General features: G+C 38.1%; 4 protein-coding genes across 4 annotated transcripts; 1 reads left to right on the top strand and 3 right to left on the bottom strand.

Annotated features, from left to right (window-relative positions):
* Nucleotides 1-22,354: 22,354 nt before the first annotated feature.
* LOC132169617 (uncharacterized) lies at nucleotides 22,355-23,858 on the top strand. Its single transcript, XM_088512620.1, has 3 exons — nucleotides 22,355-22,720; nucleotides 23,096-23,167; nucleotides 23,310-23,858. The coding sequence occupies exons 1-3, from the start codon at nucleotides 22,355-22,357 to the stop codon at nucleotides 23,856-23,858; spliced, it is 987 nt and encodes a 328-aa protein (XP_088368746.1).
* Nucleotides 23,859-24,926: 1,068 nt separating this feature from the next.
* On the bottom strand, nucleotides 24,927-26,222 carry LOC148587454 (uncharacterized). The gene is made up of 3 exons (XM_088512619.1): nucleotides 25,995-26,222; nucleotides 25,752-25,877; nucleotides 24,927-25,229 (listed from the first exon to the last, which is right to left on the bottom strand). The coding sequence occupies exons 1-3, from the start codon at nucleotides 26,220-26,222 to the stop codon at nucleotides 24,927-24,929; spliced, it is 657 nt and encodes a 218-aa protein (XP_088368745.1).
* An 11,135-nt stretch (nucleotides 26,223-37,357) lies between these two features.
* BSK1 (BR-signaling kinase 1) lies at nucleotides 37,358-42,999 on the bottom strand. The gene is made up of 9 exons (XM_059573851.2): nucleotides 42,497-42,999; nucleotides 42,253-42,388; nucleotides 41,422-41,555; nucleotides 41,204-41,309; nucleotides 40,112-40,197; nucleotides 39,334-39,522; nucleotides 38,410-38,574; nucleotides 38,211-38,324; nucleotides 37,358-37,864 (listed from the first exon to the last, which is right to left on the bottom strand). Exons 1-9 carry the CDS (start codon nucleotides 42,815-42,817, stop codon nucleotides 37,610-37,612), a joined length of 1,506 nt encoding a protein of 501 aa, XP_059429834.2. The 5' UTR covers nucleotides 42,818-42,999; the 3' UTR covers nucleotides 37,358-37,609.
* A 3,507-nt stretch (nucleotides 43,000-46,506) lies between these two features.
* LOC132163522 (DNA-directed RNA polymerase subunit beta, putative (DUF630 and DUF632)) lies at nucleotides 46,507-52,024 on the bottom strand. The gene is made up of 4 exons (XM_059573840.2): nucleotides 50,376-52,024; nucleotides 49,952-50,166; nucleotides 49,353-49,576; nucleotides 46,507-48,172 (listed from the first exon to the last, which is right to left on the bottom strand). The coding sequence occupies exons 1-4, from the start codon at nucleotides 51,682-51,684 to the stop codon at nucleotides 47,419-47,421; spliced, it is 2,502 nt and encodes an 833-aa protein (XP_059429823.2). The 5' UTR covers nucleotides 51,685-52,024; the 3' UTR covers nucleotides 46,507-47,418.
* Between the last annotated feature and the right edge of the window lie 5,352 nt (nucleotides 52,025-57,376).

Below are 57,376 nucleotides of genomic sequence, written 5' to 3'. Positions count from 1 at the left end.
CATCAAGATTCCATTCATGTAGCTTATCAGAACAGACTGAGAATTGGTTAAAAATATTTCTTTCTTCATATTGGATATCTGGAGGCATAGGTCTAGAGTACCAAAAAAAAATAATAATAATACTAAAGGTTATACAACCCTATATTGTCGAACATAGCAGCACAATTACACATAATATTGTATGAATATATAAATAACATAAAACTATACTATCATAAAAACCATAATTTCAGTTTTAATCCATATAAATTAAAATATGTTAAAAAAAAGTCCCATATGTGTAATTTATAATGGAAATAAGTGTAAAGAAAAAAGAAACCAGCAACAAGAAAACTTAGAATGAGTTAAAATATAAGACCCTTAATTTTAATTTAAGCACATTAAAAAATATGTAAAAATCAGAGTAAATCACAAAAACAAACAAAAATAAAAGACATCAAACATTGAAATGAGTTAAAACATAAGAAATTTAATTTTAATTTAAACCACATAAATTAAAACATGTTAAAATATTTAATCCCATAGGAGTTTTAAAATAAAAATAAGCATAAAGGAAAAAATACCAATCAATTTGATCAAATTACAACATCAAAAAAGAAAATAGGTTTATTCTAAGAAACCCCAAAGGATTAAAACGAAAAAAAAAAAAAAAAAAAAAAAAAAAAAAAAAGGAAGATAAAATTATGTCGATGGGTTTCGAAGAAATGTGAATTGAACAAATAAGTGCGGAAGTTTCTTAAAAAATTTGAAATGCGTTGTCAAGGAATGACAATGGGATGAGAATATCTTCAATGTGATCGATGCACAAAACTCCCTGTTTTGTGCACACCATTCAGCAATTGACACATCAGCCTATTACATAAACTTAAAATGAGAACAAAATACCATAATAATTCCTATTCTCACAGTTAAAAAAAATAAAAATTAGAAGTGGCAGCCTTGGAGGAGCATCAGCCCATGAGGTGGTGGGTCACAGCTAGACCCACGAGTCTGGCCGTTTCTCCGACACCGAAGTTCCTTTTTTCAGCCTTTAGGGTGATAAAATCCTTAAAAGGTTCACTTTCCACCTTTAGTTTTAAATCCAAAAATGAGTTTTGAGCCATTAGAATCCGATTTTGAGGTATTAGAATCCAGTTTTGAGGCATTAGAATCCGGTTTTAAGGCAGGACACTACGGTTTCAGGTGGGTTTTGAGGCGGGTCATGGCGAGACCCACGAAAGAGACCCAGCAACCCAACAATCGCTGCTGGTGCTGCTTCACGATCCACCACTGTCAAGGACCCAAGCCACCCTATTAAACCTCCAAACCGAACTGCAACGCTGCCAATCTCCACGCCCGCAAAGCCACCGATCCCTAGACAACCGATGCCCCAGCCATGCTACATTGCCGACCGCCAACCCGCTACATCGCCAAACCCGCGGCATCGGCGATCTCCAAACGGTTGCAGCACCACTGAACCTCTAGACCCGTAGCATCGCGAATCTCCAAAATTGTTATAGCATCACCGGCCACCCAATGGCCTGGGGTGGCCATGCGGTCCATCCTAGACGGCGCCATCCAGATCTGGCTAGGGGTGGCCGCGCGCCACCCCAGAAGACCGCTGGATCTCTCTCCCTCTCTCTCCGCCGGGAACTTACCGATGGATTGGGCGTGGTTCCGGTTGCTTGGCGGGTTGGGCGGGCTGGACGTGGGCTGGGAGGGGTGCCGATGGGCTGGGTGTGGTGGCGGTTAGGCGTGAAGGACGATGAACTGGGTTGGGCGTGAAGGATTGTTCTTTGTTGGTTTTGATTTATGATGAATTGATGAGAGTATAATCAAATGTAGGCGTACCTATTTTCTAATTTACTACATGCTGAGTTGTCATTTATTGTGTGGGTTGCACAAAAGGTGACTTTTGTGCAATGTCCACACAGAAGACACACTCCAATGGGATATACCTCAATACATTGATTGCCCAATTTCATTTATCTCGGAATTTGAACTCCATTTCCTTCTATTATCTTTCATATGTATGTTTCTCTTCTCAAGATTTTCTATGAGTCTCAACAATTTCATCGACATCCTTTTCTTAGAGAAACCAAGATATCTATCTATTTTATTTATGCAATGTTTATAGTCGGTGAAACTGAATAGGGGGGTTACTAGTAACTGTTGGAAAGTTGAAACGGTTCTTTGAGGTGTCCAAAGTTTGTATTGGGTGGGAATTTAAAAACGGTTTATCTCATGATTTATTATGAGAATGGACTTTAATAACAACTGCTGAAAACAAAACCCTAGAAAGAGAGCAGCACATAGAGAGCATAGCAGAGTGGGAGGAGCCGCCCTCTTTCACTTTCTCCCTTCCACCTCCCTTTTCCCGCATCCACTGTAAACCGATCAGGGTGCGTATGTCAATGGTCAACGGGGTACTTTTTAGCTGTGCGTGGCTAGCCGGCGGTAGCGCGTGGAACGCATGAGGGTGTGTTGGGTTTTTGATATTGTATTTTTGTTTTTTTTTAAATAAGAATGTATTCTCTCTAGATATGCTTTTAGTATCGATCTATAGGGTGAAATTTTGTTCGTTTTCTTAGGTTTTGTTTACAAGAATACTTAAGAATCACAGAATCGGTTTCCGGTATGTCTTTTGTTTTCTAATAGTTCATTTTTTGGGAGAAAACCATAAACCGACAGAGGAGTTATCAAGCGTAAGAAAGAATTGTTACTATGGTAAAGGCAGCGAAGGGGATTGCGATTGATTAAGCACTAGTAAAGCACTGATTGAGACGGTGACTTTTTATAGAAATTGTCTTATAATTGCCCGATAGGCTATTATGTATGTCATAGATAATATTTGAGTTGTGAAGATTCCAAATTATATATTTTGGCATTGTATGAAACATTTTGTCCCATTTAACTGTTATATCAATGAAGAGATAATTTGTTATAAATAATAATAATAATAATAATAATGAAACTGAAATGGTTTTTTTTTTATGGAAATGTAAAATGGTCCACTTTTATTGACATTTCTTTTTGGCAGCCCTTTATAGAGGCATCGTGGCTTCAAAAAACAGATCTATTTTTCCCCCTCCCCCATCTGACTCATGTAAAAATAAAATGAAAAAAGAAAAAACTTTACTGTCTGACTCTTCAAATTTTGGGAGTTATAATGAGCCTTAAATGGCATTTAAAGTGGGCGGGAATTTTAATGTTGCTTAAAGGTACGTATTTCCTTTAAAAATATTAAAGGATCATAATTATCTTACATTAAATCTAGTCACATTGTCACAAGATGAAATAAATCTTGTCCTACATTAAATATTGTCACTTAATGGAATTTATATAAGTAAAATGTGTGAAATAAAATCTCATAATAATGAAAAATCGGTTAAGTATATCAAACACATTAAAAACCGGTTCACTCACAAAATATTATGGGTTCAGGACTAGGGGTGTAAACGAGCCGAGCTTGAGCGAGCTTCCCTTGTTCAGACTTGGCTCGTTTAAATTTTATTCGAACTCGAGCTCAATGGCGAGCCAAAAAAATCGAGCTCGAGCTAATAATAAGTCGAGCCGAGCCAGCTCGCGAGCTGGCTCTTATATTTAATGTTTTTGTTTTTTTAAAAAAAAAAAATTAACTTCAAGTACTCTTAAACGGCTTAAGAAGTTAGTTTGCATATGAGTATTTACTTAACTTGGCTAGTCGAGTATGGAGCCTGAGTCAATACAGCAAGGCATTTGGTTTCAAAGAAAGAGGATATGCATCCTTTTATAGATAAGCAAATTTGGAGAATAATGTTTTCTTCATAATGTGGGACAAGTTAACAGGTTGCATTCAGACTGCATTGGGACAACGCCCCTTACAAAAAACTATTTTTTCAACGTCTCTCTCTCAATCCCCCTCACCAGTCACAACGCATCTTCCACCTGAACTCTTATTTCACACTCTCTCACTCTCGCTCATCAAACACGTAGTGATAGTGTTTGGGTCTGTATGATTCTTCAATAGTTTATGCCTTTTGCAATCTCCCTCAATAGTTTCTGCTTGATTCTTCTTCCTTTCGTTTGGGTCTGCTCTAATTGAATAGAGGTATTTTTAATGATTGCTTTCTCTTTGATCACGAAGGGTTTAGAATTTTTCATTCTCTAACGCTTAAATATAAATGCAATTTTAAAATTTTAATAATTATGAGATTTATAATTAATTATGTATTACTTAGTTTATATATATATATATATATATATATATATATATACACACACACACGAGCTTATACGAGCTTGCTCACGAGCCTAGCCGAGTCGAGCCGAGTTTGCTTCGTTTAATATTCGAGCTAGAATTTGTGTTCATGAAGCGTTTCATTTAATATTTGAGTCGAACACGAGCCGAGCTTATGCGAGCCGAGCCCGAGCTTACTCGCGAGACGCTTCGCTCAATGAAGAGATAATTTGTTATAAATAATAATAAAACTGAAATGGTTTTTTTGATGGAAATGTAAAATGGTCCACTTTTATTGACATTTCTTTTTGGCAGCCCTTTATAGAGGCATCGTGGCTTCAAAAAACAGATCTATTTTTCCCCCTCCCCCATCTGACTCATGTAAAAATAAAATGAAAAAAGAAAAAACTTTACTGTCTGTCTCTTCAAATTTTGGGAGTTATAATGAGCCTTAAATGGCATTTAAAGTGGGCGGGAATTTTAATGTTGCTTAAAGGTATTTCCTTTAAAAATATTAAAGGATCATAATTATCTTACATTAAATCTAGTCACAAGATGAAATAAATCTTGTCCTACATTAAATATTGTCACTTAATGGAATTTATATAAGTAAAATGTGTGAAATAAAATCTCATAATAATGAAAAACCGGTTAAGTATCAAACACATTAAAAACCGGTTCACTCACAAAATATCATGGATTCAGGACACTTGTCGTAATTCTATGCTATTTCTAAGCCAAAAATCGCCTATATATATATATATATATATATATATATATATATAATATGATTCGGGTAGCAAAATTTTCAAATATTTGTATAGGATTATTCTAAAAAATATAGAAAATCTTCATTACGTTCCGTCCTAATATATTTAGAAATGTATTTTGGTCAGTAATTAAAATTCACTACCTCTCTTCCCCGGTTCTCTTTTAAAAGGAAGGAGCAAGGGCCCGAAAGATACATATTATTAGTAACCATAGTTCCCAAACTCAAAGTCATTTTTAGTATATCCAACACAAACAATGGCAACTTCAAGAATTCTCCTCTGCGTGTTTTTGATGTTGATCATTCCCAATCTTCAGACTGAAGCAACCAATCAACTTCCGTCTTTGGTCGATATCCTTCGAACTCCAAACGAGTGTAAGCTTATCTATCTCTCTATTCTATCTCACACCACATATCTAAAAAGATTATAAAAAACCTATGTAACGTTTCTTTATGGTTTTGTTTGATTTTTCTTTTTGGGCAGGGTGTCCTCTTGGGAAGTGTAAAAAATGTTGCTTGTGCACAAATCCAGAGCCACGAGTGTGTATACGTTGCTGTTGAGACTAGTGTGAAGACCTGGCATCCTTAATGCTTGAGTGAAGATTTTGTGTGCAATCTTATTTTGCTTAAATGGAAGAAATAATATGAGCTTTTCTGATTTCTTTATGAAAGATTTTAATGCTTGAATGAATAAAATTTTCTATGAACTTGATTTTGCTTAAATGAAAGAAAGAAATAATATGAGACTTTTTTATTTAAATCCTCAATTTTCCTGATATTAAATCTTGGCCAGTGATTTGAAAACGATATGAAATATGTGATGAAAGCTTGGCCGTTGATCAGTGTTCTAAAAATTAATGTGATGATTGATAATTGATAATGCGATTGAGACCTAGTTAAAAGTTTATTTGTTTTAAAATTTGACGCAAGTCGCAATTTTAGCTGGTACCATGCCATTATATGAATCCTATACTTTAAACCATTTTATTTTGGAGTAATTTTGATTTTCCAATCTAAATGAAAAAATTGAAATATTGCAATCTAATTTCTATATATGGTACTTTAATTATTGACCAAGATAGGTTTTAGATACATTAGGAAAGAACATAATGAAGATGTTTTTTTTTTATATATATATATATATTTTTTAAAATAACCTGATAGAGATCTTCAAAAAATTTGTTGTCCGGATCGGGATTGCTCTTGAAAGAGAACCAACAAAGAGAGGTAGTGATTGTTAATTAATGACCAAGATATGTTTCTAGATACATTAGGAATGATCGAAATGAAGATTTTCTAGATTTTTTAGAGTAACCCTCAATTGTTATTCCTCAAAAAATTTAGAGAGTTATATTGGATGGTATCTTGAGAAACATAGACATAAACACAATATAACCACAGTTCCTATGGTAGAAGGAAGATATTTCAAAAGTAATTCACATATTTAAAATGTGGCAAAAATGGCATCACTCACATTCCTCACAAAAGATGAAATCTCTCTTAAATTATTCAAGGCATTTCCAGAAACACGTTACCAATCTGAACCATCAGGGAAGGGTTTGAGTGCATATTCCTTCCCATTAACATAAAATTCCACAACTGCATTCATTCTCAGAAGCTTATGAGGGTGATAATTTACATGAACAATTACCAATTTGAAATTGCTCAGGTTATCATCTTTCCTCTCACTCTTGAAGAGGACTTCGCGAAATTTGGTTTACAATTAACAAGTTAATTAGACAATATCATAAGATTCACATAAAATTGGTTTATAACAAGTTCCAAGAGATGTATGTATAAATATATTTTTTTTCGAAATCTCATGAACTATATTAAGACCTATATATCATTCATTATGCTGACCAAAAGTTTAGTTTAGCTAAAAACAATTGGGGATTTTGTTCAATAGGGTGCTTAATTTTTATACTTCCCTTGCTTGACATTCAAGTGATTATATCATCTAAAGATGAAGGTGACCACATTTTTTTTTCTTAATTAAATTTGTTACAAACTTTAGGGGAAAAGAAAACCCAGCCACTTGGGCTACAAGTGTTGGGAATTGTTGGAGAACAACAGGGGACATCAGTGACAACTGGAACAGGTAAGATCTGGGACGGAACTAAGAATTTTTATCGATAGGGGCCAAAGAATGATTGAGAAATATATCAAAATAGGAAACTAAAGAATGAATAATAAATATATTAATATTACATATTAAATCAACATATTAAAAATAAAATTAGTATCCATTAAGCAAACATTACCTTTAGCTCTACGAGAAATCACATTCTCCTCATATGCACACTACACTCTAGAAAACAAGATGGATTTTGGGGAAAGACATAGGGCAATTTAATTCATGAGTTTGGGGCATTATGGTCATATGGATTTTCTTGTTTGAGAGACACAATGTATTCTTAAAAATTCCTAACTGTTTTTTATGGGTCTAGGCCAAACATAAAATTGTGGACTAATTGCTTCTTCTTTTTTTGACCGGGGCAAAACTAAAAGTTTTTGTCTCAAATGCAAATTTTAAAAGTAAAATTAATAAGAAAATGGTAAAACCGGGGGTGCGAATGCCCACCCCGTTGTATGCACAGGTTCGTCTCTGGGTAAGATAAAACCTTTTTTTTTTTTTTTTTTCCATTTATTAGTCGTTTTGTGTTCTACTGATGTTTTAATGTGATATTGACACGATAATTAAAAATGTGTCTAGCTAACAATTTAATTCCATTTTAAACTTCTTCGTTTAATGGTCATTGAAATAAAATTGGAAACTAAAATATGACACAATATATAATAAGAATAATACTTCATAGGGGCGGCAACGAGGGCTTTATAGAAAATGTTCATTAATTAAAATGATGCAAAACATAAGATTTTGCTTATATAAAACATCAATTCAAGAAAGTTTCTCATGATAAAACTAGACAAACAAGTTTCAAAAACATTAGAAGGACACGCCTCAAATACAAAAAGAAGTAAAAACTGATGATGATTAATTCGAAAAAATTCGTTGAACTTTAAAATAATAATAATAATAATAATAATAATAATAATAATTGTGGGTTATTTAAAAAAAAAAAAAAAATTAAAAACAATTTGGGCAGCAAAATTCTCAAAGATTCGCATTGGGTTATTCTAAAAAATCTAGAAAATCTTCATTACATTCCTTTCTAATATATCTACATACGTATCTTGGTCAATAATTAACATATGCTACCTCTATTTCTCGGTTCTCTTTTAAAAGCAACTAGCTCATAACTATCTCCAAGAGGGAAAATAATCTCTCAATTTCAAAATCTCTTTATTTCCTCTATTTAGTATTTTTTTTTATTTTTTTTTTTAAAGGAATATATAAATATTCATTGATTCAAGAAGATCCAAAGAAGATCACACAAGAAGAAGAGATTGTTCCCTTCTTACAATATCACCAATACTTGGAGGGGTATCCCCCAACCAAGTAGAGAATGTGACATAGGTGGTAGCCAATTTTGCAAGCACATGTGCAGCATTATTGGCGTCCCTCAAAACATGTAAAAATCTAGTATTCTCTACACCACTTAGCTCTAAGTTTATACCTTCTATGAACTGTCCACAGCTACTAAAACACGGCCCTTTTGAGTCAATCGCCTTGATAACTTGCATGGCATCACCTTCAAAGAGAACGTTATCAAAACCCATTTCTTTGCTAAAGAGGACAGCATTCAAAGCAGCCATGGATTCTGCTGTAATGGGATCTGTTATAGCTTCATGGGTTATACTGCATGCAGCCAAAAAATTCCCCGTCGAGTCCCTAGCAATGAGACCCAGCCCAACTCTCTTTTCCTTCATGTTCACTGCCGCATCCCAATTCATCTTCACCATGTTTGCTGGTGGGGGTTGCCACTTAGCAATGGCGCATTCCAAGTCATGAGTCATTTGCACTAAGTTGCCATCATTCACCCGATGGTACTCTTCCAAAGCAAATTGTGCCTCTCGCAGGAGCTGGTTTGGATGGACGAAAGGATCTCCATGTACCACAACATTCCTTCGCAGCCAAATTCGTCGGGTAGTAACAATAAAAAACTCCATTTCAGTCCTATCACAGGGCTCCAACAAATTCCCAAAAATATCAGAGAAACTGCCACTCATTCCACCAACTTTTTGTAATTTTATCGGACCACTACCCCATACATTTGATGTCGACAGGCAGCTCCACAAAATATGTTCCACCGTCTCATTTTCAGCTTCACAAATAGGGCACACTGGGCTTTTAACGACTCCTTTTTTATATAGATTAACCTTTGTAGGGAGCAGATTATTAAGGGCTCTCCATGGAAACATCTTGACCACATTTGGAACCGACAAATTCCAGCATTCGTTCCATGCAAAACTCTTCGTTGTTTTTGATCCCCCACTTCGCCTATTTGCCTTTGATTCCATCTCAAGGTGGTAAGCACAGCGGACAGAGAAGGTGCCATTTTTTGTACATCGCCAAATAAGTCTATCTTTGGTTTTTACCGGACTGATTGGAATACTTTTAATCACCTACGCTTCCTCCTCAAAGAAAATTTCTGACACAACTTCGGCCGTCCATTGTCGTGTTTCTGAATCAATGAGGTCCGATACCTGGGCTTGCCTCTCAAAAATTGTTGGCGGTGATTGGACCATAAAAGTAGTAGGTTTCAGAATCCATCTATCCCCCCACACTCGGACTTCGTTCCCATCCCCAATCCTCCACACCAGGCCATTTTGGAGAACCGGTTGTGCAGCCATGAGGCTTCTCCAGACGAAAGATGGATGATTCCCCAAGTTAGCTTCCAAAATAGAGCTAGAAGGATAATATTTGGCTCTGAGAATTTTACTTGCCAAAGAATTCGGACATTGCAACAACCTCCATATTTGTTTTGCAAGAAGGGCCTTATTGAAGACCCCTAAGTCGCGAAAACCCAAACCTCTATTTGCTTTCAATACCCCCATTCTTTCCTAACTCATCCAGTGTATTCTAGAGGTGTTCTCCTTATGGCCCCATCAAAAACGCTACATCATTCCTTGTATTTCCTTGCACAAACCAATGGGGAGCTGAAAAATGCTCATTTAATATGCTGGTTTTGCCTATGCCACTGCCTTGATTAGGATCTCCTTCCCAGCTTGTGACAAGAACGTTGTTTTCCAGTTGTTAAGGCAATTCCACACTCTATCCTTAATGCATGTAAAAGCCAACGTTCGTGACTTACTAACAAGAGTTGGAAGTCCCAAATACTTATCATAACTTTGGGTGGCTTTGAGACCCGATTGCTGGGAGATCTCCATCCGCTTCTCCGGGCTAGTATTTCGATTGAAAAAAATGGCGGTCTTCTCCTTATTAAGCATTTGTCCTGAGGCAGCTTCATATTTTACAAGAAGCTTTGTTAATCTTCTCCATTCAACCGAGTTCGCCTTGCAGAAAATCAGGTTGTCGTCTACAAAGAAAAGGTGGTTCAACTTAGGGCCTTTTTTGGAAGTGGGCACCCCGGTTAAAACCCCTTTCCTTTCCGCTTAGGTCAAAAAAGAGCTAAGTACTTCCGCACACAGCAGGAATAAATATGGGGATAGCGGGTTGCCCTGTCGTAGTCCCCGTGAGGGTTTGATACTACCCATAGGCTGTCCATTCACCAAGACAGCATAAGATACAGAGCACACACATTCCATAATCAGATTTACCCATACCTCCGGAAAATCCATTTTTCGCATGATAGCTTGTAAGAACACCCACTCCACTCTGTCGTAAGCCTTGCTCGTATCTAACTTTATCCCCATGTAGCCCACTTTACTCCACATTCTAGTATGCATGGAATGAAGCGTTTCATATGCCGCCACAATATTATCAGAAATCAGTCTGCCCGGGATGAATGCACTCTGGTTTTCTAATATAATATGTGGAAGAACCATCTTGAGTCGGCTCGCCAATACCTTGGAGATAATTTTATATATCACATTGCAAAGGCTAATGGGCCTGAAATCAGAGACACAACTAGGTTCTATCTTTTTGGCTATTAGTGCAATATGCGTAACATTTATGTTCACCTCCATTTTAGAACCATTAAGAAAATGTAGAGCTGCATTACATACCTCCGGGCCAACCGTAGCCCAATTTTGTTGGTAATACCCCGCCGTAAAGCCATCCGGACCCAGGGCTTTAAGAGGTCCCATCTACATCAGAGCTCTATGCACCTCCTCCTCCAAAAAATTTGCCACCGGTTGTAGTTTCATTTCATCTGTGAGACTGCCTTCAACTGCTGCTATGCACTCCTCTACATTTTGGGGGACAGCTGTAGTGAATAATTTCTGGTAGTAGGTGACAAAAGCATTCTCCATGGCTGCCTGGGTTGCGCACATCAGTCCCTCACAGTCAAGAATTTTCTCGATATTGTTTCGGCGTTGATGCTGGTTTGCACATGCATGGAAAAATTTTGTATTACGATCTCCATCTCGTAGCCAGTCTTCTTTAGCACGTTGACGCCATTTAAGTTCTTCTTGTTCCATAAGCACATGCATTTCTTCTTTTAGATCTCTCTCGACTTGCGCGTTATTGGGATTTGCTTCCATTTGAATTTTTTCCAATTCTTTTGATTTCTCCTTAATGTACCACTGTCAATTGCTTTCTCTTTTTCACCCACTATTGGATGCCTTTTTTGCAGCTATTTAATCTCCCCTTGAAAGCTACCCACGGGTCCCCACCTAGTCTTCTCTCTTGCCATGATTCTTGAACAACTTTATTAAAATCCCCACACTTTGACCAACCTGCTTCATACCGAAAAATCCTGCGCTTTCGTCCAGTGGTGGCTCTATTTGTGTTCAAAGTAATGAGTATTGGATGGTGGTCAGAGCTACAACATGCCTGAACATCTACTCCCACGTCATTCCACAGTGCACTCCATTCTGTGTTTGCTACAGCCCTATCCAACTGTTCCTGAGTAAAACCTCCTCCAATCTGCCCCATTATTCCATGTAAATTTTGGTCCCTTGAAGCCCAAATCACAGAGCCCACTATCCTCCAATGCTCTTTGAAAATCCTCTATTTGCCATCTAGGGCAATAGTTTGCACCCTTTATTTTAGACAAGTCCACCACCTCATTAAAATCTCCCATACATTACCATGGAAGAGGTTGCATATGGGATAAATGTCTTAACAGTGCCCAAGCTTCTTTTTGTTTTGCCGTTTTAAGGTGACCATAAAAACCCGTGAGCTTCCATACATGACCTGTCCCCCGTCCATAAACAATTGCGTTAATGTGCCTTCGACTAAAATTTTGGATGTCAACGTGAAAATCAGCCCACCAAAATAAAAGTAAACCTCCACTACGCCCCACACAGTCAACACCAAACATGAAATCAAATCCCAATTTTATTCGCAAAAAATCACAATTTTTATTAAGCATTTTGGTTTCCATTACAAAAACCACATCGGGTTTCTTATCCTTCACCAACCGATAAAGGTCACGAACTGTCCGAGGGTTCCCAAGCCCACGGCAGTTCCAACACAACAAACTCATTGCGACTGGCGGGGCTGCATCGCAGCCTCTGCTAGAACATAATTTTCCATCCTAGACAAATCCGCTGTAGCTCTGGCCCGTTTCCTGCCAAAGTTTTCTTCATGTCTGTTACCTGGAGCCTCACATCTAGCCCCTTCTCTTTGCCAATCCTTTTCAACCTTGCACCCGGGTCTCTTCCCACCCCCCCCCCCCCCCTCCACACAAGACTAGTTGGCCCATGAGTCAAAGAATTCGCCGCAGTAGCTTTTGGTGATGTGGTCTCTTCTATTCTCTTCTTGAAATTTCCTTCCTTATTTCCCTCCATCAGATTCCAAATCATCTTTTCTTTAATGTTATCCCATTGACCAACATAAATGTTTGACGCTCCCCCCTTATTTTTCTCCTCATTTCTAGCTTCTGCAATCGGATCCCCTGCACCATGGAATTGGTCAGAATCTCCATTATCTCCATTACCTTCCTTATGGAACGATTGATTATTCTCCATAATAACGTCCCCTTTATTTCCTGTCGTTATTGCCATCTTCCCATCCAGATGAGGATTTGCGCAATCAACGGTTACCTGATTAATATGACCCATATTTTTCTGAATTCCCGAAGTGCCCTCATCTTCTTCCGGCGTTGACGTTGTTCTGTTAGCATTCCGGCCACCACCCAGCCCGGCATATCCACTGTTTGAATCCCCCTGTTAAGTCTCCAAATGGTATCTATTCGCCTCATTCTTCGCTTCTGCCCTCCCTCCATACTGCTAGGGCCTGCTACCTCCGTATTGTTGTTTCGGAGACATGACCCTCAGTCGTGGGCTGAATGCCGGTTCTATATCCCTCCCATATTGCCCTTTTTTGCCCAAAGCTGCACACCCCTTATTACCGTGGCGGATCACCCCGTAGTCACAGCAAATTTCGGAATCTTTTCGTACTGAAAAGATACCCAAATTGATTTATCCTTTAGTTTCAAAAATCGACCCCGAGATAATGGTTTTGATAAGTCTAAGACAATTCTCAACCTCAAAAATTCACCCCACCCCACTCCATCTTCATTCACATCAACCTCCTCGACTTCGCCAATGATTGCTCCAATCCGGCGCCCGGTCTCCTTGCCTATACATCCCAGAGGAAGATTGAAAATCTGAACCCAAAAGGCCGCTTTTTCAAACTCCAACTGGTGAAGAGGCGTCACCCCATCAAAATCTACCAGAGAAAAAAGATGTCCATCAGAAGTCCACGGCCGTCCCTCCAATATCCTGGACTTATCACAGGAGTGTTCAACTCAACAAGAAATATGTTTGGCCATAATGCTTTGAAAGTGACACAACCTGTAGGACGCCATGCCCAGATTCATGGGATTTTTATGATCTCCTTCCCCACTAGTCTATCCACCACCAATTTCCCTACAAGCCACAACAACCCCAAAGACACCACAGTATCAATTTCCTGCTCCGGAATATCAACCCCCACTTGCTCTTTCTCCAACAAACTGAATTTCTCCCACTGGTCAGCTAGATCTTCCGCCGTATGACTCATGGATCTTGATGAACAGCACGGCCTCTCACCAAAAGATAAGAGATCGATAGAGCTTCACCTTTAGGTTTCAGTGAGAAAACCTAGAGAGAAGAAAGTTTTTTTTAATGTATTTTGAAGAGTAGTGTTGTCCAAAAGTTTTAACGATGGTAGTGCATTAAATGCAATACCCTTCAAAATGTACAAAATGAAAGAAATGGAGAGATTTTGAAATGGAGAGGATCTTTTTCCCTCCAAGAGGGAGCTCAATCGGGTAGGGACCACGCTTCATAAAGCAGAAGTCACTAGTTCGAATCCGCCATCTCCCCCTCTTATGTGGACATGTCAAAAAATTTAAAAATAAAATAAAAAATAGCTCATAAATCACACAAATGCACAAAATTATTTATTATAATTTAATTTCAAAGCTTAAACACATTTCTTTCCAATTTTTCATTATAGGTTAAAAAAGTTGTGTAGAAAAATATGTCATGCATATTTCAATAAAAAAATAATAATAATAATAAATACTAAAGGCTATACAACGGTATATTGCCGAACATAATGATACAATTACACAAAAGATTGTATGAATATATAAAAACCATAAAACTATACTATCGTAAAAACCATAATTTTAGTTTTAATACATATAAATTAAAATATGTTAGAAAAAAGTCCCATATGTGTAATTTACAATGGAAATAAGTGTAAAGAAAAAAGAAAACAACAACAAGAAAACTGGAATGAGTTAAAAGATAAGACCCTTAATTTTAATTTAAGCACATTAAAAAATACGTAAAAATCAGAGTAAATCACAAAAACGAACAAAAATAAAAGACAAAAAACATTGAAATGAGTTAAAACATAAGAAACTTAATTTTAATTTAAACCACATAAGTTAAAACATGTTAAAATATTTAATCCCATAGGAGTTTTAAAATGAAAATAAGCATAAAGGAAAAAATAGCAATCAATTTTATAAAATTACAATATCAAAATAAAAAATATGTTTATTCTAAGAAACCCCAAAGGATTAAAAAAAAAAAAAAAATTAAAATTAAAAAAAAAAAAAAAAAAAAAAAAAAAAAAAAAACATAAAATTATGTCGATGGGTTTCGAAGAAATGTGAATTGAACAAATACGTGCAGAAGTTTCTTGAATGACAATGGGATACACCTCAATTCATTGATTGCCCAGTTTCATTAATCTCGGAATTTGAACTCTGTTTCCTTCTATATTATCTTTCATATGTATGTTTCTCTTCTCAAGATTTTCTATGTGTCTCAACAATTTCATCGACATCCTTTTCTTAGAGAAACCGAGATATCTATCTCTTTTATTTATGCAATGTTTACAGTCGGTGAAACCTGAATAGGCGGTTTACTAATAACGGTTGAAAAGCTGAAACGGTTCTTTGAGGTGTCCAAAGTTTGTATTGGGTGGGAATTTAAAAACGGTTTATCTAATGATTTATTATGAGAAGGGACTTTAATAACAACTGTTGAAAAACAAAACCCTAGAAAGAGAGCAGCACATAGAGAGCATAGCAGAGTCGGAGGAGCCACCCCCTTTCTCTTTTTCCCTTCCACCTCCCTTTTCCTGCATCCACTGTAAACCGATCAAGGCCCGTGTGTCAATGGTCAACGGGGTTTTGAGGCGGGTCATGGCATGACCCACGAAAGACACCGAACAGCCCAACAACCGCTGTTGGTGCTACTTCACGATCCACCGCTGTCAAGGACCCAAGCCACCCTATTAAACCTCCAAACCGGACTGCAACGCTGCCAATCTCCACACCAGCAAAGCCACCGATCCCTAGACAACAAGAGCCCCGGCCACGCTACATCGCCAATCGTCGACCCGCTGCATCGCCGAACGTCCAGACCAGCGACATCGTTGATCTCCAAACGGCTGCAGCACCGCCGGACCTCTAGACACACGGCATCGCGGATCTCCAAAACAACCATAGTATCGCGGGCCACCCAATGGCCTGGGGTGGCCGCGCGATCCACCCTAGACGGCGCCATCCAGATATGGCCGGGGGTGGCTTGGCGCCACCCCAGAAGACCGTCGAATCTCTCTCCCTCTCTCTCTCTGCCGGGAACTTACCAGTGGATTGGGCGTGGTGCCGGTTGCTTGGCGGGTTGGGCGGGCTAGGCGTGGTGCCGGCAGTGGGCTGGGCGTGGTGGTGATTTGGCGTGAAGGATGGTGAACTAGGTTGGGCGTAAAGGATTGTTCTTTGTTGGTTTTGATTTATGATGAATTGATGAGAGTATAATCAAATGTAGGCATACCTATTTTCTAATTTGCTACATGCTGAGTTGTCATTCATTGTGTGGGTTGTACAAAAGGTGACTTTTGTGCAACGTCCACACAGAAGACGCACTCCAATGGGATATACCTCAATACATTGATTGCCCAGTTTCATTAATCTCGGAATTTGACCTCCATTTCCTTCTATTACCTTTCATATGTATGTTTCTCTTCTCAAGATTTTCTATGAGTCTCAACAATTTCAACGACATCCTTTTCTTAGAGAAACCAAGATATCTATCTCTTTTATTTATGCAATGTTTATAGTCGGTGAAACCTGAATAGGCGGTTTACTAATAACGGTTGGAAAGTTGAAACGGTTCTTTGAGGTGTCCAAATTTTGTATTGGGTGGGAATTTAAAAACGGTTTATCTCATGATTTATTATGAGAATGGACTTTAATAACAACTGATGAAAAACAAAACCCTAGAAAGAGAGCAGCACATAGAGAGCATAGCAAAGTGGGAGGAGCCGGCCCCTTTCTCTTTCTCCCTTTTCCCGCATCCACTGTAAACCGAGCAGAGCGCGTGTGTCAATGGTCATCGAGGTACTTTTTAGCTGAGCGTGGCTAGCCGGCGGTGGCGCGTGGAACGCATGAAGGTGTGTTGAGTTTTTGATATTGTATTTTTTTTTTTTTTTTTAAATAAGAATGTATTCTCTCTAGATATGCTTTTAGTAGAGATCTATGGGTGAAGTTTTGTTCATTTTCTTAGATTTTGTTTACAATAATACTTAAGAATAACGGAATTGGTTTTCAGTACGTATTTTGTTTTCTTATAGTTCATTTTTTGGGAACAAACCATATACCGATGACGGAGGAGTTATCAAGCGTAAAAAAGAATTGTCACTATGGTAAAGGCAGCGAAGGGGATTGCGATTGATAAAGCACTAGTAAAGGAGATAAAAAAGCTAGGGAATCAAGGACTTGGCAGTAGACAAAGACGTGATTTGCCGAAATTTAGTGTAGATCTGAAACTGATTAAGACGGTGACTTTTCATCGAAATTGTCTTATAATAGCCCGATAGGCTACTATGTATGTCATAGATAATGTTTGAGTTATGAAGATTCAAATTTATATTTTTGGCATTATACGGAACATTTTGCCCCATTTAATTGTTATATCAATGAAGAGATAATTCGATATAAAAAATAAAATAAAATAAAAATAAAAATAAAAAATTGAAACGGTTTTTTTTATGGAAATGTAAAATGGTCCACTTTTATTGACATTTATTTTTGGCAACCATTTATACAGGCATCGTGGCTTAAAAAAACAGATCTATTTTTCCCCCTCCCCCATCTTACTCATGTAAAAATAAAAAGAAAGAAATTTATTTTCTACCACTTAGTTGTCTGTCTCTTCATATTTTGGGAGTTATAATGAGCCTTAAATGGCGTTTCAAGTTGGCGGGAAGTTTAATGCTGCTTAAAGGTATTTCCTTTAAAAATATTAAAGGATCATAATTATCTTACATTAAATCTAGTCACATGATGAAATAAATCTTGTCCTACATTAAATATTGTCACTTAATGGAATTTATATGAGGAAAATGTGTGAAATAAAATCTCATAATAATGAAAAACCGGTTAAGTCTATCAAACACATTAGAAACCGGTTCAATCACAAAATATCATGGGTTCAGAACATGTGTCACAATTCTATGCCATCTCTAAGCCAAAAATCGGCTATATATATATGATTCGGGTAGCAAAACTTTCAAAAATTTGTATAGGGCTATTCTAAAAAATATAGAAAATCTTCATTTTGTTCCTTCCTAATATATCTAGAAACTGAGATATTTCCAAGTCTCTTGAAGACTGTGGAGGCAACTTGTAGGGGGGATTTCTGAAACTTGGTTATTAGTGTGTGTCATGGCGGAGGATCTTGCGAAGTTATGGGGGAAATTGTCCCTTGACGAGGGTGAATCAATGGAGGTGGCGATCCAACCACGTTTGGTGGAGAATGTGGTATCACGAGGAAAAGTCTGCCTAATAGAGAAATTGCTTATAGATCGCTATATGGGGAAAGAGATTATTAGACGCTAGCTGATCAAGGGTTGGCGTCCAACAGGGCACCTTACTTTCAAGGAAATGGGAGAGAATCTGTTCTTAGTGGAATTTGAGAAGGAGTGGGATAAAGCAAAGGTTTTGGAGGGGCGACCATGGATCTTTGAAGGGAACCTATTTTCAGTCAAAGATTTCGATGGCCCATCATCACCGTCAGAAATAGTATTTTATCAGGCGGTTTTTTGGGTTAGAATGTTCAACCTTCCGTTGGCTTGTATGGGAAAGGAGGTGGGTTTTCAAATCGGAGCCACAATAGGAACGGTGGAGGAAGTTGACACTGATGAGGAGGGAGTGGGGTGGGGTGAAAATTTTAAGAGTCATAATTAGGATTGACGTAACGAAACCCCTTGCTAGAGGCCGAGATGAGGAGGAAGTGGGGTGGGGTGAAAATTTTAAGAGTCATAATTAGGATTGACGTAACGAAACCCCTTGCTAGAGGCCGAGTCATCAATCTTCTCGGCAAACAGGTTCTTATAGGTTTTCAATATGAGAAATTGCCCAAGTACCGTTTTGATTATGGGAAAATCTGGCATGGACAAGAGGGCTGCACGATAAGAGGTGGTTATCGAGTCAAAGAGACGGAGAAACAGTATGGTCCTTGGCTCCGAGTACCTTCACCTAGACAGTGGAGAGAATTTTCACAACCCTACCATTCCGAATGGTATGATGAAGAGATAGGGGTGGGTCAAAAAACTTTTGGTGGGGGACGAGGCAATCAAACCAGTGGCAGCCGGTTCTCCGATGGAAATGGTGGAGTGCCGTCGTCACAGGCGGAAGAAATAGGCAACAAGGACTCTCCAGTGAGCCCGGGGAAACTAGCAGCGGAAGACGACAGGACCATTATGGTTGAGGAAAGCAATTATGACAGGGGAGCAGACATAGGCGGGAATCATAGGGAATTTACTGATGGGATTTCCGTTACTGCGAATAAAGGATCCCACCCAGTTATGGAAAATATTAATGAAACACTTCAAGAGATACAGGCTACGAAAGGAAGTTTTTTGAATGAGGTGAGGGGTGGAAAATTAAAAGGAAAAGAATAAGGCATTAATGGGATAGGCGTGATTATTGGAAGATCTGGCATGCAGGCGAACAAAAGGAAAATTAATGAAGGGAAAACTCCAGCTGTACAAGCCTTCGACTTGCATGAAGGTGTGACACGTGAAGAAAAGAAACCTAAGGTGTCAACTAACGATGGAGCAAATAAGGGACACACGGTGCAGAAATGGAAAAGAAGAGCGAGAGCTGGACAACAATTGCCGCCTGAGGTTTTGCCAACTGATTTAATCGGGAAACGGAAGCAAATTGGAGAATCAGGAGTTGACCAGATGGAGGAAACGGTAACTATTCATAGGAGAATGAAGCACAAAGGGGTGCCTCTCTTGCACTGTGTGATGAGGAGGATGAATCTATTAATGAAACGGGTTTGGTGGGTTCTGCTTCACAACCCTGCTGACCAACATGAAAATATTATGTTGGAATTGTCGAGGGTTTGGGAACCCTGAGACAATTCGAAAACTTTGCCGAAAGGTAAAAGAGGCGTGTCCCGATTTGGTTATGGAAAACCAAATTACGAAGGAGTAAAATGTCGACTATTAAACAAGGGATGGAATTTCCTAATATGTTGGTTGTTGATTGTATTGGAAAAGGTGGAGGTTTGGCGTTACTTTGGAAGGAGGAGTTGGGAATTGAAATACAAAACTACAGCAATAGACATATCAAAGTTCTTATCTCTCCAATCAATTCAAGTCCTTGGATTTTCATAGGCTTTTACGGCCATCCGGAAACGCATAGAAGAGGGGAGGCTTGGAATTTATTACGATATCTTAAGACTCTTACTTCGGGCCCGTGGGTATGTGCCGGTAATTTTAAAGAAATACTCGACCAATCTGAAAAAGTTGGGGGACGTCAAAGACCCAACTATCTCATGGAGAATTTTAAGTCCACTTTGGAATATTGTGGCTTATGTTAAGTAGAGTGTCGGGCCCCGATGTGCACATGGAATAATGGAAAAACAGGGTGTGATTTTGTGATGGAGAAATTAGATCGTGTGGTTGCAAACGCTGCATGGCTTGGCTGGTTCCCTAACGTGGAAGTCTCCTCGGATGTGGCTGTTTTTTCTGATCATATTCCTCTTTCAATAAATCTTGCAGGCAGATTTATGAAAGGTAGGAGGGGAAGCGGTTTCAGGTTTAAGGCTACGTGGGCAGAAAACAAGGCATGCAAAGAGGTTATACAAAAAAATATGGAGGGTCAAAGAGGTGGAGCAAGGGACATGGAAGTCAGTGAACAGGAAAATGAAAGATAGCAAAAGGGGATTACAGGAGTGGCAACGTGTGAATGGAAGAAATGTGGGACAGCAAATAAAACAACTGTCCAAACAGCTGATTGCATGCCAGACGAATCACGATGGGGTTGATACGGACCTTCTCCAAAAGCTGAATGTGGAACTGAAAAATAAACAGAATGAGGAGGATCTTTATTGGCGACAGAGAGCAAAGGAGGATTGGATGAGGTATGGGGATAAAAATACACGATATTTTTATGCCTATGCGAATCAAAAGAAAAAAGCCAGCTTAATTACTGGGATTACGGATGAGAGGGGGCAGCAGTGGGAGACTAATGACCTAATTGGGGAAGCTTTTGTGGCTTATTTTCAAAATATTTTCATGGCAGGGGGGCCTAGAAGTATGGAGAATGTTTTGGAGGTAGTTGATCGAAGGGTGAACCACTCGATGAATGAAATGTTGTGTAAAGAATTCACGGTTGAAGAAGTGGGGATAGCTCTAAATCAAATGGCTCATTTGAAAGCGCCCGACCCGGATGGTTTTTCAACTTGCTTTTTCCAAAAAAATTGGGTGTCCATTGGCGCGGAGGTTAGCCATGTTGTACTTAATATTTTGAATACAGGATGCATGAATAAAGAGCTTAATTTAACGTATATTGTTTTAATTCTCAAATGCAAAAACCCCACTAGTGTCACTGAATACCGTTCCATTAGCCTGTGCAATGTGCTTTACAAATTGGTTTCTAAGACCTTGGCTAATAGATTAAAATTGGTGCTCCCTAAAGTTATTTCTCCGAACCAAAGTGCTTTTATCCCTGGTCGGCTAATTTCTGATAATATATTAGCCGATTACGAGACCCTTCATACTATGCAATCGAGACTATGGGGAAAGGTGGGTCATATGGCGGTAAACCTCGATATGAGTAAAGCCGATGACAGGGTAGAATGGGATTTTTTAGAAGCGGTTATGGACCGGATGGGTTTTGATAGTTGGTCGAAAGAATAATGATGTGTGTCAGGTCAACAATCTATCAGGTTCTTATCAACTGGACCCCTATGGGTCGGATTATTCCTATGAGGGGCATCCGACAAGGGAACCCCATTTCACCTTATCTTTTTTTGTTGTATGCAGAGGCTCTTAGCTCCTTGTTAACCCGGGCGGATGGAAATGGCGAATTACCCAGAGTTCCAACTTCAAAGAAGGGCCCTCAGTTAAGACATCTCTTCTTTGCCGACGACAGCCTGTTATTTTGCAAGGCTTCCCCTAATTCGCACTGGATTCGATTGACAAATATTCTCAAGACATATGAGGTGGCTTCGGGGCAGCGGTTAAACCAAGCTAAAACATCAATCTTTTTTAGCCGAAACACTCCCACTGAGGCCCAGGCAAAAATTTTGCGTTTATCAGGGATCCCAGCCACACAAAGATATGACAAATACCTCGGCTTGCAGCCCTTGTTGGAAAATCTCAAAAACAAGCTTTTAAGAGTATTAAGGATAGAGTTTGGAGGCGACTTAGTGATTGGAAGCTGAATTTTCTGTCACAAGCGGGAAAAGAGATCTTATTGAAAGCAGTCATTCAAGCAATTCCTACATATAGCATGAGCATCTTCCTTCTTCCGAAGGGGTTATGTGCCGAAACTAATTCCATGATGAAGAAATTCTGGTAGGGGCATCAAGAGAATGACTCACGCATACATTGGATGAGATGGGGTCAATTGGGCCTGTCGAAGGATCGAGATGGATTGGGCTTCAGAGATTTGGTGAGTTTTAACAAGGCTCTCCTAGCAAAGCAATGTTGGTGGCTGCTACAATCCCCGGAGAGCCTTACGGCAAAAATTTTAAAGGCCAAATATTACTCCACTTCCTCTTTCCTGGAGACAAAATTGGGCTCCAAACCCTCCTTTGCGTGGAGAAGTATTCATGGGGCAAGGGACCTTCTTGAGACCGGTTTCCTTTGGATAGTAGGTAATGGCCAATCAATAAAGATTTGGGGTAATGCTTGGATCCCAATTCCATCAACTTTTAAAGTCCATTCCCTTCCGAAGGTGCTGAATCCAAATAGCAAGGTATAAGAACTAATTGATCAGGAAAGGGGTGAGTGGGATCAAAATCTATTAAATAGCATATTTACAACTGAGGAGGTAGCAGCTATCAATACTATACAAGTCAGCCAGATGCAGCAACCGAATATTCGGATTTGGCTGTGTACAAGTTTGGGTATCTTCTCGGTAAAAAGTGCTTATCATTTAGCAAAGGAGATGGAGATAAGGAAATGGCCAGGAGGATCTACAAAATGGGAGGAAAGCATTTTGTGGAAATTATCTATTCCAAATGCGGTGAAAAAAATTTTCTGGAGAGTTTGCCAAAATTTACTGCCCACTAAGGAAAATTTACTCAGGCGAAAGGTGGTGAAAGAACCTTTTTGCCCCATTTCTGAGCAGGAACTGGAGACTATTCTTCATGCTCTATGGGATTGTTCAGCTGCAAGAGACATATGGGGCTGCAGTAGAAGGGTCTTCCAATTTCTCAAAAAAAAAAAAAAAAAAAAAAGGAAGGGTCTTCCAAAAGATGACCATGGAGGGACGGAGCTTCATGCAGACTATGGAAAGTATCTTTTCAAAATGTGACCTGGACGATTTTGCTATGTTTGTACAGTTATTGTGCCACGTATGGTTCTATAGAAACAAATGGGTTCATGAAGGAACTTTTGTTGATCCCAACCTTATTCTCCAAACGGTAGAGGACACAATGACCTACGCCCAACTACAACAGAAGGAACCAGCTGAAAATAATGTATCTACTCATTTGAAGGCGTGGTTGGCTCCTACCCAAGGTTGGTACAAGGCGAATTGGGATGTGGCCATAGATAAATTAAATGAAAGGGTGGGGATCGGAGTTGTGCTCAGGGACGAGAAAGGGCAAGTGATCGCTACTATGTGTAAAACGAGGATGGGTATACTGGAGCTAGCAATGGGGGAAGCATATGCCGCCTATCATGTGGTTTTTTTATGTAGGGATATGGGAGTACAAAATTTAATTTTGGAGGGCGCTGTGAAACAAATTGTGGAGGCTATCAACTCAACTACGGGCACATGGAGTCTTTTTGGGCATTTAATTGAAGATACAAGGCATGTACTACTCACTCTACCAAGGTGGAATTGCGTCTTTGTTTCTCGCGAAGAAATGAGGGGGCTCATAGGATGACGAAAGCGGCCACTACTGATGTCAATGATAGAATTTGGAGGGGTACCACTCCTAATTGTATTAGTGATATTATTTTGATGGAGCAATTAGCTCTATCTCGATGATGGTTGGCTGGAGATATTACGCTCTACCTACGATTTTTAATCAATAAAAGTCACCAATTTAGTTTCAAAAAAAATATATATATCTAGAAACTTATCTTGGTCAATAATTAAAATTCGCTACCTCTCTTCCCCTATTCTTTTTTAAAAGGAAGGAGCAAGGGCCCAAAAGAAACACATTATTAGTAACCATAGTTCCCAAACTCGAAGTCATTTTTAGTTTATCCAATACAAACAATGGCAACTTCAAGAATTCTCCTCTGCGTGTTTTTGATGTTGATCATTCCCAATCTTCAGACTGAAGAAACCAATCAACTTCTATCTTTCATCGATATCCTTCGAACTCCAAATGAGTGTAAGCTTATCGTTCTCTCTATATATATGAGATTAATGATAAAGATTATTTTTGCTAATGAAGTAAAATATAAATACCTAATCATTATGTTGAGTAAAAATCCGATCATCTATATAATTAATAATAAATATACAATTATATATTTTAAAAAAAATTAAAAATAATACAATGAAATTTTTGATTAATATGCTTTATGCCTCTTAAAAGTCCGGTTTTTTATTATTTTTTATTAAACGACTAAACCCATGCAACTTAAGTTTTTTTTGAACCGGTTTTTTATTATTTTTGATTAATAATGCAATGAAATTTTTTTCTATTTTGTTTCTACATCCTATCATTTAGTGCATCTAATTCAACTATAACATATAATATTATGTTCTTTTTCTTTTTCTTTTTCTTTTTCTTTTTTTTTTTTTTTTTTTTTTTTTTGAAGCAAAGACTTTTCATTCTCATTTAAAATCAAGAAGATAGAGCATTAAGCTCCATTAGAACAAGATCGCTAATACATTCAGGTGACTCAAAAAGCCAACATTTATCCAAAAAACTTGTTTTAGCCTCCTTTGGCAGAGCATGTGCAACTTTGTTTCCTTCCCTACGAACGAACGTCACCTCTCAAGAGGGTATACTGTCCAGTTCAGGTTTTATGTCCTCCACCCACAGCCCCTTATTGCTCCAGTATGTTTCCAAAGAATTCACCACATTTATCACCCCTTGAGCATCGCCTTCAAAATGAGTGTTTCGAAGACCCAAATCCTTGCTCAGTTTAATCGCCAGCAACAGCACCCCTGATTCCGCCACCAACGCGTCAAGACACCCCACAACGGTTTTTCCAATAGCTACAACCAGTCTGCCCTTATCATCCCGCACCACCGCTCCAAAACCCTTCCAGCCACGGGTCTTATGAAAAGAGGCATCCTAGTTGACCCTTAACCATCCAGTAAGAGGTGCTGCCCAACACATATTGCTTGGCACAGAAGCCCGACTTGGTTTCATTATCTCTATTTTTGCTGCCGTCGAGAATTCCTCCATGGATCTGCGAACTCCTTGGACCAATACATTAGGATGTGTAAAATTACTCCCATGCATGATGTCATTCCGTCTCAGCCAAATTCTTCATTCAATTCCAGCAAATTGTCGCTTCTCCTCCATTTCGCACTTTGCAAAAACACTTTCAACAATTTGTAGAAATGGTTTTCCTTCAGTGGGCATTTTTGGTTGCTTGGCATTTCCGACACACCAAACATCCATGGCTGAAGGACATTGCCAAAGGATATGGATAGTTGTTTCATACGCTTGGCCGCATAAGGGACATAACGAATCCTGGATAATTTTCCTTCGATGTAAGTTTGCACATGTGGGAAGAATATCATGGCAAACTCGCCATAGTAAGTTTTTTTCAACATTGGGTATCTGCAGTCCCCAAATTCCCCTCCATACCAGAGAAAACTCCTTCCATGATGAGCTTCCAACCTTTCCTTGTGCTTCCAATTCCTTTTGAATGTAATAGGCACTCCTGGCAGAAAATAAACCATTTTTGGCTCCAGTCCAAACTTGCCTATCTTCCTGGTTTGAAAAACTTACCGGCAATGAATGTATTAAATTGGCATCCTACGGCTCAAAAATATTTCCCAATAAGGCCAATTTCCACCACTTGGTATCCTCGTCAATAAGCACACTTACTTTGGCGTCTGGATCCAATAGTTGTGGCGGGGACTGCACCATAAAAGTAGAAGGTCTAGGTAGCCATTTATCCTTCCAAATTCGCACTTTTGCTCCATTCCCAATCCTCCATATCAACCCCTCCTTTAGTAAGTCATACGAACTATGGATACTTATCCAAGCAAAAGAAGGGCGGGTACCTAATTGCGCATCAAGAAAAGAGCCACCCCGATAATACTTGGCTTCCATAATTCAGGAAAGGAAGCTATTTGGTGATTGCTAAAGTCTCTATCCTTGTTTTGCCAATAAAGCCTTGTTGAAGGTGCCAAAATCTCTATACCCCATCCCTTCATTTGTTTTGGATATCTCCATATGGCTCCAACTCATCCAAGGCACACGTGACTTGTCTTGATGGCCCCATCAAAACTTTTACATTAGGGAGTTGATTTCCAAACATAAGCCTTTAGGCAGCAAAAAAATGCTCATATATGTCGGAATGGCTTGAATGACTGCTTTTAGCAAAATCTCCTTTCCAGCTTGGGAAAGGAATTGAATCTTCCAATCTTGGAGCCGCCTCCATACACGATCCTTAATGCTCTTAAATGCTACCACTCACGATATTCCCACTAAGGCCAGTAGACCCAAATAGGTATCATACCGTTGTGTAACTGGGATGTCTGCCACTTCCACAATTTGCTCCTTTTCCACCAGGGAAGAGTTCTTACTAAAAAATATATCAGTTTTGTTATTGTTTAACCAATGGCCAAAGGATTCTTCATAAATACGCAGAATGTTGGTCAAATGATTCCATTGAGTGAGACTAGTCCTACAAAAGTGCAAACTATCATTCGCAAAAAAAAGAGATGGCTCACTCGGGGTCCAAATTTGGAAGTCAGAACACCCGTGAGTGAGCCTTCACAATTTGCTTGGGTCAATAGGGAGCTTAGAACCTCAGCACAAATAAGAAATACATACGGCAAGATTGGGTCCCCTTGCCGAAGCCCCCTTGTAGGGGATATATTTCCACACGGATCACCATTCACCAAGATTGAATTTTGCACAGTTGATACACACATCATGATCAAATTAATCCATCTAGGTGCAAACCCCATCCTCCTCATAGTTTCCTCCAAAAAACCCCATTCAACCCGGTCATAGGCTTTGCTCATGTCCAATTTGACCCCCATGAAACCCTTATTCCCTTTCATACACTAGTGTATCGTATGTAGGGTCTCATAGGTTGCCAAGACATTATCCGTTATAAGTCTACAAAGGATAAAGGCACTTTGAGTTGGGGATATTGTATGGGGCAAAATCTTTTCCAGTCTGTTCGCAAGGACCTTTGAAATTAGTTTGTATAAAACATTACACAAACTAATAGGCCTAAAATCAATGACACTCAAAGGGTTCTTCACCTTAGGGATCAAAGCTATATATGTTAAATTCAAAGTAGGGGGCGTCATACTAGAATTGAGGATATCAAGGACAATCTGACCCACCTCTTCTCCCATTGTCTTCTAATGGTTCTGAAAAAACCTGGCAGGCAGGACATCTGGCCTCGGAGCTTTGAATGGTCCCATTTGCTTTAAAGCACAATCCACTTCCCCTCTTGTAAAGACCTTCAACAACTCTTCATTCATGGATTCAGACACCTTTTTGTTTAGAAACTATAGGCATAGCTCTCTATCCACTAAAGGACCCGCCGAAAATAATTTTGTGAAGTATTCAATAAAAGCAGCCCGAATCTCATCAGGGGACTCCAAAACCAATTCACCAGTATTTTTTATCATCAGAATCCGGTTTGATTTCCACCGTTGATTGGCGCATGCATGGTAAAATTTAGTATTACGATCTCCCAACTTTAACCAATCCATTTTTTCCCTTTGCTACCATGTCATGTCCTCTTGATCAAGCAAAGAATTAATTTCCCTCTGTATCAGCCCAGCCTCCCTCCCTGCCTGGTTGTCCACCCTTCCCTGCACCAAATTTAGTTTTTTTTTTTTTTTTGTTTTCAGTATGGAAATAGCATTTTGTGATGACCCAAAAGCCTTTTGCTGCCACATCAAGAGGTTCTGCTTGCACATAGTTAACTTACAGTCAATGTGGTTCCACTGCTCACCCACCCTCGAAGGTTGATGCCATGCACGTAAAACAATCTCCTCATACCCTTAGGCCATCATCCACCTCGCTTCATAACAGAACCAATGCTGTTTTTTAGTACCACGCAGCAACCCACCCAAATACATTATCAAAACAGCATGGTCCGATGTCGTGGCTTCAACAATCAGCTCTGCAACCGGATATAAGTCACACCAACCCGAGTTGGCAACTCCCCGATCAAGCCTCTCCTTTATGAAGGTTTGGCTATCCTAACAATTGCTCCATGTAAACTTTGGTCCTTTATAACCCAAATCCGATAGTTCGCAATTCTCCAACGCAATTTGAAAATCCTGCATTTGGCCGCTTGGCCGACATCCTCCTCCCCACTTCTCCGAATTAGACAGGATTTCATTAAATTCTCCTATGCATAACCAAGGCATTGAGGTCAGCCGGGCTAAATGATGTAAGAGGTGCCATGCTTCGTATTGTTTTACCACACGTCCAGGTGTCCGTAGAAACAAGTAAATTTCCATTTTACATGGGAAGTCGGCATTTGAATTATCCCATTTATATGTCTGTGACTGAAGTTTTGGATGTCAACTCCTTTCTCCTCCCCCATAGTAAAGCCAAACCACCACTTTTTCCCAACGCAATCCACTGCAAATAAATTGGGAAAACCCAACCTATAGCGAACCATCTCCATTTTTTCCTTCCTCAGTTTGGTTTCCATAAGGAAAACCATCACAGGCCGCTTGTCCTTCACCATCCGACAAAGGTCCCGAACTGTCCGAAGGTTCCCAAGCCCTCGGCAGTTCCAACTTATTAAATTCATTGCGGTCGGCGGGGCTGCTCCACAACTACCGCCACCCCCGAACTATTTTTCGTAGTTGACTGACATTCCGATAAAAGCATTACCTTTTCCACCTCCGTAAAGTGCCCTTCCCCTCCAAACTCTTTTTTCTTTCGTGATCCCAACCCTAGTGTAGAAGCAGGATTGCCCCCAAATTCCTGTTCCTCTCTTACCTTCCTTTTCCAGCTCGTAACTGTACAACCACATATACCGTTCGCTACCTCTTTTCTTTCTTTCATAAACACTATGTTGGCTAACATAGTTTTTTCCACGTCAGCCAAGTTTGGACCAGTAAAAGTGGTTGACCTCCGGTTCCCACCCCTTCAACATTCCGCACGTTACCTTCCTTATTTGTGCCAGCTGCATCATTTAGTATCTCCTTAAAAACCTATGGCACCTTCTTGTGTGAAGAAGAAGTTGCCTTTTTTGTCATACTGGACTGCACATTCTACAAATACCTTCCATCCCTATCCCAAGAATCGTTCCTTCATAACTGCGGCTGGTTTGAAAACCTTACTTTTCTACTTGTGCCTTGAATTGGAAAGATTCGCGCACCCCTCCATGATTCTCTCTCTGATCCCCACTCCCTTTCCTTTGAGGTTTCGTGCGTTTAGGGTTCGGCCATTCCTCTGAAGCTCCACCACCTTCCCCTTGATTCAAGCCGGTACCGCCGCCCAAGCTAGATTGGTATCCCTCGGTTCCTTCTATGCCAAAGTCTGAGGTCCCCTTTCTCCCCCCAAATCTTCCCAAGCCCCTCTCCTATCTTCGTGGAGGTGAAGGAGCTCGCAACCAAGGCCCGAACTCCGTGGAACTCTCCTTTTGGCGTAAGTTGGATCTTCCAAGACATCCCATTCGACCATGCATAATCACCCCACAATGAAAGCATAATTTTGGCAAGCGCTCATACAGGAACGGAATCCAACTTGTTTTCCCTTGTAGTTTGAGCATTCTTCCCCGTGCCTAAGGTTTCAATAAGTCCATCCGGATTTTAACCCATAGATATTCACCCCATCCGACACCTCTCCCATCAATATCAACTACCTCTACCTCCCCTGCAGAAGCTCCAAGCATACGTCCTATTTCTTTCCCCATACATGCCAGTGGCAGGTTCTTCATACGCACCCAAAAGGCAGCCTTATCAAACGTAAAATTCGCCGAAGAGGAGTGTCCATCAAAATCCTCTATTAGAAAGAGGCTACCTTCGAACACCCAAGGTTTGCCCTCTAGAATCCGCTTCTTATCATCTCAATCCGTGAATTCTATCATAAACACATTCTCCCCCAAAACTTTGAAAGAGAGAGTTCCCAGTGGTTCCCACCTGAGCATTAGGGTCGTTTTGATGGTTTCTTTGCTTACAAAATGATCTGCAATTAGTTTCCCAACAACACATAATTGGCCATACAATGAGACATCTTGCCATTCTTCAACGGGCGCCTCCCATTCCACACATTCCTCCTCTGTCAACGAGAAATTTGCCCACATCTTGGTCAGATCATCCGCCATAAACACGAGCACTGTCAGAAGAGAAAAACACAAACAATATACTTCCACCGACTCAAAGAGACATGGAAAACTTCTCCTTCTCTACTAGGGTTACGCTAGAGAGAAAACGTTTTTTAAATCAAATGATTTTGAAAATGAGAGGACATATAATATTATGTTATATACATAATAGTACATAATAATTTGATTTGTATTATTTGTTTCCTTGTTTGATTTTGACATTAATAATACTTAATTTATTGAATAATTTATATATGGAAAACTCTTCAAATATAATTAAACGACATTAATTACACTAATTTAATAACCGATTTTTTAAGTAAAACCGGTTCACTTTTAAAAAACTGGTTCACAAATTATGCCTTAAAAAACCGGTTTAGCATTAAAATAAAAAGGGTTCATACCACATATCGCAATATTAAGGCACTTATGAGAGTGATTCAGTTTTTGTATATATATATATATATGATTGTTATACAATAATTTTAATTGACACATGATCAAGAGGGTTTGATAGGCCATGCCTAAGGAAGGCGAATTACTCTACACCCTAGCTTAGTGTAATTTAGGTAGACAATTCATACGACCTGAAGATGAGTTATGTTTTTCACTTGATTGCGTGTAACTGATTAAGCGATTTGATAGTCCATACTTAGGGAAGATGGACCGTACCGCATCTACAGGTTAGGCAAACAGTCCGTGCCAACCAAAAATGAATTATACTTATTTCTTAGATATGGTATTTTATTGACTGCTCGAGTGAGACGAGCCTTATATCACGCAAAATATCTATTACCAGGACGATGAATATGACGCCCAACCTCAAAAGTTGTTTGAGCGCATATCCGAATCTTAGAAATTTGAGAACCAAATTGGCTCTTTTGAAAAGAGCAAGGGGACCATGAATTTGATGGGACAGATCCATGGTAGAGGTGGCAAGTGTAGCCCACGCATGCTAAGGAGGTGCGTGTGGTACATCTGCAGGAAAACAAAATTCATAGGGGAGAAGAGCGCAAACCAGTGAAGGTGGAGAAGAGGAGTGAGAATCACCGAGATGGAAAGATGGACATAGATCTAACCTCCAAAACCGCAAGCAAGAAACAGTAGAGGATAAACCAATCCAAGAAGACTGATAGTAAAGAGATCATGTGGGAGAAGGGAGGACGAGGGAAGAACACCCTAGCACAATAGCTTGTCTGGGAAGTTTTCTCTCTAGGGGTCTTAAACTCCATGAAAGATAGAGCCAAGGAGCTTCCAATCATTATTTGTAATACCTTTGTCGAGTCTTTCTTTTTTCTTTGGGAAAATACACGTACCTTCCTCAAACTACTAGGCAATTTGTAATGTTCTCTTTAAACTTTCAATTGAAGCAACGCCCCCTCCCACCTCCCCCCTCCCCCTCTCCCAAACTACTAAAAAATTGCAATCTACCCCTTTTTTGCAAAAAGACAAAAGTACCCCTGAAAATTATCAAAAAGTCAAATACCCTTATAACTTCAAGGAAAAAAAAGAAAAAAACCAGCGACACCATGGTCGCCAGTTTTTTATTAAAAAAATTATTTTCTGATTTTTTTATTTTTTGTAATTTTTCAAATTTTTTTATAAGGATACTTTTATACATTTTTTGTATAACAGAGATACATTACAATTTTCTAGTAGTTTGGAGTGACATTGCAAGTTGTCTAAAAGTATGAGGGGAAGACCATTTTTGCCTGGATTCTGAACTATAGTAGCAATCGAGTAAAATGTCCCAGGCAGAATCAATTGTGTTCAGAATTGTTAGTTCTTGTGTTGGCTTAATTCAGTTCCAAAATGCAGATGCTACTGTTCACGGCTCAAACACTGATATAGAATACTTAGAATCCAATCTCCACCGTTCATAATGTAGATTCATGTGTTATGAACGTCCCTGCAAAATTTCAGCTCAATCGGACCACAAACGCCTATCGATCGGAGTTGTTGATGAAGACTGGACAGTCCGTGTCCGGACCTCCAGAAGCCGGGTCCGGACCCCATTTCCAGAAACTTGATTTTTCAAGCAGGGTCCGGACCTCAATTCCCCGGGTCCGGACCCCAGTTCCCGAAAGTGCATTTTATGAGGCCTGTCCGGACCTCAGATCTGCAGGGTCCGGACCTGGCTGACTTATTAGGGTTATTTTCTATTTAAACACGATTTTGCTACATTTACAAGTACGTATTTTATTGAGCAAAAATCAGGGTGCTTAGAGAGAGAGAATTTGTTCTAGATTATTGTTGAAGAGAAAATACGTGAAGCCAATCGGAGTTCCGGTGAAAGGAAATCTTTTAGAAGAATCGTGCCAGATGTTCTGGAAAGGGCTACTGAGGTAGAAGTCAAGTGGGTCACTTGTCGTGTGCAAGGAAGAGTCAAAGGTTTTGTTATTCTTCTTGTATTCCTTATTCTTCTATATAGTGAATTAATTTCCTGGGTTTGGCTGCCCCGGAGAGGTTTTACATTTAGAGAGTTCTCTAAATGGTTTCCTCTTCGTAACCAAATTTCTGTGTTCTTGATTGCATATTTCATATCAGTATTTGGTTGATTTTTTTTTAACTGCTAAGTTAGATCTGTTTTCTGGATTTTTTCGGTAAAACTCCTAGACGTGTGAGTAGGTGATAATTGGAGTCGTTTTAGAATTTTCAATTGGTATCAGAGCGGGTTCACTCTGTGAAGGATTTATTTCCTGAGTGTGATCCGAGACTCCATATCAAATGACTCATACTGTTACTCCTAATTCTCTTCCCGTCTTTGACGGAACAAATTATACGCTTTGGAAAATTCGTATGAGAGCATATTTTAAATCCATTAATGTTTGGCATATTGTCGAATCTGGATGGACACGTCCAGAAAAAGCAATAGTTGAATGGACAACAGAGGAAAAGAATAATGCTACTGCGAATGACAAAGCTATAAATGCTATTTACATCTCTGTTTCAAATGAGGAATTTTCTAGAATTTCTAGATGTGAAATAGCTAAGGAAGCCTGGGAAACTTTAGAAATCACACATGAAGGAACTAAGGTTGTTAGAACTTCAAAAATTCAAATGTTGGTTTCTCAGTTTGAGGAGATTAGAATGCAGGAAGATGAAACTTTTGATGAATTCTATTCAAAGCTTAGTGTCATTAGAAACTCTACCATTAATTTGGGAAAGAAAATGGATGATGCTAAAGTGGTGAAAAAAATCTTAAGATCTTTGCCTGAGAGGTTTATTCCCCAAATTGCTGCTATACAACAGAGCAAAGACTTAGATACTATGAGAGTAGAAGAACTTGTAGGTTCCCTTCAGACCTTTGAGCTAATTCTTCCTAAACACAAGAACACCAAAAATATTGCTCTTAAGGCAAAAAATGTTAAGGTTGACTCTTGTGGTTCATCTGATGAGGATTCTGGAAATGAGGAAGAAATTGCTATGTTTGCTAAGAAGTTTAGGAAATTCTTTAGAGCCAAGAAAGGAAATTTTAGAAATAGCAATTCACAATTTTTTGAGAAATCTAGAAATGAGAATGTTGAGAAAGGAAAGTCACCTAAAGGTATCAAGTGTCACGAATGTGGAGGACATGGGCACATTCGTGTTGACTGTGCTAACTTGAGAAAGTCAAATGGCAAGGCATTTAATGTGACTCAAAGTGATGAGTCAGACAAGGACGATGCTGAACAAGGAGTTAATTACTTAGCATTTGGAGTTAGTTATGAGAGTGAGCATGAGAATAGTGAGTGTAATTCTCAAGACAAACAAGGTGTGTCCGATAATGATTCGGAAGAAGAAGATGATTTGCAAAATGCTTATAATAATCTCTTTGTGGAATACACTAAACTGAAAAAGCTGAATAAGCAGCAATTGAAGAAACTCAATGAGGTTAATCTTGAAAATGATTAACTTTCTGTCACCTTAACTGATTCTCTTGCTACTCATAATACTTTGATGTCTGAAAATCAAATGCTAATTGCCAAAGTGAAATCCTTAGAGAATGAACTGAATGAATCAAAGAATCATTTAACAAAATTCTCTAGTGAAAAGCTAAATCAAATGCTACATAATCAGAAACATTCGTTTGATAGAACTGGATTGGGTTTTGATAAATCTGCTATTTTATCTACTAATGTTGCTTCTTCTTCAAAGATGATTTTTGTGAAACCAGTGAACAAAGAAGATAGCTTGGCTGAAAAGAAGGTAATTTCTCCTCAAATTTCCAAAGGTGGAAAAGGTAAGGGAACTCTAACTGATTCCTATATGTCTAGTTCTAAGTCGAGAAGTATGCACATGTTAAGGAACCAACCTTCTCAAAGGTTTATTCCTACGTGTCATAACTGTGGTAAGATTGGACATATTCGTCCTAAGTGTTTTCAGCTTAACAGTCATGAGCCTAAAAGAGAATATTTCCATTCTAGAAATAGTTATGAGAAATTATTCAACATGATGAGAGACGTAGTAACACGGTTAGATGTCTTGGATAAGAGTCACACAGTTGTCCCTGATGTGAAGAAAGTTTGGATCAAGAAGATTAATACCATTCACCCATTGAGGGGGAGTGGTAATGGACTCACCTAGATTAGGTGGGCACATAGACCATGCCTAGAAATTGAGCATATTGATATTTGTCTATAGCTGTTCTAGGGCATTTTTTTCTTAATTTTTGTTTGCTTTGTTTTTATTTTCTTTGATTATTTTTTATTCTTTTAGATTGTTTTAATTGTTAGATACTCAGTTTCTCATGTCTTGTGCTCAAATGAATATTTTACATATGAGTGGGGTCAATATTTCTGCAATTTACATCTATTGCTCCATATGTTTCTGATATACCTTGTTTTTCTGAAGACTGTTAAAGGAGTAAGAGTTAGTTTTTCTCATGTTCGAAATTGTGCACTTTTTGCCCCCATTAGGATTAGATTTTTGTTATATGTTTGGAAATTTGGAGAAAACATTTTGTTTGGAAGATAGGCAGTGTAGAATCTTGCCACTTGACCAACTCGTTAGTTGAACCTAGCTCCAAAAAATTCCACAATTTTCCAAAAAAAAAAAAAAAAAAAAAATCTCAGATGATTTCATTTTGCTTCTGTCTGTCCCTAAAGAAAGAATCAGTGATCAAATCATTGCGGAAATAGATGATTACTAAAGGACATGGTAAAAGAAAATGATCAGTCTCAGGGGGAGTGTATCGGATGAGGGAATCTAGGTCCTAACATTATAAGGTTTTACTGTGGTTTGAATCAGACTGCTGGTCTTCCTTTACAAAATGTCTGCCTAGATTTACCTTTCATTGATGAAATCTTAGTTAATGGGAGTACTCACACACTACACCATCACATGAGATTTCTGATTATTGCCTACTTGACTGCATTCACAGACCAAGGTTGTGTCATGCATATGGTACATTTACGGTGTAAGTGTAGCTTGTTGATCACTCCAAATTGTTCAGATATTCATACGAGCATGCATGATCTATTGCTTATCTATACAAGTTTTTTTTTGGTGTTTTTTTTTTTTTTTAAAAAAAAAAAAAAAAAAAAAAAAAGAAGAAGGAAAGCTTTTGGATATTCATTGTGCAATACATGAGTCATTGATGTGTTATCATGTGTGTTTATTTAACTTTTAAAGGAGGAGAAACATGCTTTGCATTTCCAGTTTCCTGTTGTTAATTGAGTCATACATTAAGGGGGAGTTTTGCTGATGTTTCTTTATAATCACGCATCATTTTTTTTCTGAGTTTTATTTATGTCTTCTTGTTCCACATATGCCTTGATGTATTTTGTGAAGTGTTTCAGGAAACATGAAGACCTTTCGTCATTCTGTGACAAAAAGGGGGAGTAAATATGGGGAGATGATGGGATTGGCTCGACATTTTGGTTTTGTCACTGAATTGCCAAAGGGGGAGTTTGTTAGTTCTTGTGTTGGCTTAATTCAGTTCCAAAATGCAGATGCTACTGTTCACGGCTCAAACACTGATATAGAATACTTAGAATCCAATCTCCACCGATCATAATGTAGATTCATGTGTTATGAACGTCCCTGCAAAATTTCAGCTCAATCGGACCACAAACGCCTATCGATCGGAGTTGTTGATGAAGACTGGACAGTCCGTGTCCGGACCTCCAGAAGCCGGGTCCGGACCCCATTTCCAGAAACTTGATTTTTCAAGCAGGGTCCGGACCTCAATTCCCCGGGTCCGGACCCCAGTTCCCGAAAGTGCATTTTATGAGGCCTGTCCGGACCTCAGATCTGCAGGGTCCGGACCTGGCTGACTTATTAGGGTTATTTTCTATTTAAACACGATTTTGCTACATTTACAAGTACGTATTTTATTGAGCAAAAATCAGGGTGCTTAGAGAGAGAGAATTTGTTCTAGATTATTGTTGAAGAGAAAATACGTGAAGCCAATCGGAGTTCCGGTGAAAGGAAATCTTTTAGAAGAATCGTGCCAGATGTTCTGGAAAGGGCTACTGAGGTAGAAGTCAAGTGGGTCACTTGTCGTGTGCAAGGAAGAGTCAAAGGTTTTGTTATTCTTCTTGTATTCCTTATTCTTCTATATAGTGAATTAATTTCCTGGGTTTGGCTGCCCCGGAGAAGTTTTACATTTAGAGAGTTCTCTAAATGGTTTCCTCTTCGTAACCAAATTTCTGTGTTCTTGATTGCATATTTCATATCAGTATTTGGTTGATTTTTTTTTAACTGCTAAGTTAGATCTGTTTTCTGGATTTTTTCGGTAAAACTCCTAGACGTGTGAGTAGGTGATAATTAGAGTCGTTTTAGAATTTTCAAGAATATTCCAGAAGTGTTCCTTACACTTCCATAAATCAAAAAGATAACATCCAGGGAACATTTACAGGATCCGCAAAGACAAGAACATTAATAATAATTATCATTTACAAAAGAAATGAGAGAGAGAGAGAGAGAGAGAGAGATCCAGGCCAATGGGTTAATGTCAGAAATACTCTCATTTTTATAGTAGGCCTTAAAACCAGTGGCACTAAACAAAGATGAAAAGCTGCATTAATATGTCACATACAAGTTGCTAGAACTTCAGGCGCCAACCATGCACATTTTTAATTACATTTTCACTTTAGAATACAATATTGATTCCCAGCTCAATTTTTGTACAGATTAGGGTAGCCTCAACAACAATGGGTAGTGATGAATGGATTTATTACTCTCATTACAGGGTTGACTTTTATGATGCTCTCCCACCTCGTTGTCTCTTTTCTTCTAGTGTAGCTGCTTCATTTAACATGTCAGCAGCATCCTTGTGCATGTCCAGCTTGGCAAGAGCAACTGACTGCATGTAGAAAGCTGTGGGCCAGTCCGGATACACGCATTGTGCTTGCATCGCATCTCGAAGGGCGGCGTCTGGTTGATCACATAACAGATAGCATAGACTGCGCCTAGCAAAAACAGTTGGAGAGACCATGGTTCCAACATCTATGAACTGCAAAAGAAACAGAGTAAGAGGAACAGAAAGCAAACATCAAACCCTAGTTCTAATCACGTGTGAATGGTGCAATTGATTAATTCATTGAGTCCATAGTTGATAATAATGACGAGAGCGGGTGACTAACATAATTTATTGGGTTGGATTAAATGATATTCTATCATGCCGCTATGTCAAAGGCCTCGCAAATAGACTCTCAAGGTATCAACCCTTAACTCCCAACACAACCTATTAGCAGAAATCTCCAATCCAAACTTGAGTAAATTCAGCACACAATTTCATTGTATAATCACAGCTCAAAAGTCTTATAAATTCGTTTGGCATAAGAAATGCAAAATTATACCTGGGAATAACAGTCAATGGCAGTTTTGAAATCTTTGTCACGGAATGCATAGTCCCCACGCTTCCTTGCCTCCAGCATATCTCTCATCTGTTGGGTCCACTCTTGGAAAGATAACTGAATCAATCCAAAATCAAATAAAACTATTAGCATCAAGCATGAGAATAGTGATATGCAAGACCCACTTTTACAAGCCAATTACCTCATTAGTTCCTTCATCATCTCTGTAGTGAGTCATAACCAAGATCTGATGGATAGCTGTGAGGTCCATCCTTGAACAGGCCTCACCCATTGCTGAAAGAGGGCGCTGCGGGGTTGATGGGGCTTCCTCATGCTTTGGAATTCCAAGCATGACATAAGATGGAACCTGCGACCCAGAATAATGGTAATCAGGTCTTTTACAAAAAGCACAGCTCCTTTGATCCTCTAGAGACCACTGCCGCTGGGTATTGGTGAGCAGTCTTTAGCTACCTTATAAAACACTGAAGCACTCAACAACAATAATAACAACAACAACAACAAAAATTCTCAGATGCTTCAGGCGAATACTCTCAAGTAGGTTGAAGGCACTAGCCAAGCAAAGGGAGGCTGAATGCAAGTACTTTCATGCAAATTAAAAAAGCGCTTTTGAGCATTATTTTTCAATTTCACTGTGTCAACCTCACAAAGTTTACTATTCATCTTAAAGAAAAATGTACAAGGCACAAAGAGCAAACTTAATCAGGTATATTGACTTACATTGATGCTAGAGCTTTGAAGTTCTAACATATGAAGATGTTGCTCAAATTGATGTTTATCATGAGAGTTCATCATCTTAAAGAAACTTGATACAATCAAGGAAGCCACCCACAGCATTCAATACAGTTTGTGTTTGCATACATTTCTATCATTGTAACATAGAACATAAAGCAATTCCTATTTGTGTCCAGCCACATTGATCAGTCAAGAAATTGTAGAAAAAAGGTTATACAATTCTAAACAAAAGAGAACATATAATATCACACGTCCAAAAATCAATTTAAAAAAGGATTACATTCATAAATTCACATAGGAACTATAGCTGGAATGGACGATACTTAGAACTGCTTGAAGTATTGAATAAAGTATTAAAAGCAAAGTTCCTTACATCAGGTTTGGTTTGCAGTTGAGAAAGTGTTGCAACAAGATCCTTTGTGTTAGGTCGCTCCCTAGGTTCATATTGCAAACACCGAGATGCAAGACCAACCACCACTGTTGCTTCTTCCATAGAAAATTTTCCCTCCAAATGTGAATCCATCAAGAGAATGATATTTTTTCCCCGTATCATGTCAAGAGCCTACACATAAATATCAAATTAATACCAGAGCATGTTCCTGTATAAATTAAACAACACTAAATAAATTTCATCATATCTAACATACAATCATCTCAAATCTTAAGTGCAAAATTCAAAAATTCAAGGCTAGTTTTTAACCATGTAGTTGGTATCTATTAATTTCTAATAGAAAGATAATGCACACACCATTCAATGAGGAAAATGTTAACACATTAAGCATGGTTTTCCATTGATAAAAGGCTTTTTTAAAGTGTTTTTGAATTGCACGACACCACAGTAATGGGTTGATTATGTCTGTTTAGGATGTGGCAAAAGAAGCAAATTTATTGTTGAAAACAGGCAAGAGTTCCAGAATTGTATAAGCTGAGTGGTTACAAAAGACAAACTGCTGTTAAAATCCAAAATATTGGAGACTAGAACGCAAAGAACTAAAAATTTCATTTCCTGCATATTATAGTCCATTTAGACAACTTTGAGATGCCAATTTGAGTGATACTCTCCACAACAACCATAACTTCATAGACTGTATTGAAGGAATAAGCATACATACGAAATATGCATATCACCCATAACAACAAAAACCACTTACATGACTTGGGGGGATGTGTTTTCCACTAAGCAGATCCAGAAGAACAGTGCCAAAGCTATAAATAACACTTTCAGGGGTGACCCTTCCTAAAATATACAAATTACGGCAATTACTAAGTCAAGTTTATACAAGAAAAACTGTCATGCAATTCAAAACAAGCAAAAAAAAATCGTAATTCATATAACATATCTCTCTATAAACAGCTTTATTTGCATTGTAAATCAGACATCACAATTTTTTCAGCAATCTACAAATAGAAAAAGAAACATAGTTAACAAAAGTGAACCACAAACATAAAGTAGAACCATTGTGTGCCCAAGAATATAGAGATGATACTCATTGCTACCATTCACCAACTGATAAAAAAGGTGGTGGGCATTGGAAAAATCGTGTCTTTTTATGTGAAGTTCAAAAAGACCAAAAGATAATGTGAAGTTCAAACCTGAATCAAACTAGAATTTACTATAATATAGTCAATTGTTAAGGCTATATGACTAAAGCATATACTGCAAAGTTCCTCAAGATGGACAATAGCTTTAGTAGAAACAGAAAATCCACTCTATGGTGACTCCTAACATTTAATCACATAGACTCTCGGACAAATTGCCCCCCATCTCTGACCAGTATGATGCTCACATTTGCGTATTTGAGAATCATCAGTTGGCACATTAGAATTGACCGTACAGAATTAAGATGGCAGAATAAATACTGGCACGTTGCCACTGTATTAGCATATTTGACCATTCCTAGTTAGGGCCTTACGTACAATAGCAAAAAACTGGAAAGCTTTCAAAATGTAGATGGGCAACTGGGAAAGAACTCATCAATTCATGCAAAATAATTCTAGCATGTCACAGATGAAAGTGCATATCATCTAAAGATCTATCTATTCCCTAACTTCTATTTTCTCATCAATAACTGGTTCTGAATTCAAATAATGGGCGAGTCCCATGCATAAGCGGCAAAGATCAGCCCTTGGAGAAAAGATAAACTAACAATGCAATGGGGAAAATATGCAATCCTCTAACATGTGAAGAAGTAGAATGTTAATAATCAAACATAAAATGATATACAGAGTGAAGAAGTTATTACCATTTCTTAAATACTCAGGAGGTGTGTAGGCAAGGTTGGTGCTATAACTTTTCCCATCCCTACTATTCTTCATCAAGCCAAAACATGAAAGTCGGGGATCACCATCCTACAAATCCATTCAAATATAAGACATTACTCTTAATGATACTGAATGTTGAATAATAACTACGACTAGTCTATGTAAGAAAAATAAAAATAAAAATTTGTGAAGGCAATACCTCATCAAAGAGAACCCTATAAGCATTCAAATCATGGTATAATGGACGGCCCTCAGTACTGCAGTAATCCAAGGCTTCAGCAATATAAAGCGCTACTCTTGAACGCATGGCCCATTCAATGGTTTGATTTTCCCCTGTCAAGAATGAACAAATTCCAAGACTGAAGAACGAAAATTCTCAATATGAAATATGGTAGCTATAGCAATGCACATGCATCCCATACATGAAATTCAAGGAAAAACAATATAAAGAGAAAAACACCATAGAATACAACAAAATACACTCAGTTTGGAACAATTAATGAAAATAATGAAAAGTGATGTAGACAGTTATAAACTACAAGCATAGCTTCCAAAGAAATTGACATTATGAAGCCAAGTTCAGTTGGACTCATTCAATTCAATAAAGACAGACTGAATCTATATATGCATACTCATTTACTACAACTGTAAAACAACCCCACCAGTACGACTGAATGCAAATCAAAGCAAAACATTCTATACTGACACAGCAATTCAAAGTCAAAACTTGAAGAAGACAACACTGCAACACCATTAACCTCGGTGCAGAGAGAAGAGAAATGCAATTATTAAAATTTGACAAAACCCAACCACCACACCTTAAATAGTAAACCAATGTCAACTTTGAAGTCAATGCCGGGTATGTCAAAGATTCGAGGAAGCCATTAAACACGAAAGACAAGTTTAGAGACCATACAAACCAAAACAAACTAAGAAGCTAATAGAAAGACATTCTTGGGTAAACTAGTCGGCAGTGAAAACAACAAATCAATAACCAGAAAGAAGAAACCAAGCTAGAAATCACACATACAGTGAAACAAATGCTTGGCAAGAGTATCATTAGGCATGAACTCAGCAACCAGCAGCCTCTCATCTCCATCGCAGCAGTACCCAATCAGATTGGCCAGCCTCCGATGCCTCAACTTCCCAACTCCCCAAGCCTCCTCCTACAACACCCAAAACACAAAATTTCGCACATAACCCAACTTTCCTCAGTATCTACACAAAACCCAAATGAACAAAATGAAAGCGAAAGCAAAAGCACAGAGCTTTACCGCAAACTGTTTGGGGTCCGGCCAAGCCAACTTGGTGAACTTCTTCACCGCAATCCATCGACGGTTGTGGAGGCGGCCCTTGTAGACGAGATTGGGAGCCTTCTCCCCGCTCTCTGAGACGATGAAGTCTGAGCTAAAGTTATTGGTGGCGGCCTTGAGGTCCGAGAAGGAGAACTCAGAGAAGGATGAGACTACTGCTCCCCCGGCAGATACCGGGTCGGCTCCAATGGAAGGTGGGTGGGTCTGGGTTTGGAGCTGGGCTTGTTGCTGCTCTTTTTCTGGGTGCGTCTCTGTCAGAAAGGAGGACTCACAGCAACCCATGACTCAGTTTTTGGTCTTCTCTGAGCAAAGCTTTGTGGTTAGAGGAGTCGAGAAAACATGGGGCAGTGTGGATTTAGATTTTAGAGAGATGGGTTTGTTTTGTTTTTGTTTGGTTTCCTTTTCTCTTTCAGTGTCCCTGTACAATTTGGTAGTGGGGTTCTTTTTCTCCCTCCTTTCTTCTCTCTTTCTCTTCTTCTTTCTCGTGTTGTCTGTTTGAGTGTATTTATATACATACATAGAACATAGAACATAGAGCATAGCGAGTTAATCATCTAGTTTAATTAGTTAATCATCTAGTTTATCTATAGGTGGTTAAGTAAACATAGGGGTGAGCCAAGCTCTTCCCCCAATTACCTTTTGCCACATCACCATGATTAAGGACATAGAAGAGTATTTTAGGGCTGTAAAATGGATGACATGCCATGACTTTTACATTGTTTATGGTAACACATGAAGAAAATATCCTTTTTGTTTGCTCCTACCAAAAACAGGCTTATTAATTCTTTCCTAAATTTTTTTATATGGTACTACAATTTGTTAATGATATTTGGATAGCATTTTTTGTTTTCTGTTTAAAAAAATTATTTTGATGTGGCATAAACGTGAAAACTGCTTCTTCTTTTTTTATGTTTTTGTTTTAAACATTTACTTTAATCTCATATATATGACGTGGTATTGCTCATTAGCCCATGGATCAGTTCTTTAAAAAAAAAAAAACAACGATAAGATAGGGTTGGGATGACTGAAGAGTGTGAGTATTTAGCATTTTTCTTGAAAATACAAATCTTGGTTTGGAATTAAAAGATTTTTTTAGGTAACTCTATGTCCCACTTTGGAGACTAATTTGGTGGTTTTGATTGTTAACAAAGTTAAAGATAAATTTGAAAATCCATTGAACCTCTTATTGTTGGCAAAGGTTAGATATGTTCCTATCTTTGGCATAATATTGAAAAATTGCCTAGTGGCTTGTATGTTTAAGTAATGATTAGTATTGTGAGAGACATAAAGAGGAGAGCATCGTGTCTTTATTGGTATGCTTGACCCCAAAATTTGAGTTTACGTAAAAAGCAAAAAATAGAAACAAGTGAGCTTCATTTTTCTACGTGAAAAAGGCAAATGATTTTGAGTTTTTTTTTTTTTTTTTTTTTGTAATTAAATTGCTTTTATCATAGGATACCCAAACGTGTCATGGGATTGTTGGATTTGTTTTTTGTTCTTTAGTGAGTATCTTGACCCCTATTAGACGTAATTTGATTGAAGGCATATATTCTATGGTCTCTTCCAATGGGTGCCCTATTTTCTTTTTGTCACAATACAAGATGTGCCACTTCTCATTATCCTTTTTTTTTTTAATTATTATTTTTTTTCCTTGGCATCAACAAAAAAAGATTCATGGTAGGCACCATTGAATGAAAAAAAAAAAAAAAGTTAAAAAAAAAAAATTAAAAAAGTAAGAAAAATTAAGAAAAAAAAATATGAAGAGAATGAGGATTTGGTCCATTTGTGACTTCTGTAGTGGCTGCTAAAGAAATCTTGTCTTCCAACTTTTAGCACCTTCTACTTGGTTTAAAAGTAAGAATATAATGCAGCTCATAGATAGAATCATCATTTGGAGATGGAAAGGCCAATAACAAATTATACGACGGATCCTGACAATTAACCTTAAACGAACTTAATAAGAAATCAGTAGGTTAGAATTGAGAAATTTGTTATGTTTAATTAAATTGGTCGGGTTATTGCTAACCCACGTACATAATTGTATACATTTATCTCGACATGACTCAAACCTAACAAGAGAACAAAAAATGAAAATGCTTTCATTTTAGACATGCGTATTAAAATATTAATTAAATAATTAAATTTATCAATTTCTATCTGCTTAAACTTTTAGGAAAAAATTATAATTTAACATGGTATCAAAGTCAGAGGTTCTGATTTTGAATATTGACTCTGGCATTTATTTCTCATTTCAATTAAATATTTCACATCAAAAGTAGTGATTTAACACTGTGGGTAGTCCATCTAGAGGAATTACTAACAATCAGATTAGCATTTCGAAGAATTTTATGAAATGACCAAATTGGAATAGACAGCAAACCTAATTAAATGAATGCAAACTTGATGGTACAAAGTCGTGTAGAGAATGAATACATGCCGACCAAGCTTTAGAGATGAGCATGCATGATGCATGTATATATATATATTTGAGTGGGATTTGATGTTAACTCTTCTTAGACTTTCTCTCATATGTAAGCATATCTATAATAGCTCTCAAGGCAGAGGAGAAAACTTTAGCCGTAAAGGAGCATTGAATTCATACAATTAAGTACGGCTTTTGGGCAAGTATTAGTCAATTTCCGAAACTCACATCAATAATTGCATAAGCTTGACAAGGATTTTCACTTGGGTAGCAATTAGCAAATTTCGTCATTAAATACTGAAATATGGCTTATTTTAGACGCTTAAATACAATGAACAGCTGAGATTTATGAATTTGAGAATCTCAAATTTAGAGAAAATTCTAGTGAATCTCAATCTTTCCCACTAACTTTAAAGCCCAATCAAGCGAGACCCACGCACTTGATCACATGTGTCACACCATCCAACCGTATTCAAATTCCGCTCATCCTTTTGAAAGCTCATTCTTACTTCTTTTGTCGAGAACTGCAGCATGTTCTTTTATTCAAGGACGCATAATGTGTGATATTTATTAAACCTCTCATCATAGTCAAGACACATTTATTCTTAGCGATCCAACCATAGACTGCTTCATAAACTGCCATCAAGACAATCATTTCGCAATTGTATAATTTTGAATCTATTTCCCATTTTAATCTTTATTTCTTACGTTGTTATGTTTGTATTGAAGTACTTGTTGGGTCTCCTACCACCTTCTAATTCTATTGTAACTCTTTTCTATTAGTATTATTGTTATGTTGGGAAAAAAAAAATAGTTGGCAGACTTAACTCAAACTGAGCACAAAAAACTTCTTAGAGAATTTTTCTCTCCAGCGACAACTTCTCCTACAAGTCATCCATTTCTGCTCTGTTTGAGAAGGATGGAACGAACGTTCTTCCCTCCTCCTTCATGAAGTTGCTTCCTTCTTTTTTTTTTTTTTTTTTTTTTTTTAAATTGAATAAGGAAAGGACTACAAGAAAGGGCTACATGAAGTTGCTTCCTTCTTATATTGTCTATCTAGAGCCTTTCACCTCTTATGACACTTTTATCCATCGCCTCTGACAATCTATTACCATTCCTCTCAAAATCGTAGCCTGAACCCCTCAACCACCGCCTTGTCACCTCCTCCCCCGAGAACTGCCTTGGTTTTCAGATTCATTTTTTCACAAAACTCGATCTGTCATCTTCCGCCTACTTATGTGCCTCACCACAACCTTCACCAGCCTCCAGCTCACGCACCCCGCGTTTCCGCCGCCCGCTGGTACTACGGATTTTGATTTTCTGGGTTTTGTGATTTAATTAAATTATGTTCTCTGTATTTCTGTTGTGTTGTTTTCTTTGAGTTCAATCATTCTTATCGATGTTCGTTGTTGTTGGAGGGAGTTCAGGTCGAGTTGAAGGACAGTTTTGTTATAAATAAAAAATAAAAAATAAAAAAAACGGAGGGGGGGGGGGGGGGGGGGGGGGGGGTTGCATCTATAGTCTCCAATCAGCTGCATCAATCTCATCCTCAAAGAAAATTCATTTGGCTACCGCTCTTTATTGAAGGTGCTTGCAGTTTACTCGGTTTCAAAAGTTATCTATACAATAAATTACTATAAAAGGAAAATATAAAGAAAAATAAAATAAAATAAAAAAATTGATTTACCAAACAAGGTGTGCTATTGCTTGGGCTTATCCGTGACTTGCGTCACCTTGAACAGCCCGATTGCCTATGCTTACACTTAAATCTTAATCCTCATGCAAAACTAGAGGGAGATCTGCCCTGCCTCTGCTTGTCCCAAGTAACCACAAAATCAAGCCTTCGAACATGTCTACATGAAAAGCTGATACACAATGGAAAATTGCTCGTAGGATGCTTAAAGATGAAGAATTCCACCTCCACCTCCACCTCCACTACTTGTTGCTGTACATAAAGCAGTGAGAATAATAGCTCATAACAAAATCCTATGAGCAAACACAGATTCAGTAGGCTTTGCACCCAGTTGGGGCGGCAGCAGCAGCAGCTTTGGCAGACTTGTGTTGTCTTAACAACTGCAGTGGCTCGAGGCTCAAGGCTCAAGTTGGTTTCTAATCAGCACAAACTTCCCCTTGTCCCTTGTATCTGGCCCATTTTCACTTGTCAAGTCACCCAATTGCCCTGGTTGGCTAACTATGATTAAAACAGCTGGTATTGGATCCGGGTGGGCTCGTGTTTGATTAGCTAGTTGGTGAGGTAATAGCTTACTGAAGCGATGACATGAACTACCAACCAAAGCAATCCAGTACAGGCCGCAACAAATGGAGTAAATGATATCCAAAGAGAATAGCACCAATTCATTGACTCCATATGTTAAATCCCTCAAATATCCTGGGCCAGCTTGCAGTAGGTGATGAACCAAATTACAGAGTGCAAAAAAGCATCGACACTTGTACTAACTACTCAGCCCTGTGAAGCTCTTTCACGCTCCTGGAGAAGCCTTTTCTTTTCTTCTTCACTACGTGCCAAAAGCTCCTCATAAGCTTTCATGGAGTCAGCCGTGAATTTCTCCATGGCCTCAAAAATGAGCTGCAGACTTGACTGTAGACTACGATTGCGAGTATCACTCTGATATACAATCTGTCCGACCGAGAGATTTTCACCATCCCCAGAGACCAGAACCACTTTCTTATCTAATGCCCGAACCTCCTTCTGTAACTTTTGGTCCTCTTTATCTAAATTTCTTACTATCCTTTCCAGATCCTTGTTTGCCAACATCCTCTGGTGCATTTCTAGCTTGTCTTGTTCCCAGATCTGAAGCACACTCTTGGTAAAAATATGCATAGAGTCAACCACTGGCTTTTCGGATATTCTCTCCAAAGCTTGTGACCACTGGTTACAGATTACAAACACAGGCGGTGCACCAACTCTACTAGGTGAAAAAGGAGGTAACCCATCCTCTGTTTCCTCAGGTTCATACAGAAGACATTTCAGAAGCCAATTATTCAAGGCTCTCACATATCCCTTCTGGGCACCTACCCAACTAGAGAATGTGTCAGTCCACCTAATAAGCTCACGCTCAAGCTCCAAAGTGGCTCCAATATGAGCATCACTAAGCTTCTTGCCTGATCCAATCGGACCTAAACCTTTGGCTTCTCTGATTGCTTGGCACTGAATATGATGGCATTCAAGCATGCATTTCCACATTCTGGTCAACCTAAAGGAAAAGTATTCCAGATTAACCACCATCAAGGCAAAGTATAAGCATTAACCATAACTACATGCACAAGGTTGTCAGTCACAATATTCCAAACTATCAACCATTAGGAAATGAAACACATGAAGATATATAAGAACATAGATATAAGCAAAGCCAACGATGACATTGGTGCCAACTTCTAATGACAAAAAGAACCCTAATATGGATTCCAACTGACGTGGTTTCCTCGACTTCCCTAACCAACACATATTTTCTTCTCACAGTTAGTAGTGTACACCCATCACTTTCTTTGGCCTCTTCAATCCCAACCAGAGTAAGATCTCACCAAATTACATTATCCCAACTCTTCTCCCATATTTTGAATGATCAAGTATTAGGTAACTCATCCAAAACTACCAGAAATGATATGCAATTATAATCTTCTTAGAGAACTTTCCTCAAAATTATTCTATAGGCGTGTATGTACATTCATTAACTAGCTCAACTACTGGCCATCTATCTTTGTCAAAGGAAACCAATAAGCAAAAGAAATAAAAAAAATATAAAACTGACTTCCAAGATCCCAACTAGCTGCTAGTACTTGTTACTAAGCCTACAATTCATCTGTTTTGCTCTTATTTCTTTCTATGCTTATGCATGAAACCATTCTTAACCATAGCTTTAAGTAACTATGTGACAGGTAATAGAAAGGTCTCATAACATCAGAAGATCCCAAGCCACACAAAATCCTACCCAGGCAATGGAGCAAAATATAACCAGCATGTCAAATATCAAGGACTAGCACTACACCAAATTTAGAATATCAATAATATTTCTCTCGTCTTTTTTAATAAATCACACACACCCTATGGGTTGGAAACAATCAAAGGAGAAGAGTTGACATTTGAGCTTCAGAATATCAGTAAGATACCATAACAATCAAAGAGTGATTTATCAAATTTGACAATAAAAATTGGAAACAAAGCCAAAGTGAGAGCAATGCGCTACTGATAATAACAATAACAACAAAAACATAATAAAGACAAGCATCCATAAAAGCAATCAAATCATGTCAAACTCATAGGTATAGCTTGAAGTTTGAAAAAAGACACCAGCAAGAGTGGCATAAGGACCTAAACAAAAAAGAGAGATAAGAAAAGTTGCAAAAAGCAAGTAGAAGATTCATAGATCCACATACCCTATAATTAATTCATTTAGTTGTGGCCACAGCTCTTCATCCCTAATCTTGTTTATTGTCACAGATATCTTGTCAACAACCTGAATTGCCATTCCTATTTTTGTGGACAGACTCCTTATTAAAACACGAGTGGCATCAACTTTGTGAAAGTCAGCACCCCTTTGGTCTAAGCGCTTCAGCTTATCTACATTTCTGTCATGGACTACCCGCATTTTTTCCTCAGCCTGCAAAACAACACAATGTAAACAACTCAGTGAAAAATATAAAAGACAAGATTAGGACAAGCAGAAATTTCGAGCATAAGCAATGTGTTATTGATAAAAACCACCAAAAGGGTCAGAACTTATGTATTTGGTTAATGCATTTTGTGGGGTATTCGTTTTAGATTTGAAAAAATTGTTATAATGTGACATAAAGGTGAAAACAATTTTTGTGTTTTTAGGAGAGTTTTGTTAATATTTATTTTGGGAAGAGAAAATAAAAGATAGAAAACAAAAATTTTATCAAACAGAGCCGGTACTCGATTTATCTACGAAACACATGGGAGGACTACATACCGATGCCAACTTAATAACAGAGTTCAACATGATACTGCATACCTTAACTTCGTTATAGAGTTTCTTCTCCCAAAGATATAGTTTATGTAAGGTAGACGAAAGCTTTCTAGATCTCAAACCCACCACATCTTCATCCATGTCCAACTGAGCGGGACCGGCCTTGTCAGCAGAGGACGACTCCGCACCCTTAGAAGTAGAAGGCTGTGAGGATACCACCGGCAACGAGGGAGAAACAACGTTGAACATCTTGGAAGAAACTGCTCAAAAAAGATCCATCAAACTGACGGTTTAAATAGAAACTAAACAAAATACAAATCACTCAAACTGAACATACTAAAAGCCTATTCCATACATAAAGAGAGCATTTTTGTTCATGATCCTTAATTCGACATCAAAATCAGGAACCAATTTACAGATCAGGCGAGATCAAATAAGAATTTGACAAGCGAAAAATCCAATGGGGTACCTTGATAAACGCCATGTTTACGGTTATAAGGAAGCTTTCCCACCTCAAGAATTTGCGCAATCTCAGTCCCGGACTGGGAAGCTCTCTCAAACTGAACCTCAATCTCCTTTACCACCTGAAACACACTCCGCGATCCCTTAAACACGGCCCTACTCTCCTCCCCTCTCTCGTCATTACCAACAACTTTCTTCTCCACCACATGCACCTCATACTCCATCCCATCACTCTCCAGCGCAGCACTCGGCCTCGACTCGTAGAGCGACGCCGAGGCCTCACTGTCGTCCACCACAGCCTTGGAATGATTCGCACCACCAGCGCTCTTACCACCATCAGCAATAAACTTCTGATCCCCATGAACCTCCTTCACCACTTCATCCTCGTCTTCCAAGTCCGGAATCCCCTCCTCGTCCCTCAGCTCCTTCGAGTCCCTGCTCGGCGTAAACGCCGCCGCGTAGTATCCATCATAACTCTCAAAAGGGTTGAAGAAATCCCACGCCGAAGCCCTAGGCGGCGAGGGTGGAGGCGGCGGTGGCTTCTTCGACGAAGTCTCTGCGACCTGATTCGGCGAATTCCCATAGTACCCACCACCACCACCACCACCACCGCCACCGCCACCATAATTACCGTAATTGGAATTGGAAGGAGCACCCCCATAATACGAAGAATAAGGAGCAGGACTAAGACCAGGATTACTATTTCCATAATAAGGATAAGAATAACCACCGTAACCCGAAGAAGAAGATTCGCCCATATACACCGTCTCTGGACTCGCCGGCCTCTGCTCGTACACCACCGAAGGCGGCGTCGCTTTGTTCTTCATGTAATTCATGTGCATAAACCCACCTCCACCAAGACCATCACCTGGGTACAAACTTTGAAACTGAAACGAACCCGGCTCTTCATTTTGACCCATATTTCTATTCGTATTCGTATCCATGTACTCAATATGGTGAAGAGGCGAGGCGTCACCAGAGAGGTGGTGGTCGTGGAGCGAACCCGAATCGTCATCGTCGGAGTCCGACCCGGAGTTGAAATTGAGGTGACCCGAGTCTTCGCGAACAACAACCGGGTCGCCCTTCTTGTGGGTCTTCGGATTGGGCTCTGGGGATTCCGGCAGACCGGAAGTAGTGAGGTCTTGCTCGATGAAGCGGTGGAGGGAGTGACCGATTCCTTGGAGGGAGTGAATGTAAGCATAGTGGGACTCGGCGAGCTTGTAGCGCTGACGGATCGCCTCGTCCAGGTGGGTCAGTCTCTCCCGGCACAGCGCCACCGCCGGCAGATCGTCCACCTTGGAGTTCGAACACCCCATTCGAAACTCTCAAAACCCTCAACACAAACCAAAAAAAAAAAAAAAAACCAAAAAAAAAGTACAAAAACCAAGAAATGAAAGCTCTTTTGTTATAGAGTTAATAGACAGAATGGCATGCTGACGTTGATTTTGAGTGCGATAGTTAAACCATGCGTTTGTTTCTCAGGAAAATTGAAAACTAGGGTTTGTGGAGAGGAAGAAGGAGATAAGGAAAGGAAAGAAAAAGAAAGGAAAAGACAGAGAGGGAATCTTTGCCAGCGCGGAGATTGTCGTCGGCTTGTAGCAGCAGAGAGAGTGAGTGAACATGAAAGAGAGAGAGAGAGAGAGCGTTGTGTGGGCGTCGGTGTAAATACGTTTAACTTTTCTCAAGTGAGGGTGTACTTTTATTTTTTTAAATAAACAAAATTAATTAGTTTCCACAGGATCGAAGGAAATTGAATTTGGAAAGGGTACCTAAATTATTCTATTTGGAAGAGCTGAGACTTTTGAAGACTTGGACTGGGGCGAGGGGGGGTGTTTGGTTTGACGGAAAGTTTGACGCTTGTTGCCGCCAGCGCTTGCAGAATTTTCTACTGGCGTTCTTACACAATTGCCCTCTGTTGATTTTGGGGTTTTCTTTAATTTAGAGGTGGCCATTTTGTAAATTTTGTGTTTCAGTTCATCTTCGCTTCTTTTTAACTGTCAGTTCAATTGTCCCGCATTGAGTTTGAATTTTGTCGAGATATTTGTATAAAATTATATAAAAATTTATTTAAGATTGTATTTGAAAAATAAATTTTTTAAGTCAAAAAATTTAAAAATAGACAAAACGTACTTTTAACAAAAGCTTAAAAATGAAGTTTTTGTCTAAAAACTCTTTTTTTACTTAAAAGCTCTATTTCTCAAACATGCTCTTAAGTTTTTGTCAAAAGTGCGCTTTAACCATTTTTAAGCTTTTTAGACCCTTAAAAGCGCTTTTTAATTTTTTTTACCCAACAGAATATTTTTTTTCTTCGAACGGATTTTTCGAGTATTAAAAGTACTTTTAGTCTCTCAAACGCAATCTCAAACAGGCCTTAAGTAAATCTTAACTTAGCATATTTAATTAAACGGCCAGACCCATCAATTATAACATGCTAATTTTTTATTAAATTTGTGTCGAATTTACGAATCGTATCAAAAATTATCAATCCTAATTTTCTTTTATATTATTGTTAGTTATTTTATTTCTCTGCAATAGCATTGTCATTGACCAAACTTTTGGGGTCTTAATTGAGCATGGCATATTCCTGCAGTTAAACCTGTTATTTTCTCTTGAATTCCATTACAAATGATGCTCCCACAATGCCAGGAAATGCATGATGGGCCATGCTTTTTTAGCCTTTGGGGTATATGACATTTCACATGCCTGGAGATTTTGTAACTGACCAACTTTTTGAGTCTCCTTTCGGGAATGGGGATGAGTTTTTCTTGCATTTATATTCTCTTGAATGGATTGTTTTTTTTTTTTTTTTTTTTTTTTTCTCCTTTAACTATGAACAAAGGCCCTTGTTGTTGCTTGGAAATTCTATGATGGACCAAACTTTTTGACTTTTTGGAGTATGAAATTTCCTTGCACAAAACTAATTTTCTCTCTTTGAATTATTCGTTAATTAACAAAACTCTCTTTGTTAATTAGATTTCGAAATGGAATATTACCGCTTATAATGTCCATGATACTCTTTTATCCAAATTTCTTTCGTAAATATTTGGAACGTCATCTTTGACAACAGATGTATCACCATATTTGCTTCCCTTCTTATATGCTCCACAAGCCAAGACCGAAAACTATACAAAACATTATTAACGTCCTCAATCAAAGTACCATATATCTGCCACAGTGTGCATTTCATTCTAAAAAGCTTGAACTATCTCTAAAGCATCGCCTTCCAGAATAATTTTTCGTATTCTCACGTATCTGCCAAATAGCACCGCCTATCAAGTTGCATAAGCATCACACAGTAAATTAATTCAATGTGTCTAACACAATTATTATTTTTTTAATTAATAAACTACATTAAAAACAATTAAGTCCAAAACTTTGTTTGTAACTTAATCATTTAATTAAGGCCGCTTGAATGATAATATTTTTTTATATTGCTAATCGCAGGTGCTACATCATCTGACAGTATAATCGAGCAGAAATTTGTACTACTAAATACAAATTATCTTCTCATTACTACCAATAAATTAAATGATGATGATTTTATTATCATATACTACAAATTATATCATAGGACTTTGAATTTATCTCTCATGGAATAACTTCAAGAAGTGCCCATATGCTATCTAGCTACATGGTCAAACAATATTCGAAATTTGCTTTTGTTTTTTGTTTTTGTTTGAATGAGTTGCATGACAACTTCTACAGTCAAACCCGAGCGGCTCAGTCCATTTTGTTTTTTTCTTTTCAAAACAAAATTATTAACAAATAATTTCAACACAAAATATTCTTAAAGTATAGAAATAATTTTCATCTTTATATCACATCAAAACAGGTTTTTAAAATAAAAACAAAAAAAATAAAAATCTCCAGAAGGATGTGTTTTTGTTTGAAAATTCCACTAGCACTCATTACATATATAATTATAATAAGAGAGAGGGAGATTCTTTTGTTTCTTGTAATGCCAAAGGGGGGGATCAAGGACATAAAATAATTTTTGATGTTGATGTAGCACCGAATATTGGATTCTCTTGAACTAAAAAGCAGTTTCTTTTAGAAGTCACTGCAACATCAAATTGGTTGGAGAATATAGCAAAAATTATTCGAAAATGTTTAGATTATACCGTTTTTACTATAACTCCTTATAAATTCACTTGACCATCTACATTTTATAAAATGGGTATCAACTTAATTGTTACGTAACGGTTCATATTTTAATAACTGACGTAATAAGTATCACGTGAAAGATCCCTAATATCACTCAACGTGTTAGGGCGCGTATTTGGAGCTTGAAATGAATGATTATAAAGAAGGGGAAAATGAGAGAAAGAAAGAAACTTGTAAGAAAAGTAGATAAAGGGGAAAAGAAGACAGAGACCATATAACAAGAATTGAAGGACATCAATGGGGCCTTAGAAACATTATATACCCGTACCAATGCATCATAGCAATAAGAATAACTTTTTTGGCTGGGGTAGCAAAGAGAGAATGGGATTTGCTTATTGCTACATTTAACGCACAAACCCTTTAAAAAATTAGAAAATATATATATTAGTTTTTTTTTTTTTTTTTTTTTCTTCTATGCCGTAGAAAGGGAGTAAAAAAATGGTAATAATTTCAATCAAGTTGTGGTGTAAACTGTGTGTATTGCGCCTTTTAATAAGAAGTATACACATGAGCTTAAAACACCAAAAAATAGTATTACTCTTTATACCAAATAATTTTTATTACCTTGACAAAATACATCACAAACAAACTATCCATTGACAAAACAACCGAAGCCATCGTCTTGGTTAGTTTTAAAGACACTGGCCGGTCAGGAGCTTAGAAGTGAATGGGGGGTTTTGTGATGGGCATTGGGTTAAAATGAATGGAAAAGTTTATAAAACTAATTTGAATTAAAGATACGTTGTTTTTATTTCTACTATATATAGTGTTTTTATCTGATGTGTAAATTTTTTATTGAAAACTGTAAAATAAGGTTTAACGCCACATCCTAATAGAAGGAAATCTCAAAAAATATTAATTGAATCTCTGCGAAGAGACTGTACTGCAAGGAAAAAGTAAATGAAGCAGCTAAATTCTCACTACTCTAGTAAAAAAAATACATCCTTCCAAGGAAGCAAAAATGAATTCCAAGAGAAGCTGATTCAGAACCTTGATAAATTGGTTCATTGATATCTTTTTACTTCTGGGAAACATGTTGGTTTTCTTTCAGAGAGATGTCCCTCTCATGTCCAAGTTTTTTTTCTTTCTTTTTCTTTTTCATTTTCCTTTTTTTTTTTTTTTTGGTGGGGGGAGGAGAGGGTTCCAAAATCCAAATTCTCAAACTCAAAGGCAGAGTCATGCTCCCATTTTGCTTCACATTTTCTTTTAAAAAAACTTATTAAGTTAAATATATGTGATTTTTTGTTTAAAAATGAAGATTTGGCCTCTAAAAATAATTAGGCTTAACCCTTTACTGGCCTCTTCAAATGAGAAATCCTAGTTAGGTCAAACTCTATGCCAAAATTGCTTATTTGTGGTCATTGCTGATTGCAAAACAACAAATTATAAAGTTGTTTTCTCTTTCTTTTTTCAGTGAGTAGTTTCTATCCATGGCCCAAAAAGATGTTTCTTCTAAAGAAAAAAAAAAAAAAAAAAAGAAGCTCATAATGGTAACGGTAATTACCACCTCAATTTTGGGTCCATTTAGGAGTGCGTTTTTAAACAAATAATCTATGTTTTTAAACTAAATCGCAATTTTGGAGAATTTGGGATTGAGATTTTAAAAATGCAAATTTTAAAACCATAAAAAAAAATCTGCGATTTCTATAAGCTGACTGGAATGTGCTTATTTGAAGAAGTTTTGGGGAGGTCAAGTGTCACTTTTTAAATAATGGAGGTCAAAGCGCAAATTGATAGATAGTTCAATGGGGTAAAATCTACTTTTCCAATATATATAAGTAGTTGACATTATAAGCCACTTAAAACACGTTATATCACAAGTGTAACATAAGAGTATAATAAATAAGTGTCACGAGTAATATTATTTTATTCTTTTTGACAAGAAAATGAAGAGAAAATTAAAACACAAAAAAATTTATGTAATTTGACAATTAATGCGCGTACGTCCATAATATCGAACGGACACAAATTTTCTTCAAACTGGTTTGAAGGAAATTTCCTTCAACTTATTCTAATGAGTGACAAGTGTCATTCCACATATTTGTATTTCTCAAAAATTAATATTTGGGTTCATAAATTAGTAGAATGACAATAAACGATTCTTAAAATATTAAAAAAAAAAATATGTGAGAGATGACATGTGGCACTTATTAGACTATATTAGAGGAAATTTTCTTAATTTTCAGTTTGAAGAAAATTTATGTTCATATTGAACAACTAATTTTTAGATAAATGCTAGCCACTTGGATGGAATTGTGCCCAATCAATAATATTAGACAATCATGAATATACTATATTGTGAAAATATATAATTTGAACACCTTGATTGTACAATGGTGGTCGTTTGATGAAGATTGAATGGTCATTTGGATGAGTAGAGTGTGTGTGTTTGGACTGACATTGACGGCAAAATCCCATTGTTGGTGGGCAAAAAGACATTGGAGACCGCTCAAACAGCAGAAATAAATGTATCGTACGTGGGAATGCTCAAGCGGTTATTGTTCGACCGCCCAAGGTTTAGAGGATTAAGACGTCAAAAGTCACAATCACCCATTGACCGTCTTTCCTTTCCTTTCCTGCTTATATTTGTATTTTATTTGTATTTGTATAACAATATAACGTCAACAAACGTGTTCGACTGGGGCTCTGTTTTCGGCTCCATACGCCATTGGCGTCTTTCGGCAGCATGCCTTGGACGCATTCTCTTCCAAACCGCGTCCTTCAGATTTTTCTTTTTCCTTTTTTCAAAGCAAGAGAGGAGAGATAGAGGGGAATAACGGCCGGTAACTATTTTATTTACGCGAGAGTCGTTGTAGGCATCTCTTCAAGTCTGACCATATGACC

Source organism: Corylus avellana, chromosome 2 (genome assembly GCF_965113065.1).
Source record: "Corylus avellana chromosome 2, dhCorAvel1.hap1.2, whole genome shotgun sequence".
In the NCBI taxonomy this organism is placed as follows: domain Eukaryota; kingdom Viridiplantae; phylum Streptophyta; class Magnoliopsida; order Fagales; family Betulaceae; genus Corylus; species Corylus avellana.
The sequence above is the reverse complement of the archived record's forward strand: the minus strand, read 5'-3'. Positions and strand labels throughout refer to the sequence as shown.

Coding starts and splice junctions, on each gene's coding strand:
- LOC132169617 (XM_088512620.1), top strand. CDS start 22,355: ATGAGATGGGGTCAATTGGGCCTGTCGAAGGATCGAGATGGATTGGGC. Junction 22,721..23,095: donor TGCTGAATCCAAATAGCAAG/GTATAAGAACTA, acceptor ATTTCTGAGCAG/GAACTGGAGACTATTCTTCA. Junction 23,168..23,309: donor TATGGGGCTGCAGTAGAAGG/GTCTTCCAATTT, acceptor ATGTTTGTACAG/TTATTGTGCCACGTATGGTT.
- LOC148587454 (XM_088512619.1), bottom strand. CDS start 26,222: ATGGAAGCCAAGTATTATCGGGGTGGCTCTTTTCTTGATGCGCAATTA. Junction 25,878..25,994: donor TATTGGATCCAGACGCCAAA/GTAAGTGTGCTT, acceptor TTTTCAAACCAG/GAAGATAGGCAAGTTTGGAC. Junction 25,230..25,751: donor CATGGAAGGAGTTTTCTCTG/GTATGGAGGGGA, acceptor AGGGTCAACTAG/GATGCCTCTTTTCATAAGAC.
- BSK1 (XM_059573851.2), bottom strand. CDS start 42,817: ATGGGTTGCTGTGAGTCCTCCTTTCTGACAGAGACGCACCCAGAAAAA. Junction 40,198..41,203: donor TCCTGAGTATTTAAGAAATG/GTAATAACTTCT, acceptor TGTATATTTTAG/GAAGGGTCACCCCTGAAAGT. Junction 38,325..38,409: donor ATGATGAAGGAACTAATGAG/GTAATTGGCTTG, acceptor GGATTGATTCAG/TTATCTTTCCAAGAGTGGAC.
- LOC132163522 (XM_059573840.2), bottom strand. CDS start 51,684: ATGGGGTGTTCGAACTCCAAGGTGGACGATCTGCCGGCGGTGGCGCTG. Junction 50,167..50,375: donor TAAACATGGCGTTTATCAAG/GTACCCCATTGG, acceptor TTTTTTGAGCAG/TTTCTTCCAAGATGTTCAAC. Junction 49,577..49,951: donor AACTCTATAACGAAGTTAAG/GTATGCAGTATC, acceptor GTTGTTTTGCAG/GCTGAGGAAAAAATGCGGGT.